This window comes from Centropristis striata, chromosome 18 (assembly GCF_030273125.1).
Source record: "Centropristis striata isolate RG_2023a ecotype Rhode Island chromosome 18, C.striata_1.0, whole genome shotgun sequence".
Taxonomy (NCBI): Eukaryota; Metazoa; Chordata; class Actinopteri; order Perciformes; family Serranidae; genus Centropristis; species Centropristis striata.
The window spans coordinates 9,262,751-9,334,839 of record NC_081534.1 but is presented as its reverse complement, the minus strand read 5'-3'; the positions used below and the strand labels follow the sequence as shown (position 1 = coordinate 9,334,839).

The window sequence follows — 72,089 nt, the reverse complement described above, 5'->3', positions numbered from 1 at the left end:
TGCAACTAAATCTCCACCCATTCTCAAACACCAGCTAAGACAAGAGTTGCTTTGCTGTGCTTTCATCGCACATACTGGTGAACTGCATCATAAAACTCTTGGGTGTAATAAAATTGATTCAGGGATTAATTACAGAGCGGTACTCAGATTGGGCTGAGAATACCTGGTTCTTTTTATTGGACCATTCATTGCCGTTTTTCTTTTTTCATGAAGGGCCAAACATTCTGGTTTTGTATGTTTGTGGACGCACTCCCCCATAGGCTGAAAATCAGAAACAGGACGTTTATTTTTCTACTGGGAAGAAAAAAGGGAAGCTGGGTTACAGCTCAGCTGGTGAGCTGGTCCACTTTATACTGAATACTGAACTGGCTAAGACTGAATTACTGGAAGTCTTCATACAAGTGGAATAACAAGCTTTTTCCAAAAAAGTTGTGATGTTGATGTGTGGAATGCAGCATACATTGCTCCAAAACCTGTATGTACCTTACAGCATTAATGGTGCCTTCACCAATGTGACAGTTACCCATGATGCCATTGTAGTGGAAATTTACTACTTCTCTTAGTGAGGAGATGAATCAATGATCAAGTCAAAGTTCCTTTTAGTTTTCTTTATTATCAGACATCAGAATACACTGTCTAGGTACAGCAGAGGAGAACTTTGTCCAATCTCAAAGGCTGCTGAAAAAAGGGTCCTTCTCCAATAAAGCCTCAGTTCTCTCTGCCGTTTCTGTCTGTGTCAGGGCGTTTTCAAGCAATTCTGTAAACCCCAATTGTACCATCCCACCACTCCAACGTATAGAGCAGCTCTGCTCAGCTTTGTGAAAATGTTCATGTGTTAATGTGTTTTAGTCTTTTTGGTCATTTTGTGGGGGTTTTTTGGTCATTTTGTGGGGTTTTTTGGTCATTTTGTGGGGGGTTTTCGGTCATTTTGTGGGGTTTTTTGGTCATTTTGTGGGGGGTTTTCGGTCATTTTGTGGGGTTTTTTGGTCATTTTGTGGGGGGTTTTCGGTCATTTTGTGGGTTTTTTTTAGTGATTTTGTGTCTTTTTTGGTCATTTTGTGTCTTTTCTGGTAATTTTGTGCCCTTTTTTGATCAATTTATGGTCAATTTGTGTCTTTTTTTGTCATTTTGTTTCCTTTTTTGGTCATTTTGTGTCTTTTTTGGCCATTTTGTGTCTTTTTTTGATCATTTTGTGTCTTTTTTGGTCATGTTGTTTCTTTTTTGCGTAATTTTGGGGGGGGGGGGTTCGTCCATTTGTGGTCATTTTTTGGTCAATTTGAGTCCTTTTTTGGGTAATTTTGTGTCTTTTCTGACAAATCCCAAAGTATCAAGTTATTACTTTCCAAGGAGTCTCTGGCTTGAAGCTGACTGTTACACACTCGGGGGGTCAGAATGGACCTTTAAACTGATAGCAAAGGACTTAGATTGAAAGTAACAATAAAATATATAAATGCACAGACAGAGAGATGTTTTAGTTATAGTCTGAGTTTGTATGATCTGAACTGTGCATGTGATATTGTGTTCAGTGAGCGGGGGTCGCGGACAACATGCATGTTAAATTGGGGGTTGCGACTCAAGAAGGTTGAGAACTACTGGTATAGAGGATGCTTTTCATGAACGTGCACACTGCTGGGTCTTATTTTAACCTTCAAAGGATACAACTTATACTGTTTATAATCTGGTTCCATACGCCTCTACTGTCTGACAAATCCCAGATCCTACAGCATGTTATTTCTGGTTTAAGCCAGTTGTGACAGTTCTGTTCAGAACAAGAGGTCAGACCGGGGCCTTTTACTAAAGCAGAAGACTTACATTCAAAGTAACATAAAATATTCCACTTGTAACAGCATGGGCACTAATACTGCCCCATACCATCACAGATGAATTGGTAACAATGTGGATGGTTATTTTCCTCTTTAGTCTGGAGAACATGACGTCCAGGATTTCCAAAACTTTTTGAAATGTTACTCATTAGACCACGTCGGCAGTATTTCTGGATGTTGTTGAAATCTGTCTCTCTTTTCATGGTAGAGTCTTAACTCACATTTATAGATGTAGTGATGAACTTCTGAAGTTTTCCTGAACCCATGTAGGAACGTCCATTATACAAAAATGTCCGTTTTTAATGCAGTGCTGCCTCAGGGGTCAAAGGTCACAACATTCACTATTGGTTTTTGGCCTTGCACTCAAACAAATTGTTCTTAAACTGATGGATAAATTTATCAGGGCAGCTTGTCACAAAGTGCTGAACCTCGTCCCATCCTTGCTTGATGCCTCTTTCATACGCAATCATGATACTACCATCTGTTAACAATTAGCCTGTTTACTTGTAGAATCTGAGCGTTCCACAACTTTCCCAGTCTCTTGTTGTCCCCATCCCAACTCTTTTGGAATGTGTTGCTGGCATCTTAGTCAGCACTCCAGGTTCCATCAAAGATCTTGAAGAGTAAAACTCTCTTTGTACAGTTTTTGATTAAATATATGTCAAAAAGATTAGCATAGTATCACATTCTGTTTTATTTACTTTTGAATTGGAGCTATAACCTTGTTTCAGATATTGTGTCTTTAGCATATTCAGGAAAAAATGATCAAAAGACAGCTTTACGTAGGCTTTACTCAGCCTATAGCAGCTTCTTTAAGACCCCAACTACGCCCCCATATACTGCCAACTTTAGGACTAATTCCAACAATAGTGCTATGGTTAAGTAATGCAGAAAGCAAGGATGTAATGAAAGTGGACAGAGCCTCAATTTTTTTGCCAATCTGTCATAATTTCTGAATGTTCATGATGTTTGTCATGTATGTTATTTGAAGTGCTGCATTCAGTGATCTGAGGAAATAGCCCTGTCGGTACATAACTAATGAAATCATGCTACCTCATGCTAATAAATCCCAAGTTGTAAATAACCTCATTTCTCATTAATGTTCAGGTGCCTATGAAAGAGACCTGGTCTTGATTAAATTATTAATATTTATTGGGTGTGATAGTAGAGCCAAAGACCAGCAGGGTATTGGTACGCATTATTTTGGAACCATGGATATTATTCAAATCAGAATAGCATTCTGGCCAATAGTAGGCAAGATATCATGCTCTGGACCAACATTTTGGACAGAGACTTTCCTCCCAAGAAAGACATCATAGGTAGTTTTTTGTCATGTCTCTCAGAGGCATTGGCAGAAGTAGCATGACATGACAGCTTTGACCACTGTTTGTCTATATGAGTTTCTTTTTATCTCGACCACGATATTTCTCATCACCTTAACAGTAGTTTTAGATTTCTAAACCTAATCAAGCCGTAACAGTTGTGGTGGTAGATCAGAAAATGATTCAATCGATCACTTTGCAAGGCAGTGACAAACAATCTGTTTTGTCCTTTAGGTTGTAGAAGAAGTGGACTAGCCATCATGGATCAGCACTATTACTTGGTCCTGCTCCATTGGGGCAAAAGTACAGAGATACATGTCTGGTTGGGATGTGATACAGTGAGCGTGAAGTATGGTGAAAGCTGTAGTGAGTCAACTTAAACTTTTTAGTTTTTTATCGAATAAAGTACTATGTGACAAGCGCTGCTTTTAACACACTGAAGAGACATGACTGGAGCCTGTTGTTGCATGTTTCGGCTAGGGGGAAAAGTGGCCACAGGGAAAGTCTCAGGCCACACCCTCTCAAAAGTCCGCTCACTCTGCGTGTCTCCATTACAAGTTAGCCCCCAGAGGGATTAAGAGACTCTGGAGGTGACGTATGGTTTACGTCGCTAACTGTGCACAACGTCAGCAGCTGAAAGCAGCATGGCTAATTATGCACAGAGTCTCCGCTGTTCATAAACATAGTGATTGTGAATTAAAGGCATCGCTAACTGTGTACAGAGTGTCTGGTGCTTGTTGTAAACAAACAGAGATTGCTAAGTGAACACCTCCTGTAGCAGCAGAACATACACACTGTACTGCTACAGAGCTAACTATAGCTAACTGTAGCAAAACTGCCGCTAACTGTAGCTAACTGCCACTAACGGCGACTCTTCCGGCCTCCGGCTCGTTAGCGGCTCGTTAAGAAGAGTAAGAAGGAGTTGATGGGTTTGTCTCCAGTCACTTTCTTGAAAAATAGTCGCTGAAAAGTCGCTAAATTCCAGCAACAAAGTCGCTAAGTTGCACTGCTTCGCTGGCTTTTACAAATGGCATGTGTTGTTGTCGTGTAGAGTTTTTACGTCACATCCCGCTTAGTGATCTATCCAATCAGTAACCAGGCTGTTTTCATGAGAGAAAAAAGACCCTGCTCTTCCACAGGGACTAAAAGAGTCCCAACAAAAGTTGGCTCCGGACTGCTCATATTCAAATTAGGGGCATTTCGGCGAGTGAGAACTGCCTCATTCCGGGTATTGCCTGGTAGTGGAAACAGCCCTTATGTTATGATTGTGTTTCAAACAGTCCCTGCTTTAAACACCTATTTTAAAGCAGATAGTGTAAAACAGTGCCCTGTCGTTTGGCGCATTAAGAACTCTCTCTCCTGCTTGTGTGTGTGTGTGTGTTTGTGTGTGTGTGTGTGTGTGTGTGCGCGTGCATGTGTTTGTTCCCAAGGCTGTTCACTGCACTGCAACATTTACTTAACCTATAAAAAGTAATGTCCTGTAATATAGTCTCTTTATTTGAACTAATCACAATCACCCTACACTCAGGAGCAGCAACAGTGCTCCTGCAAACTAGATAGCAGAAGAAAAATGAAAATGGCACGTGAGAGATGAGAGCAATGACTGGCTTATACCCACACTCTACATCCAGTGAGTCAAACTAGGTTGTAGATAACCCACATAATCAAACACATACATAACAATTTGACATTGTAGGGAAGTAGTTATTGTACCCCAAACCATGATATTTTTTTCTAAACTTAACTCAGTACTTTAGAGCATTAACCTAACCCAGTAATCCCTCTCAGGACATTAAATTGAATTGTCATGTAATTGTAGTTCATAAGATATCATGCGAACCACTGGATTTTCAACCTCCTCCATTTGTGTTTGGGTCATCACCACAGAGGGAATTCTTAATCACACGCATGGATTACAAACATTGAGCTTTTCTTCATCATAATTCAATAAAGCTGGAGCTATTTTCAGCTCTGTGAATGAACTCTCTCCTCAATGAACCATCTTGAGCGCATTAATGTTGGATCTTCATGAGAAAGTATGTACATCATAACATTGAGACTGTCATCTGAGGTTATAAGACATGCTGTTTTCTTGAGAAGATGTGGACAGGTGCTCAGGAAACACCTGCTGTATCTTTAACACTCTATGTGTAGTTCTTCACAACTACACATAGAGTCTCAAGTCCTGTGTGCTGTGTCTACTTAAATTCCAGTCCTCCCTCTCTCTCTCCCTGTGTTTCCTGTCAGTTAAGCTCAGACCCTCCTACTGTTGAAGCACGTTCTCAGCCTCAGGGACTTAATAACCACTGAGCCTTCTGGTTGTACCAGCTACTAACAGACCCCAACCTACCTTAACGTACTAAAGGACTTACCCACTGGACAGGGACTGCTACTGTTGTCCACTGGACAGCCACTGTCGTCTGTCTGTGGTTGTTGAGTTTAGTAAAGCCATTTAGGAAACGATACCCTGGGTATGTTAAACTCATTAAGAACAGAGAACACACAGGAGCAGGAAGTCAAGAGACCTGAAATGAGACACAATGGCCCTCATTTATCAAACAAACGTAGAAACCAGCGCAGATCTGAGCGTATATATCAGGTAAGACAGGGTTCATGTGTGATTCATCAAACGTTTGTGAATGAATAAATAGGGCTGTTTTCACTACTGGGCAATACCTGGAATGAGGCGGGTCTCACTCGCCAAAACATTACATTACATGTCATTTAGCTGACACTTTTGTCCAAAGCGACTTACAATAAGTGCATTCAACCTGATGGTACTAGACATAGACCACAGGAATCAAGTAAGTACATAACTTTAAGAGCCAACTGTCATCGCTACAGGAGTGCTGTTAAAGAAGAAAAGAAGAGAAAATAAGAAGAGCATTTTTTATTATATATATATATATATATATATATATATATATATATATATATATGTATGTATATATATATATATATATATATATATATATATATATATATGTTAGGTGACCATGACTTAACCAATGTATTGTTGGAGTAGGTCTTCAGCCTGCGGCGGAAGATGGGTGGGGTTGCGGAGAGGAAGGGCAGGGGTGTAGGGTTTGACAAGGTCCTGGATGTAAGTAGGACCTGAACCATTAGCAGCGGAGTATGCCAGAGCTAGAGTCTTGAAGCATATCCGAAGGGAGCGGAGGAGGGGTGTTGTGTGTGAAAATTTGGGAAGATTGAAGACCAACCAAGCAGCTGCATTCTGGATGAGTTGCAGAGGTCGGATGGCTTTGGCAGTCAGACCTGCCATGAGGGATTTGCAGTAGTCCAGGCGTGAGATGACCAGCGCCTGGACCAGCACCTGAGCTGCCTTCTGAGTGAGAAACGGGCGGATTCTCCTGATGTTATGCAGCAAGAATCTGCAAGATCTGGTGGTGGCGGTGATGTTTGTGGAGAAGGACAGTTGGTTGTCAAGAGTCACGCCAAGGTGTTTGGCGGTTTCTGTGGAGACAACCACTGTGTTCTGGACAGTGATGTGGAGGTCAGTGGTGGGAGAGCCCTTCCCTGGGAGGTAAAGTAGCTCAGTCTTTCCCAGGTTGAGTTTGAGGTGGTGCGAAGACATCCACTGGGAGATGTCGGCCAGACATGCAGAGATACGTGCTGCTGCCTGTGTTTCAGACTGGGGAAATGAGAGGATTAGCTGGGTGTCGTCGGCATAGCTATGATAGGAGAAGCCATGCGAGTGGATGAGGGAGCCAAGGGAGTTGGTGTATACCGAGAAAAGGAGCGGACCAAGGACAGAGCCTTGAGGGACCCCGGTGGTGAGTGTACAGGGTTCTGAAACAGAACCCCTCCAGGTTACACGAAAGGTGCGGTCCTTGAGACAGATTGAGAAGAGACGGGCAGAGCCCGATACTCCAAGTTGGAGAAGGGTGGAGATGAGGATCTGGTGATCCACAGTGTCGAAAGCCGCAGAAAGGTCAAGTAGAACCACCACAGATGACAGAGAGGCCGCTTTCGCCTTGTGAAGCTATTCAGTCACAGCAAGAAGGGCAGTCTTTGTTGAGTGGCCCTTCTTAAAACCAGACTGGTGAGGGTCGAGGAGGTTGTACCGATGCAGATAGCAGGATAGTTGATTAAAGATAGCCCGTTCCAGAGTTTTGGAGAGGAACGGCAGGAGAGGGACGGGTCTGTAGTTGTCCACTAAGGATGGGTCGAGGGTGGATTTCTTTACGCCCTAATTTGAATATGAGCAGTCTGGAGCTGGCTTTTGTTGGGACTTTTTTTGTCTCTGTGGAAGAGCAGGGTCTTTTTTCTCCCCTGAAAACAGCCTGGCTACTGATTGGATAGCTCGCTAAGCAGGATGTAACGTAGTATACGACAACAACACACGCCATTTGTAAAAAGCCGGCGAAGCAGTGTTCCCAACTTCACAACTTTATTGCTAAATTTAGCGACTTTTCAGACCCCCTTAGCGACTATTTTTCAAGAAACAGCTAGGGACAAATCCAGCGACTTACTTACTCTTCTTAACGAGCTGGCCTCCGTTAGCAGCAGTTAGCTACAGTTAGCTCTGTAGTAGTAAAGTGTGTATATGCTGCTGCTGCAGGAGGTGTTCACTTAGCGATCTCTGTTTGTTTACAACAAGCACCGGACACTCTGTGCACAGTTGGGGATTTCGTTAATTCATGATCATTATGTTTATGATCAGCGGAGACTCTGTGCATAATTAGCCATGCTGCTTTCAGCTGTTGACGTTGTGCACAGTTAGCGATGATGCTCCAGAGTCTCTAAATCCCTCTGGGGGATAACTTGTAGAGGAGACACGTAGAGTGAGCGGACTTTTGAGAGGGTGTGTGGCCTGAGACTTTCCCTGTGGCCACTCCCCCCTTGAAAGTTAAAAAAAAGATTCAAAATCACATTTTATGTTGGACTTAATGACTAAAAAAGACACAAATGACTAAATCCAACACAAAATTACAAAAAAAGACACAAAATAATTTTTAAAAAGGCACAAAATGACTTACAAAGACACAAAATGACTAAAAATACACAAAATGACCAAAATTGTTACGCTAAACAAAAGACACAAATAAAATAGAGTCACACTAGAATAAAAACCAGAGTTGGATGACAGGATCACACACAATCACAAGATCACATTTATGTTGGTTTTTCTTAGTTTCTTTTTGGTTCAAAATGTTGATCCAGTAAGTCAGAATAAAAAATCTATTATTATTAGGTCATATAGGTGAAGTTGTGCTGAAAAAACAAATACCACCATGGCATTTAAACATTTTTAAGTGTATAGAGTTAATCATTGTCAGACTATTTAATGGGTGTTTATCGGCACTAACCCATTCAGTCATTCACACAGGTAATTAACAGGCGATCTAGAGTCAACAATTTAACCTCAGCTGCAAGCCTTTGGGCTGTGGAAGGAAGCCATAGAAAATGCAAACTCCACACTTAAGAGCTGTAAGCAGGATTCAAATCCTGGGATGTAGTAGTGGGATGTAGTTCTGACCTCTACACCCCACTTTTCTATGTCCATTGCAGTCAACATCACATGTCACATAACATAGGAAGCAGAGATCAGCTGTTGGTCTCATGAGATTGACCCCAGCATGTAGATCTCCTGTGCCCCTGTTCCACAATGGAGCTGAAGTCCTGGGAAACTTGACATCCTGTGAATTTCCACCATTCCCTGTCTGTGAGAACAAAGGCCATGGAGGGCACTGGTGGTGGGAAGGCAGTCTCACTTTTAACAGCTGGGGACAAGGGTTGGACAGGTCCTGGTACACCCTGGTGCTATACTTTGTACCAGTCCTGACACCTCAACCCACCAAGAACCACCCAACCTGTCCCCCTCCCTCTCTCTGTCTCTCTGTTTCACTGCCTTTCTTCCCCCACAGAACATGACATCAAAGCAGTCTTTTGATTTGATTGATCTTATATCCCATATGCTTTGCTATGTTAAATATGTGAATTTACACCAGGCCAGTTATGAGGCAGGGACTGTGAGGCAGACTGGGCAAATTCATATTAATCTTGAATCTCTCAGTTCTTTTTTTTTTTTTTTTTAATTCTAAGAGGCATTATCAACGGGTGCAGACAGAAATGCCTCTTAACAGACCTACAACCAATCAGAGTAACAAAACGTGATGTTACGCTGAGTGGCACATGCAGGTTGGGGCAGGTGCTTGGTCTGTTTTCAAGAAGGACTAATGTAGCAGCCTGATGATAACATTCTCAAATTTCAGGTGAAAAGTAGCCGGGGGGTATACATATATATAGTAGGGGTATACCCATACTGCCTTGCGCGCTCGATTTCATTTCAAACTTGCAGGCAGTCTGGAGTCTATGACCGTTTCTTAGCCCTGTTTTAGGGATCCAATCACAGAACGGGGAGGGACGGCAAGACGATGACGCGTACTACTCGACAGATGGAAGCTTGTAGTTTTGTAGTTTTCTTACGGATCCAACATGGCTGCAGCAGACGCGAAGCTCTCTTTGGATCTAGCTGTAGACGGTGTTTTAAATAGTTTAGAGCGAAATTTGATTTCTAAAAGAAGAACAACGTTTGACTTTACACTCCTGTTTCACCACCAAAAAGGATGTTTTAGCCTTGCTTCCGACTGGATTTGGCAAAAGCCTAATCTACCAACTAGCCCCGCTACCATTCACTGCTGTAACGCCGGTTATCTCGATTCGAGCCGGGGGACAGCGGAGCCGCCCAGAGACCCACAGCAGCTCGTCTATTGACCATAAAATCAGTGGATGCGTGTGGTTGAATGACATGAGGGGGAATAAGGCGTAAAAATAAATAATCTTGCAGAAAGTGAGAACTGGAGAAGCAAATCAGCAAGCAACACTCACTTACAGACACACACACTGCCGGTAGACTGTGAGCAGCCAGAGCCAGAACATGCTGCAGAAAAACGTTGCAGAAGCAGAATTGAGCATTTTAGTCTCAAAGTAGAGATGGGCTAGTCTGGCTATCTAAACATCAATTTCTGTCACTCTACTTACGCCATCTGGTATAACTGATACGATTGGCTAAGAGCTACATCCAGACGCTTTTGATAGACATTCGTAGCGCCCAATAAACGGCTCTGGAGGATCGTAAACTACGCCTCCTCTATGGAGAAATGAATTGCTGGTGGCCAGACTAGATCTCATTTGTGATATAGTCTGGTGTTAGCCAGGCTCGCTGAAGTCACTAAAATTAGTTTCTAAAAACATTTGAGGAGAGAAAGAGACAACAGACGCAGTAACACAATCTTGATTCATATTTAATCAGCACTTCCTAGTTTGACAGTTTGTCATCATCATTCTGAATAGGAGAGTGACCAGACCTATATGCTACTGTTACACATAGTAGCACAATCGGTGCAATAAAGAAGAGAAAAACAATAAAGTTGAGTGTTATCTTGTTTTTGTTTATCTGGGATTTTCTCAGCAGATATGTTTAAGAGATCATGTCACATGACAAAAAGACAACTGTAAATCGAAAAATATCAATCGGAGCTCATGCTAACCCGCAGCAGCACATAAAGATCCACAAGAAGCAGAGGACTAGCTCATTAAGTGTGTGTGTGTGTGTGTGTGTGTGTGTGTGTCCATGGCTGTGCATATATGTGGCCATGAATACCCCATTGTCCAAATGATGTAGTATCCTGTGGGTGCCAAGTGTCTGCCCGGTGTTTCAAAAGCCTGGTCAGAGGGCCTCAGAGCCTCATTATGAGCCTGACTGCCATTATGCTCTGGACACACACACACACACACACACACACACACACACATCCCTATATGGATTCTCGTATGAACTCAAACCTAAGACAAGTGCTGATTACGATTGATCTAAATCTAATGCATCAATCTGGAGACCAAACCTGCGAAAGAGCAGAACTCAGGTTCAAGAACACCCACTGATCCGGGCAGCACCCAGCCAACAGAGTCCTGGTCAGGGTGCCAGTGCCCAGGGCATCACCAGGGAGGTGGCACCCAAACAACCCAGCACAAACACTGCATTTCTTCAGCAGCGAAAGATCCAGCTTAGCAACAGCTTTGTCTCTTACCCATTGGCCAAACTCAACAGCACAAACACACACATGCACAGATGCACAGGGAATACAGATACACACATCCATACTCTCAGTGATAGGCTTTCATGTATAAAACATGCAGGGACACTAGGAGCTGAAGACATCTGGGGATACCAGGGGGTGTTACATAAGATGAATGAAAAGCTCTTTAACAGAGCTGAATGTCTGCTGCAGCAGGAGTCAGAGAGAAAAGCTCTCTACTAATTGATTTTCCAAGGAAAAAATCTCACCCTACTTCACCGTTCAGTGTACCACTCCTGACACGGCACTTTCCTCATTTCAGCGTCTTCATAAACATTAACGTTTTCTCATTGGTCATCATGAATCTTTGTAAGCTACTTCCTGAAAGAACCCAAAATGTCAAAAGCAAGTGTTATGCAGTCTAAGAGCCAATATTCAACAGGTTCTCAATCCAAATTTTTTCTACATCAAGTGCTTTTCTGCTACTGATCTACACTGTAAACAAAAACATGTTGTTTTTACAGTAAAAAAACAGCAGCTGTGGTTGCCAGAACTTTTTCTAATATAATGGTAAAATGATATTAGCACTGTTGATTTCCCGTTTAAGATTGCCATTTTATTCCATATTTTACCATAAAAAATAAAACGTTTTTCCATCAAAAGAAACACTGTTCTGCCATATAATTGACAAATAAATATTTTATAAATGCCGCATGAATTAGAAGAGATTTTACCATTAAATATTACAGTATATTTCTGTTAGAGATATGGTGTTAAGTAAATTTAACAGTGAGAAAAAGTATTTTTACAAAAAATAAACGCAAAAATTATAGCTTGTATATATATTACAAGGTTGGCCAGCAGCAATTCATTTCTCCATGGAGGCGTGGTGTACGATCCTCCAGAGCCGTTTATTGGGCGCTACAAATGTCTATCAAAAGCGTCTTTATGTAGCTCTTAGCCAATCGTATCAGTTATACCAGATGACGTATGTAGAGCGACAGAAATTGATGTTTACATAGCCAGACTAGCCTATCTCTACTTTGAGACTAAAGTGCTCAATTCTGCTTCTGCAACGTTTTTCTGCAGCATGTTCTGGCTCTGGCTGCTTACAGTCTACCAGCAGTGTTGGTGTGTGTGTGTGTGTGAGAGAGAGAGTGTTGCTTGCTGCTTTGCTTCTCGTGTTCTCGCTTTCTGCAAGATTATTTATTTTTACGCCTTATTCCCCCTCATGTCATTTAGCCACACACACATCCACTGATTTTATGGGCAATAGAGCTGCTGCAGGTGGAATGCATATGGAATTTAACTTCCTTGCATAGTTACATCACGGCCTACGTCATGTAAACTATAACACTTGATTTCAGTTAACCCATTGAGTACCCTGAGAGATGCAATATAGATAAAATGTATTATTATTTATTATTATTATGATTATTATTGTTGTTGTTTTTTATTACAGTAGGCTAATGAGAACTATGTCTATTTCTTCCAATGGTCATATCATGTTTGCATCTTGCTAATGGGAATGTATTAGTATTATGCATAGGATTTTTATTCAGTCAAATGTAACAGTGACAGTGCTGAGTTTGTTGATTTAAAAAAAAAATGTTTTGAAGGTTTGGACAAATAAACTCAACGTCTCATGAAAGCCACGGGTATAAGCTCTCAAATACTTTTTGAATATCATTTCTATCTGCTACAGAGGCTGAAAAATCTTCTGTTGAATTTCCAGAAAAACTTCAGGTTTTAGGGGGTTCTTTCAAAATCGCCGATCGTCGAGGTTTTCCAGGCATTTTTTCCAGGCATTTTAGGCCTAAATGGGTTAAACTTCATTCAGTTCTTACAGTGTGAAAAACAAGGAATGATTAAGAAAGATGAGACATTCTCAATAAACACCGGTTTCAAAGGAGCCAACCTGTGTTTGTTGTTGTGAAAAGAGCTACAACAGGGTGGTAATCATGTATCAAGTAACTTAAACTGTTGTCAGTACAGCAGCTCTTTAATGTTTACTACTATTGATTACTACTTTTATTTTACCAAATGAATGTCGCTGTGTGTGTATGTGTGTGTGTGTGTGTGTGTGTGTACCTGTTGACCTCCAAACTGTTTCTTTCTTCCTTCCGCCCCTCCCTTCTTCCTTGTGACCTTCTTCTTGCTTCTTGTTGCCAACCCTTTACAGTTTATAACCTTCACATACTGCTAATCCAGGCTTTTGTACTGTGCTCCGAGAACAAAGGCCAGATGAAGTGAATAAATAGAATTTTCCATGAAATGACTGCTTGTGCTATCATCTCTTTTTCATAGATTCATAACATTTTATGCTTCATATATTCATGTGTTAGTGTTTTGCAAGCAATGGATTTTCTGAGGCCTGTGTGTATGTGTGTGTGTGTGTGTGTGTGTGTGTGTGTGTGTGTGTGTGTGTGTGTGCTTCTCTCAGGAGGTAAAATGCTCGAGGTCAGGTCCACAGGAGATTTGTTGTTTTTTATTGAAGTTGTCTGGTAACTGCTGCTTTAAGACCTCAGGAAATTAAAGCACTGTTATAAAGGTAGTATTTCTCAGAGGAGCACTGGCATGTTCAAAGACTTTGTCTGGAATCTGGAGTCTGCAGAGATTTTCTACCAGTGCAGGCATGTTGTAGTCAAATAAAAACAATTGATTTGAAATGGAAGGTGTGCAAAAATGTTACCAAAGGTAATTCCTGAATGATTGGGTTTGTTTTTTTGGTTCGAACAACTTCTCCTCGAAATATATACATGTTCATGTCTGCCTTTGTCTTTCATTGACACAAATATATGTGAGTGTTTTATGCATAGACTGTATAAAATATCGACGTACTCTACATGAGGTCACCCAGAGGTTTCTGAAGAGTTGAAAGAAGCTTATTTGGCCCCTGTGGCTCTGCCCATCACTATCTTAGCAGTGCTTGACTCCTCATTACTCCTGGTTAATCCAAAAAAGAGACCACTTGAAGCCATAGGAAATAAACAGGTGAGTTATATAAAGATTTCAGCCCCCTTTGCTAAAAAGGTGAACATTTTAATATGATTGACTCTCTTTTGGAGCCAGCCTCAATTGGTCAGTTAGCACTACATTGGCTTCACTTTTTAGCCCTGGTGGTTGCTGCTTGCGAAAGGTTATTATAGTTAATGAAAACTAACGAAATAATGAAAACTAGAATTGTAAATACATTTTCGTTAACTGAAATTAAAATAAAAACAAGAGTTAAAAAAAAAAAAATAACTAACTGAAACTGTATTGTGTGGTTACAAACTAACTAAAACTAAGGTCAACTTTTTTCATACATAATCCAGTGTTTTTATTTCTCTGCCGCTGAGTGTGTGTATTCCTGTTTTGTGGGCTTCCATGAGAAGCGCGAGTAAAATTACAGTAATGACACCATATTGCTGTAAAACGCATTTTCTCAGCTTTCAGAAAACATTGGAAATTTTCCGATAGCGTAATCCGTTCAGTTATTATGGTAATCTGAAGTGCGCCTTAGCAAACATATTGCTGGCGCAACACTCGGTAAACTTTGGATGTTGGATAAGCCGAAGGGAAAAAAAGGAAAAATGTTTTATGACCTCTTTGATCCTCGCACCAACACAAAGGCCATTACAAAAAAATATAAAACTAATAAAAAACTCATCATGCATCATGCTAACACAGCCTTCTTCTGCAGCTCTGTCCACCAGTCTCTTTCTTATTGAAGCTTTGATATTGTTGGTGTAAAGTTTATATTATTCAATACAGCCATCTTTGTCTCAGACCAGACCTCCAAATCTAACGACAAAACCACTTGCAAGTGTTTCTGATTGACTTTGACACTGTTTGACACAGCCATTCACACTAAACTCACAGTCAGGGGCGTTCCCTGTGGCACACCTGGTAGAGCTCATACCACAGAGGCCCAGTCCTTGTAAGCGGGTGTGGAAAAAATAGTATTAGTTTCTTGATATTGAAACAATAAACATTTACAAAACATTTAATTAAACCATGTCTCATAGACAAATGGGCAGACAGGCCAACTGCAGGGGATTACAATGTGTATTGCATGGCAAGTATCTGACTGGCTGTGTTTCCCAATCCACGTTCTATTGATTCTTTGAAGTTTCTCTCACTACTCTGTAATGTCTGGATCATGTTTGTTAATTACATTAAGTTGGACTTCACCTGTAACAACCTCCTGTTCTTTGATCATGTAAGACTGAAAATCTGTATATATGGAAGAGAAGTTTACTTTGTCGAGAGAGATTGCTGAGACTCTCTCCGTGTACACGTAACTAAAGGCTTTGATTAATCACACCGGCTGGCTCATTGCATTTTTCGTCAGAGAAACACTCAATATTTTGGAAATAAACTGCATCTACATGGGCGGCCCGGGTTTGAAACCGGCTTGGAGCCCTTTCCCGCATGTCTCCCCCTCTGTCTCCCCCTTTCACTCTCAATATTTCTCCTGTCAATAAAGCTACAATAATGCCCCAAAAAATATTTTTTTTTTTTTTAAACTCACACAGTCAAACAATTATTGCAAAACTCGGCAGCACGCGTGCTGAAGAGGACCAGAGGGTGAGAGCACATTACACCGGTTTTAAAATCACTGCATTGGCTCCCTGTGTTTTTCAGGATCAAATTTAAGGTTCTTTTATTAGTTTTTAAATGTCTTAATGGTCTTGGGCCATCTTATCTATCTTTTAATGATTCCAAGAGTTAAAACTAAAACCTACTGCAGTCGTTCAGCCGTTATGGCCCGCGCCTATGGAACAGCCTGCCAGAGGACATCAGGACCGAAGAGACTGTTGATGGTTTTAAAAGGAGGCTCAAGACCCACCTGTTTGGTCTAGCTTTTAACTGATTATCTTACTATTTATTTAGTATGTGTGCGTGCATGTATGTGTATGTCTACGTGCAGAAGTGTATGTGGGGATGGGAGGGGTGGGTTTTGTCATTTTTATTGTCCGTTTTTATTTTAATTTTTTAAAATTCAATTCAGTTCAATTCAATTTTACTTACAAAGCACATTTCGTGCGCAAGGCAGACTCAATGTGCTTCACAGTGGATATACATAATTACAGTTAAAAAACAAAACAAAAGAAAAAGAAATAAACACTTGTATATATATTAAAAAAAACATAAATTATAAAAACAATTATAAAAATCAATTTCGAATTAATTGAAGAGTGCAGGTAGACAAGCTATGCCATATTCACCACATACACACTTACTTACTCACACATGCGCACCCACTCCCACAACCACACATGCACACACGCACGCACACAGTTCAACCGAATGTCGAGTGCTTTTTAGCACTTTGTGTTACATTTATATGTATGAAAAGCGCTACTTAAATAAAATTTGACTGATTGATTGACAGTCAATAGTTATAATTATTAGCTAGCTAAAGCTAATGCCTACTGTATGTGTACAGCTCATGTTTGGGTCCAATAAACATATTTCTAGTAATATAACAATAAATATGAGATTTGGGTGTATTACTCAAAATGTTGAGCTATTCCTTTAACTAAGTGCCTGCAAGTTGGTGTCAAATCATCACATCATTTTATCATAACATATCTTTTTCTTAGCTTTTCGACAAATAAATGTCACATGATCACCATTTGGAGTAGGAACAGAAGTTTGAGAATTCACCTATGGCTAAGCCCCGCCTCCTCCACTCACTCGGACAAACTGTCAACATTCAGTGACGGGCACTATGGCAGCTGTGACAGTCGGAGAAATTTCACAGGAGGCAATTAATCATTTTTGGAGACAAAAAGATGAAATATCATCTCGAAGTCACCAAAAGGGCCTTCATTAACAGGTTAGAGGTTTTCACTCGTCTTTTCACCCCACTGACACCGCTCATTCCGCTGCTTGTTGTAAACAAACAGAGATTGCTAAGTGAACACCTCCTGCAGCAGCAGCACATACACACTGTAATGCTACAGAGCTAACTGTAGCTAACTGCCGCTAACGAGGTCGGCCGGCTTGTTAACCAGCAGGCCGACCTTGTTAGCGCTCGTTAAGACGGAGTCGCTGGATTTGTCTCCAGTCATTAATGAGGAGATGTTGTGTCAGAGTTGCATGTACCCCATGCACACCGTTTGACCATTTTAAACTTAAAATCAAAAGAAAAAACACATAAAAAATGACTGAAAACGGACTAACTCCAATGCATTTCAATGGATGTGGAAGCAGAGAATGTCCGAGTGTATTGAGTTAGCTATGCGCACTGTGATTGGCTCATAGCGTTTGGGGGTGTGGCTTAGCCATAGGTGAATTGAACATGAGCCAGTTCCAGGGAGGTTAACTTATAGTGACTGGTGGAAGCAGTTAAATCAACTAGAGAACTAGGAACTAGATATTGATTGGACATCTGAGCGGGCCATGGCTTTTAGCCAGTTGGGCCAGCTGTACTGTAGTTTAACCTGAGTAGACACAATGTAGATATAAAGCTGGGTCATTCTACAAAGCATCTGCTCTTTGATTTTGTTAGAGTAGGATTTCAAAGCACCTTAATAGTACATGAGGTCAGAGTTAGAGAATGGTGTCCTGTCAGAGTGCTCAGTAGATTTATGAAGGCACAGCCTCATACTCACTGCAGGCAACCTCCGGGTCTGAGCATGGAGGCAAACCAGGAAGTGCCTTAACCTGCATTCTACTGAAAATTCCAGCAGGGGGCGCAAAGTTTGGCTACAAAAAAATCTGTCCAGTCATTTCAGTGGAAAATGAGAAAACTTCTCACTTGATGTATGACTCAATAGCTAGTAAAAAAAAATCTTCAAGACAATTTGATGTTAATAGTTCTAATAATCGCCCCATTTAGAAAAAAAAAGATGAAGAATCATATGATTTGGGGCGTGGCTACCTTTGATTGACAGGTCACTAACAATCATCAGGAGAGAAGCAGAACAATGCGTATCCACGGCAACGTGTCAATAAAGTTATATATAACGTTATATAGATCTAAAAAAGGACGTTTGGTTTCATAACTTTGACCCTTTCACTGTATTTTCACTGAATGCTTTAATTATTTGAACCTTTTGTTCAGTAAAAATGTCTTGTTCAGCATTTGGTTGGACTAACAGACACTCCAAGGAGTCACTGCTCAGTTTTCTGAGGTCAGTAACATACATTTTGTTTTTGTTTGTTGTTAGCTAAAACCACCATCCCAGTTAATGCTAACATGAATTAGCAGCGATTTCTCTCAGTCAGGTTGAGGTGTAGAGAGGCTGTAGTCAGTGTCATCAGATCCCTCTCACTCCTCCACAGTCCAGATATGGTCTGCTCTCCATATCGGAAACAAGATGGCAACGCAAGATGGCAACGCAAGATGGCGATGAGTGTAACGCTGAACTCGATGCTTTCAACGGGCCACAAACCGGTGGGTGACGTCACGGTGACTATGTCCATTAGTTATATACAGTCTATGGGCCGTACTGATAGACCAGGCCATTATTTTACATGAGTACTAGACTTCCATAATAGGCATGTAGCATTTTGTTTTTAAACATCATGCCAAATATACAGAAAATTCTCTTTAGAGATCACTATTAGCACATTTGTTGACATGATGGGATGTGATGGCTAATTCCGCATAACATGACAATACAAAATTGTGATATTTACTTTAGTGATTAATAGTTACTAATCAATAATTGCACCTCATCAGAAATGTTATGTGACTAGGTGTCTTGTAAATGGAAAGAGAGGGGGATTTCTTTTAAATCCTTTAATTTCATGTTGGCTACGCCAGGACAGGAAAAAGTGCATCAGCTTGGTATTAAACTCAGACTCCCAACACTTTGTGTGTGTGTGTGTGTGTGTGTGTGTGTGTGCGTGTGCGTGTGCGTGCAGGTGAATAGGTTTCTCTGTGTGTGCTGTGTTGGTGTGTACAGAGGTACTTTATTGTGCATTGCCTTGACCTCTGTACTTAGTAACACCCTACGTTAAAGATGATAAAAGAAGGCCCTCTGCTGGACATTGGTTTTGCCAAACACTGGTTGTTTGAGTCCACACAAACGTACACACACACACACACACACACATGCACACACAAACATTCATATTGGCACAACGTGTGAGGGAGGGGATTAGTTAGAAGCAGAGTGTAAGCTTCTCCAGGACAACCTAGAATCTCTTCTGAATGAGCCTGAACACAAACAAAAGTGCTCCAACACAAGAACCAAACACACCATTTCATATCTGCAATGCCATCTATCTTTATATATATTCTACGATCCAACTGTGAGACACGTTGGGGGAAAAAAACTTACTTTGGAAGAGAAAACAGGATTGGCAGTATATAAAAAAAACAGTTGTAAACATCCATTAAAGAAATAAATTCCTATGCTTCTCTCCCAGCACATGTCTCTTCCTAGCTGTTTTTGTGTCATGCAGCCTACTCCCCAGGTGGATCATGCTACATGTAGACGATGGATGCTGAATGGGAAGAGCACAGAACATTTATTCTGATTGGAGAGTCTTCAGGCATAGTTCAAAGTTTAGGCTGAATCCCATAACCACCCCTTACCCCCTCCCCCTCTGTCCAAGTCTTCCCCTTGCCCCTCAATACAGAGTTGATGGTGGTAGCGGTAAGAAATGAGACAGCCCTCCATCATCATCGATGGACGCTCGCAGACTGTTTCGTCAACAAAGGCAGCAATTTTAGTTGCGTCAACACAATCCAAAATGCAGTCAACACAAGTTGTGATGTCTGCTGCCTGGGCCAATTTTCTATTTTTACGTCCATCTGCTACTAATAGAAGAGGCAACGACATGCATTACAGATGCATATGTCTGCTGAGAAATCAAATTATGGTACGTAACTTCCATTATTTTTTCATTGTAGCCTATGAAATGTCGGCCAAAAGTTAGCCAGCCGGCTCAGCTGACCGGCTCAGCTGGAAATCTAGGCTACTTTTCGTATGTGTTTGTAGCTACGATGTGAGATAAAAACGTTATATTTTAACTACGTACGTGTTAGTTGTGTGTGTCGTTTAAGGTTTAATGCTGAATTGCACCGCTCGTGGTATGTGATTGGCCTATATTCATTTTGTTTCATGGCTGAGGTGCCTTTAGCTGTTTACTAGCAATTTCGGTGACAGGTAACGCAGGGGATGCTGCGAAATTCCTCAAAGCCCTAACTTTCAAGTGTGGTCCTTCGGGAAGCTTTTTTTCAAGTGCTACGTAGTCCTATGCCTTGTCCTAGCCTTTAACCCAAATGAGAATTGAGACAGCCCTACCCCTCACATAAGCGCGTGGAAGAGGAAGGGGTAGGAGTAAGGGGTAGTAAAGGGATTCAGCCTGACTAGGGATTTCCACCGGGCGCGGAATGACCGCGGCACGGTTCCGCAGCGGTTTTGCTCCGTCCTCTGCCCGCCGTCAATTCACACCGGTCGTGTAATGGCAGCGTAGCAAGCCAGCCGTATACACGCGAGATAACGTGAACAAGCGATAAACCTGAACATATGGGAGACCGCGAGATCCCGTGATAAACTGTGTATAAAGTAAACAACAACAACAAACAGCTTACTTTGCTTCTCCGATGTGGAAGATCTGTTGATCTCACCATCTATCCTTATAAAAACAATGTGTTTTGTCATAAATGATTTTATGCTGTTCCACTTCAACAATCAGTCAGTGTCGTCCGTGTGGATGATTGATTGATTGATTGATTGATTGATTGATTGCTGATCTGGTGCCTCGGTCATAACATAATGTTGATGTGAAGTAGTTTTTGGCTGCATGAACTGCGTATTGTGTTTTATTTTGAAAGGGGGCTGAAGTATATTATGTTGATTCTGAGTCGGATTTCCTGTCTGGTGCTCTGGTGAGCTTGACGCAGTTTAGCAACGGCTAGCAACAAGACAACAACTAAAACATCCCCCTGTCTGAAATTATGTAATTTAATATTAATTTTGTGCATTTATATTTTTTACGAAATGATTTGGCGACCCCCAGAAATCATCTTGCGACCCCAGTTGGGGTCGGGACCCCAAGGTTGAGAATGGCTGATCTAGACTGTGCGTATAAGCCTGCCATTAGCCGCCTATTTAAGATGAAATCCACTCCTCCTCTCACTGCATTCTGACACTTTCACAAGGGAACCAACTTATTGAAACATTTTAAACACATGCTGACACATTTGCACTACTAGATACTATTTGTTTTACATGCAGCCTGGACACACCCTCCAAAAGGCATAATTACCTGCATGAAGGAGGTTATGTTTTGTGTGTCGTGAATGCACCATGGGTCTTGGCAGAGGTCTGTGCTCTCTCAGTACCAGTTGTCTGTATTTTTTTTGCTCCTTTCTACGGTAAACTATTGGGAGGTGTAATGAACTCTGTTTATCCTCTAGGAACAACAGTCATGGTTTTATGCTTTGAATAATTTCACCTCAAGTGTTCTGGATATCAACACGGTGCAGTAAATGTAATTTCTTTGCCACTAACGTTGTTCTGGCTGCTTTATTCTCAGCTAAATGTATGACTCTTTGCTAAAATGCTGCTGCCATCATTCAGTCTGTGAATGCTTGACAGACCACCGTGCAGTCCAAGCTGATGAAAGCAAAGACCTGGTTTACTTTCAACACATTTTAGTTGAAGTTACAGCTTTGCACATACTGAGCTGCATGAGGTTTCCCTGTCCCCAGAGAACTAAATTACCTACTGAATCTGTTTGGTTGTGTGAGAGGCTTAATTAACATTCCCTGAGTGTTTACAGTCAATTATTCAACACAGTGGCTTGCTGTGGGAGCTACTCATTACTCTAATGCTGTCACAGAGGGAACAAATCCTCTCTTTAAGGGATAGGAATCCCCAGGGAAAGGATCTTTGAGTGTTATTTTGAAAGCCTTTAAGTTAAGTAGTCTTCTGTATGATATCCACTAATCCTGAAAAATCATCTGAGCAAAAGCAGAAAGAGAAAGTGACCCCGTTTAGTGTTGTGGTTCAGCGCCTCGCAGCTGGTGACAATGTGCGCAGCCAAGCTGTGAGATGTGGGATGGGGTGTTGAGCTGTTTAGTATTTAAAGCCCACGTAAATATACAGAACGCATTCAAGCACTCTGCACTGCACTGTTTCCCACACTGCTAAGGATATACAACCATGGTTTACAATTTGATAAGTGCATGCATGTTACAGGGTCATTGTGCATATCCGCTGGTTTGATATAAAATAAGCCAACTGCCTCCCTGCCCACACACATGCATACACAACATACAGACACACACACAGGGCGCATACTGTATAGACACACAGAGAAACACACACATTCAAACCCTCCCACCACTAAACAAGCATGTAGCTCTGCTGCTACCGAGCAAACGTGCAATTACACCTCGTTCTGAGATGCTTCTACTTCCTTTTTTACACATTCTGTCTTTTTTCTCTTCCTGTCGGTTCTTCTGTATGACCGCAGGCTGTGTCACATGTGGCTCAGGAGACGCCATGAGGGAGGATATACATCAGGAAATTAACATTCCTGATGGTTTGCTCTGGTTACTGTGAAGCAGCTGCTTACAACTTAGGGTGTAAGAGTAACCAGCAGAGGAAGCCTCTTTTAACCAAGTTACTAAGTTAATCCACAGTATTGAAGGCAGATCCAGGACTACCCTGCCACAAGTTAAATGGTAACTTGGCTGCATTTCTCTAGCACGTTTCTATTCTTAGTGACTATTCAAAGGGCTTTAGTGTGTCCTGACATTTTTAAAAAAAACAAAGTCCAGGGAGGAGCTTAGGGTACATGAATGGCTCAAACAAACACAGGACTTTCAACCAGGAGACTTCTGTTTGTGTTCCATGTGAATCCAAATGTCAACATTAAGTTTTTTACCTGCCAGATGTATCTGTTCTAACACAAACCATGATCTTATCCTAAGTACTGTCCTAGTATTGTTGTCTAAACCTAATGAAAACTGCTACCGCTTCACAACGTTAACCATATTTACACTTCCGAAAGTTGTGATCAAACCACGGGTGAATCTTGGGTTCATTTGTGGACTTTAACATTGTGGATTTGTCAACTCACAAAATTGCATTTCCCCTCCATTTTGAGATTTCTGATAAGGAACAACCAGAGATCTCCCCTCCATTTTGAATCCTTCCCAGGATCCTCAGCGTTTATGACCCCTACAGATGAGCTCATTGGTCAGGTGGTCTACTATAAGGAGCCAGTACTCCTTATGTCCTCTCTCTTTCTCCACTGCTTATCGAAGCAGCAACACCTCCATCCAGGAGGGGACCCTAGATTCACCAGCCCCCCACCCTCTTCCTATACCCCCGGCAGAGATCCTCTGCATCTGAGGGTGTGACCACAAGGAATTCTGAAATAACTGCAATTCTGACCTAGCCTGGCTAACGCCAGACTATATCACAAATGAGATGTAGTCTCCGTAGAGGAGGCGTGGTTTATGATCCTCCAGAGCCGTTTACTGGGCGCTACGAATGTCTATCCAAAGCGTCTGTACATAGCTCTTAGCCAATCGTATCAGTTATGCCACATGACGTATGTAGAGCGACAGCAGTTGATGTTTACATAGCCAGACTAGCCCATCTCTACTTTGAGACTAAAATGCTCAATTCTGCTTCTGCAATGTTTTTCTGCAGCATGTTCTGGCTCTGGCTGCTCTATAGTTTCAGCTCACAGTCTACCGGCAGTGTTGGTGTGTGTGTGTGTCTGTGAGTGTTGCTTTCTGATTTGCTTCCCCAGTTCTCGCTTTCTGCAAGATTATTTATTTTTACGCCTTCTTTCCCCCTCATGTCATTCAGCCACACACATTAGACACACACATTAGATTCTTTGTAAAAATCTTTTGTCTATTTAATGTTGTATACTATGAACGATATGCTAGCCTCTTCTGTGACAAGAATTCACGATTCCTTTAACCACTACTAAATATTAATATGGCAAATTGATTATAATTATATTCATAATTAATAATCAGTGTTCCAAATTGATAGTTTAGTAACTTTATGAGACTGATTTAGGTGAATTGGCTATATTTTTCCGTTTTACAGATGGAGCCCCAACGAGCTATGACTTAGAACAAATCAAGTCATATCATTTATTATAATTAATAATTATTTATGATAATAATTAATCATTCTTATTGCCATCTAACCACACTTTTGAACCATGAGATCCACACAAACGTTGCTCAGGTTCTCCATATGCATCCTTATGGGAGGGATAGTATTTATGATAACACCCTTTTATTTACATATTTGACGCCCTGTGCAAGGTCATCATTTATTCATAAAAGAGGTGTCCTTAATTCCCAACACAAACATAATTGATAATGCAGCATAGTTGTATGGGACCATCATATTAGGGAGACTGGTTTCCCCTCAAATATAAGGCGCTTGTACATGCAGCGAAATACGACTCACATTTATGTTTTAGATTGCCCATCGCCCATAGCTGACGTAGAAGTAGTGATTGATGGCGATGCAGAGTGATTTCTTGGATGGGCTGCTTAACTAGACTTCTTGAATTAATTTTGATTGCAGTTGTCTTCCCATATTCATTGCTTCATGTTGTTGCTGTCCATTCATTCATTATCCTTATCTGCTTATCCGCACTCGGGTCGTGGGGGGCTGGAGCTGATCCCAGCTGACATTGGGTAAGAGGCAGGGAACACCCTGGACAGGTCTCAGACTATCACAGGGCTGACATATAGAAACAGACAACCACACTCTCATTCACACCTACGGGCAATTTAAAGTCACCAATTAAACCTAAGTGCATGTTTTTGGACTGTGGGAGGAAGCTGGAGTACCCACGCTGACACGGGGAGAACATGCAAACTCCACACAGAAGAGCCGCAGGCGGGAAGCGAACCGGCAATCCTCATGCCGTTAGGTGAGAGTGCTAAACACTACACCATCACTAGGGCACCGGCTCCGGACCGGCCTTGGAACTACCTTGGTAGAAAAGGGGGAAGAGAGTCAAACAGGGAACACAGGAGACACGGGGATGTGGGAAACACAAGAGGAAAACTGGGGCAGGGGCATAGTCATGGAAAAGGTTTTCTTCGCATTTGGTGTGAACGAACCTTAACATTCCAAAACGCTTATTTGCTAATCAGGACTGTGTGGGTGTGATTGGAATGATAAGAAAAAAATAATAATAATAATAATAATAATAATAATGAATAATATCATGAAGATTATATGAAGGCCTTTATGTTAACCTTATATACACTGCAATTTATTGGCAGCAACTACCTTTAAGTAGTACTTACTTGCAGAGTATACTGACTAGTTGATGATAATTATAACTAGAAAATTTCCTCTGGGGAAATTCTGAAGGGGACATGGGGGCTACTGCCGGTGTGTGTACACCGTGTGCGCTTACGAGCGCATGTGTGTGAAGCATGTGTATCTGGAGGAGTGTGCGCACTTTCACCACACACTGTGACACGAACATTCCATGCAATACACACCCATTATAATCTCAGAATTTCTCCAAAAATGATAATGGTCATTGAACAGGGATTGATAAAAAAAAATATATGACCTATTGAAACGTGGATTAATACACCAATACACAAGACTTGTGTCTACTGTTTAAAGTTTAAATGGAGTCTCTAGGTGAAATTATGCCAGAGAAGTAGACGTTTCCAATTATTGTTCTTTTTTACAAATTTTCGGCCGTCCCATTCACTTCAATGCAAAATTTTGGGCAGTATTTCACGACTTACGTTGTGAAAAATTCGTATTCCGTAATAGCACACCGATCCCGATCAAACTGCACATTATGATATATAATTGGTACTAGTAGCTAGTAGCGGGACAAAATTGTGTCCGGAAGAGGAAGAAGAAAAAATCCACAGTATAACACTGGGCATTAGTCCCTACATCTTAACTTCCACTCACTAACCAGATACAATGTTTGTGCATCCTGCACTCTTGTGGCCTGACAGGTGTGCAACACACCATATATTCAAAATACAAATGACATTATAAATGCTCTGTGTGGGTCACACACATTTAAATCTGTCTTCTTATTTTCAGTAGTTTCAAATGTCGCTCTGATTGGTGCATTAGTGTGTGACATCACCACCCACTCCACACTAGTGAGAGAGAAAAAAATCAGAAATCGTACGAAAAATTGGGCACCAAAGTACACCAAATACAACCTGCTGTCGTTCACAGGGACAGAGAGAGAGTCTGCATGTATGCCAAAGATCAAACTCTTATAATCAGTAGCACTACAGCAACAGTTAGAAAACACGAGGGCACCATGTGGATATCTATATCTGCATACCCTTTTTATTCAGTAAGATGTGGTTTACACTGATTAGAAAGATGTGACTCAGCAGATGTCCCAGATACACGAAGATTTGCTGAAGCCCATGGCCTAACCGTAACTACATGTCTGCTGCAGTCCTGTTAGATCATTACTAATAATGACAGGGAAGCAGAGGGGATAACATCAGATTATTGATACAGAGCTGAAACCAGCTACTTGCCAAACCAGATCAGCAATAATGTGCAATCACTTTATACTATTAGTGCTGAGCCCTAAACTAGGTCCCAATGTGACATTCTCAGTGGTATTTGCTGCTCTAATTGGATTAACACCTCGACACATATGCTGCCATTTAACAGGGAGCTTAATTGGGGGCAATTACATCCACTTAAAAATAGAAACATTAATGGTGTGAAACAAAACTGTGTTTGCTTTAACTAGTCCCCATGAAGTTCTTGCTTCATTTATTGATGCAGATTTAGCCACAATACACGTGTACTGTGAGTTTGGGATGTGACTGCCAAACCTGTAAATCCCAATGTATTTGCCTCAGTCTTCTAATCATTGCAGGAGAGAATGGTACATTTGTGCAACAAAAATAAATGGAATGCTGGACTGGGATGTTTAAGTGTTACCTCACACTTTTCACATGAAAATTTTTTGTTGCACTTTATCACTGATGTTGCAAGTTTGTTTTGAATAACTGAAGCATTCTAAGTTGATATTTTAGTGTGTGTGTGTGGAGTGGGGGGGGGGGGGCATGCAAATAGACACCAGTTAACCCTAAATGGTGCAGGTTGTCATAGATGTACCCAAGCAAGTTTTAACATCTGTCATAGAACAGAACAGAAACACAGCCCATGCACATTGCACACACATATGGCCTGTGGTCATACAGATATCTGTCTACAACTAACATAACAGCAACTGAATGGTCAAACAGTTCACCAGTCAAATTTGTACAAATCAAACAAAACTTCTTAATATACAGTCTGAACACACTGTAAAAAAGGTGTGTCTAAAAACAAGATAAAAACACTAAATCTGAGGGAAATGATCTTGTTGCATGGACAGATAATTTCACTTGACAAGATTTCTTAAATTAAGATTATTAAATCTAGAAATAAGCATGTTGAATGCGTAAAATAAGAAATTAACTGGCCCAAGCAGAGTGCACTGCAAATGATTTGGTTCTTACCAAGATAAAAAACCTTTAGATTTAGAGGTGTTAGATAATTTGATAAGTTGATCTCTGTTTCACTAACTGTGACACTGCTGCATCAACTAGCTGGAACTTATTTGAATTAGTTCAGTTATTTTAAAGGGTATGAATACTTATGCAGTCATTTATTTTACCTTGTATATTTTTAATTCATTTATACTATTTTGTAAAAATCTGTTTTCACTTTGATATTAAAGAGGGTTTTTTTGCAAAATTTGTAAAAAGGCCAAATTATATCAACCATGATTTCATGTGTAAAAGCAACAAAAGGGTGAAACATCCAAGGGGTATGAATACTTTTGCAAGGCACTGTATGTATATTACTGATCTGCAACAGCCAATGCAGTTGAAAGTTGTGTAACTCTGCCCGAGTCTTAATGAGATGTGGTTGACACTGATTCAAAATCCCATGCATAAAAACACACATCATCACACAAAAAAACAAGAGTATATAATGATAATAAAGTTCAGAAACAACACAGCACTGAGCATTTACTGAAGACACCAGTGAAAAGTAAACACTACAGCAGTGACTGTTTAGAACACTGTCAGCTCAACAAAGTTGCTGCTTCAGAAACGCGTAAAATTAATTTGCACAAACTGCTGATTATCTCTCCATTTCCTCACCGTTCTCTATGTACCTAACAAAGTACCAATTGACAAACACACACAAACACAGCAGCAAACAGACCCTCTCTTATCCACTCCAGTATTTATAGCCTCAATAACTCAATCAGCTTCATTAGAAGTCACAATTCGGCTGGAGAGGCCTTTCACAGGCACAGAAGAAGAGCTCATTGTATGCTTGTTCTTGATTTGAGGCCCTGCTGCAGCCTGCACTGTTCCACCATGCTGCAGCCGCTCTAGTCCGGCTCACTGTCAGAGTCCACTGCAGTAAAACGCAACGAGTAACTCACAAAGGTTATCGTCTCCTGGGGTTAGACTGTGTGTGTGTGTGTGTGTGTGTGTGTGTGTGTGTGTGTGAGAGAGAGAGAGAGAGAGAGAGAGAGAGGTTGTGTGGGTTGGAGGATGTATCCAGAATTTCTAAGTAACTCCACAATAGGGGGTTGCCCGTGAAAAGGCCAGAACAAGCGGCAGGACAAAGAGGGAACCTGGCCTGCTGAAGGACACCCACGGGTGGGGGTGGGAGTCGAGGAGATCCCTTTCCCTTACTTTGATGGTTACTTTTAAGTGTTTATACATCAGGTGACAGACTGTCACTGCATGGACTCCATAAGCAGCTGTTGATTATTCAGCCCACTAAACACTGGACTACACAGACACATGTGGTATCGTCTGTATGCCTCAAAAAATCTGCTTGTCAAGGATAAGAACCCTCCCTCCCCTAACTCTTGGATAAAGGATCTAATGGCATTTCTACACTTCGAGTTAAGTATTAAAGGGGTGCTCCGACAGCTTTTATAAAACTTGGAATGCCATTCTTTCCCTAATTGAGTCAATTTCATCCTTAGGTGATTAAGATAGATGGTTCTAATTAAGATGAATTGATGCTCAGTGGCTGAGAGAGGCAACACCTTAAACTTCAGAAATTGAGATTTATGTTATGAGGCTCCCCAGATAACTTTGAGAATACCTGGAAACCATTTATGGATTACATTGAGACCAAGCTTTAACCTTCCCACTTTCCTGTATGTATCTCCAGACCAAGCCTGCAATACGTGACTACTGTTATTTATTTAAGCCATTATAGCCCATCATGATGGGGGGGGGGAAAGCCCTGAACTGCCTGTCTGTCTGAGTCTGTATGTTTTTTTTTATTTTGTTCTCCTTTCTGATTGAAGTGTCTGTTGTTTGTTGAATGGCTGTTTTGTTTTATGGTTTGAAAAGAAAAATCCAATTAAAAGTAATTCTAAAAAAAAAAAGATAAATTGATGTAACTTTTAAATGGCCAGTAATTGTTTTTGGTATGTTGATTTGGTGGTCAAACTCTAGGCACAACATGTACAAATTGTTATAGCTGACTTTTGTTTGTTTTTTCCAAGAATTCTGGATCCCTCCTCTAAATGTGCCTATTTATTTATTTATTCATTCATTCATTCATTCATTCATTCATTCATTCATTTATTTATTTATTTATTCATTTATTCATTTATTCATTTATTCATTTATTGTAGATGTTATTATTATTGTTGTTATTTATTTTTTATTTTATCATTACTATTTATTGTTTTTTGCTTATTTTATGTGAATGTGACTCTCTAGTTCAAGGTGGGGGTGGGGTTAAAAGGGGGGGAAATGGGTGAATTGTACCCTTACTGATTGAATATGTATTATGTCTTGACAACCCAATAAAGATATATATGAGGGGGAAAAAAGCTGCTTGTCAGAGCCTCTTACAATGTCTGAATCCAAAACAGACAATCTGACAATCGAGGCCACCGTATGCAGCAAGTGGCATGTGTGTTTTCATGCCCTCCAGGATACACTGTCGGAAAGTCTACAGTTATTTGTATACAAAATACAGAATACAAAGACACTGAGCTGTGGGAGAGGTACTGGGGATCCTTGTCAGCCTAGCTTCCGCTGTGGTTGTTAGAAACACTTCAGAATAGAACTTTGGTTCTAATTGCACAAGTCGATTGCATTTACCCTCTGGAGTCCAGGAAAGTGCCAGAGCACCACTTCTTCATGACGTTACAACGTAAAAACGAAGCAGCGTTGAGCCCTGCTGTCAGCTTTTCTCTAAAGTTTTGGCTTTTCCACAAGTTTTCATGTCCAATTTAGTACCTCAACTCTTTTTCTTCAATGGTTAAAATCACCACGACCAAGTGTAGTAACATGATTTTCCTTTTTTGCAGAGATTTTTCAGATTTTGCAGTGTGCGTTTCAACATTTGTAATGCAATCTTTTGTGTTTGCTGTTTTTTTGTGTGATTTTGTAGCCTGGCTAACACCAGACACCTGCCGTTCATTTCTCCGTAGAGGAGGTGTGGTTTACGATCCTCCAGAGCCGTTTATTGGGCGCTTAGAATGTCTATCAAAAGCGTCTGTAGGTAGCTCTTAGCCAATTGTATCAGTTATACCAGATGACGTAGCAGAGCTACAGAAATGGATGTTTGTTGTGTGTGTGTCTGTGAGAGAGTGTTGCTTGCTGCGTTGCTTCTCCAGTTCTCGCTTTCTGCAAGATTATTTATTTTCACGCTTTATTCCCCCTCATGTCATTCAGCCACACACATCCACTGATTTTATGGGCAATAAACAAGCTGCTGCGGGTCTCTCGGCGGCTCCGCTGTCCCCCGGCTCGGAGCGAGATCACCGGCGGTGACCGGCGGTGACTGGCGGTCTCGCCAGCTCGGCGTTACGTATCGCCGCTAGCCGGCGCTACCAGTGATCTGGCTACGAGCCGGGGGACAGCGGAGCCGCTGAGAGACCTTTCGCCTTTCAACTTTCGCTCTAAACTATTTAAAACACCGTCTACAGCTAAAGAGAGTTTCGCGTCTGCAGCAGCCATGTTGGATCCGGAAAACTACAAGCTGAGTAGTACGCGTTATCGTCTTGCCGTCCCTCCCCGCTCTGTGATTGGATCCCTAAAACAGGGCTAAGAAACCTCCCTGGTTGCCAGACCGTCTGGAGGTTCGAAATTAAATTCGAGCGCGCAAGGCAGTCTGGGTATACCCAGGCTATTGATTTTGGGCTATTTTTTGTGGTTTTTTTAATTTTATCTGTGTTTTTTGTAATTTTTGTGTGTGTTTTTTTTAGGGACCGAGCACCGAAGGTGCGAGGACCCTATTGTAATTGGTCCGTTTATTATTATTATTGTGCGAAATGATTCGCCTTTTTGAGGCCTTTATCATATTCAAAAACACACCATTTCTGGAATGTACGGCAATCTCCCATGAAATTTACATATTCTAGTATTCGCGGGAATGGGCGTGGCACAATGACTCACTAGCGCCCCCTAAATTTCATTTTTTTGTGTTTTTTTACGTGTTTTTTGACAGTAAGTAAAAATTACAAAATAATAATGAGGTGAAGCTGAGCTGAAAGAGATGATACCAGCATGGCATGGTGATTATTATTTAAGTTGCCTATACAGGCAGAATTAAAAAATAGTCAAAAACCAACAAAACAGCCCCAGACTCCATAGAGTCAACTCATCTAATCAAAAAGGTGACTGTTAAACTAACTTCTAACAAACTACTTTCTCAAATATCCAGCACTGGGTTTTCTGCCTGCCAGCTTTTGCAACAAGCAATTTAATTATAGTATTGAATGGTGTCAATAGCTACATGCATTATTGCCCCTCCAAGCAAAGCAGGTGTTACCCTCAGCAGGTGAGAGGATTTGTCATGCTTACAAGCAGTAAAAATGATACTTACTTGCATGCTGATTGCCTAATGCAGCATGTCTGGTTTCACTTTTGGTCAGAGATTGGACCCATAACAGATGAAGATGGACTCAACCAGAACAAAGCACATTGGAGATTGTGTCCATACGTTTGGTTCAAGCTAGTTGGTGCCTCAGGAAAAGCAAACATGGCCACATTAACACCTGCCTTTAACCCTCTGGAGTCCATGAAAACACCTGCATATTACTTCTTCATGACGTGAAGACATAAAAATGAAGCAACATTGAGTCTTGCCATCAGCCATCATTCCCTCTAAAGTTCTGGCTTGAAACTCCATGCCAAATTTTTTGATGATATTAGGCCAAGTAAAACTGGAGATATTGTCAAATATTAGTATAAAAGTTTTTAGTATAGTATAGTATTGAACTAGATATTATCCTCATTTTAGTTGTTGTTATATTTGCAACCCATATTCATATTTGCAATATTTAAAATTCTGTGTTTTGAAACATAATTTTCAAGATCAGATTTTATATTTCCTTAGTTTCTTTTGGGTTCAACATTTTGATCAAGTAAGTCCAAGTTTAAAATTATTTATCAGGACATTTAGGTGAGGTAACGCTGAAAAAACTGATACCAACATGGCATGGTGAAGATTTTTAACAGATTTTTTAACAGACATAATAGCCCAAGATTCCAGAGGGTTAATGTGTCTCGTATCCAGATTGTATTTAGATATGACTTAACCTGATTACATTTACACCTGGTATTAATATATGTCTCCAGTGTCCATATTGAGATCTGATCACTGTCCTGCTCTCAATGACATTTTTTAATTATTAAGCTGTGGTTTATTTGTCTTTGCTCCATGGAAAGCTTCTTTATGGCTGGGCAGTTTTGCAATCCCCACTGAGGATGAGATTTCAAAAAGCTTGGTGGCCTATTTAGTTTCCTCTCACTTTCTCCACCCTTTTCCTCCTTTCAGTAATCTGCTACTCCCTTTATATTACCATTTACAAAACATTATTCTAAACAAAATGTTGCTGTAGATCAAGTTTAGATCACAAGACATGAATTCTAATAAAATTGGAAGTTGCAAGTAGGTGGAGCTATGACTATGAGTCAATATTGGCTTGTAGATATCCTCGGTCCCAGACTCTTAACAAGAATGAGAAATTTGGGCCAGATTGGACAATGCACATTTGAGTGACAATAACTTCCTGTTTCATGGATAAACATTGAAATTTACCACGTACAGAAAAAATACAGAACATTTGCTCACTGCAAAAAAGGTGTGTCTAAAAACAAGATAAAAGCAGTAAATCTGAGGGAAATGATCTTGCTGCATGGACAGATAATTTCACTTGACAGGATTTCTTAAATTAAGATTATTAAATCTAGAAATAAGCATGTTGAACGCTTAAAATAAGAAATTAAAACAAGATAAATTATCTAACACTTCTAAATCTAAAGTTTTTTAATCTTGGTAGTGTGTAACCAAAAATTGCAACCTCCTCTGAAGGTGGTTTGGTTTTTTTGGGTGAATTTACACCTGTACTTTAATGTGGTCAAGCTTTTCAATTTCAATATGTAAGCACATTTGGCGTAAGTTGTAAAGTAAGAAAACTGTCAGCTCTATCTCTGTTGCTTCCACTGATTGTGTGGGAGTGTGTGTGTTATGTAGGGTAATTATTACAGATACATGCACACACCCACACACAGGTGTCCATGTTAGCTTTGAGCTTACATTCTGCAAGGAGGAAACTCATTCAGATCAGATAATCAGTCATTAAAAATGACTCAATAGATGAATCATAAAGCATGTTATGGATATGCTTACATAAGGTCAAGGTAGAAACATGATGCAGTTACATTTAGACATTTACATTTAGTCATTTAGCAGACGCTTTTATCCAAATTGTGGGGCGGCTGTGGCTCAGTTGGTAGATCGGTCGTTTTCTGATCGGAGGGTTGGTGGTTCAATCCCTGACCATGGCAGCCTACATGTCGAAGTATCCTTGAGCAAGATACTGAACCCCAAACTGCTCCCGATGCGTTCATCAGTGTGTGAATGAATTCCCAATGGTGGCAGGTGGCACCGTTTAGGGTAGCCTCTGCCACCAGTATGAATGTGTGTGTGAACGGGTGAATGAGCGCAGTCTGTAGTGTAAAGCGCTTTGAGTGGTCGCACTAGACTAGAAAAGCGCTATATAAGTGCAGGTCCATTTACCATTTACCAAAGCGACTTGCAGGAAAAAAAGGGAAACAATCAAGGTATAATGCAATAAGAGCTGTTAGTGCGGCAATAAGTGCTAGAGACAATTCTTTAAGGAGTAGAGTTGTGGTGTGGTGCTAGGAGAGAAGGTCCTCTCGGAAGGTCTTCAGGAGGTTTTTAAAGGTAGAGAGGGACGCTCCTGCTCTGGTTGGAACTGGTAGTGGTTCCACCAACGGGGGACAAGAAATGCAAAGAGTTTAGATTGCCTTATTGGGGTAGAGCCAGGTGCCGTTCATTGCAAGAGCTCAACAGTCATGAGATAGCATACGTCTGAATCAGGGCGTTCAAGTAGCTGGGTGGATTACCAGAGACAACTTTATAGGCAAGCATTAGAGATTTGAATTTGATGCTGCAACAGGTAGCCAGTGGAGCTCAATGAGCAGCGGGGTGACATGTGACCTTTTTGGCTGGTTGTAGACCAGCAGCACCGCCATTTTCTGGATCATCTGAAGGGGTTTTACTGTGCAGGCTGGTAGGCCTGTAAGGAGGGTATTACAGTTGTCAAGTTTTGAGATGACAACAGCTTGTGACAAGAGTTTAGTAGCATGTTGAGTTAGGTAAGGTCTGATTTTTCTGATGTTGTAAAGTGCAAAGCAGCATGACCGAGCAACAGAGGAGACGTGACTGGAGAAGGTGAGTTGGTCATCAATCACCTTGGTGATCATTAACCCGCAGTTAATGGGTTCATGTAGATCACTGCAATGAGTGAGGTCGGGTTAGACCAGAAATATGAGGTTGAATGGCCAAAGCAAATGCAGTAACAAATGGTATTAATCAAAATATCTTTGAGTGACAAGTATGCTGAATGTATGAGAATAAAACTACACCTTAGCATGCAGAGATGGTCTTACTGATTGAACTTTTGCTATAGAATGTGCACTTCACATTCACACACTGAGAAAAAAAAAATTAGAAGCATTTCTAAAAATGAGAATTTTTGTAAAAGATAGAATAAGACCATCTTGTAATGCAACGTTGTTTGTTTAGCTTGTGGGAAGTTTCACTGATTGTGTGCACATTTTTTATCTGCAAAACACCCAGAAAAAATGGTTTTATAAAGTTAGTTTTAATTGATAACTTTTGTATTTTGTGTGTTACACTGGTGGGGTGTTTTTAATTCCCTGTTTATGATCTTTTTACTTCATGCAGTGGAAATTAGTCACATGCATGTGCACACAATTGCACAATGATTGAAATTCATAAAAGCCTATTTCCCAAACTGTAAAACTATTCCTTTAGCTATGCTGTAGTTGCCATGTGCATATATATTGAATGGTATTTAATGAAAACATATTGGCAGAGATGGTTCAGATGTCGTCATTGGATATAATCTGGGGTTTGCTGAATGGTCCAAAGTTCATGGTAGAGAGTGGGTTGGACAGGCTGCAAGAATCACGCTTTGATGGTTATTTTTTTCTGGTTCGTATTTGTATTTAATTGTTAACTCCTCTCCCACCATCTGCTTACAGGACTGACCTCATTTCATGCAGTGTTGATACCATAGTTGTGACTTCAGCCCTCACTAATGATATCCTGTCTTTGTAGTTCCCCACCTGACTGAGCTTACTTTCAATTGGCAGATGAGAGAATGGTACATTTGGGTGCTTGCATATGGTTTTGCTCTGCTACTTTAACACATGCATGCTCCCCACCCCACCCCCCAACCTCCAACCCAACACGCACACACATGCACACACACACACACATACACACACACACATACATACACACTCACAATCAAAGACACATGCATACACTACCACATGAAGAAGTTATCAGCCATGATATAACCTTCACACCTCTGTGTCCCACAAATTCGACTGATATCCTGTCCAGTGGATGAGCTGTATGTCTAAAAATGTAGCCCTTTTGCTGATTGGCCACCTGGTGTTGTTAAATGAAAGCAACTGCTTTCTGTGTCTCTGTCTTTCACGGCCTTTTGTACTGCAGAAAGCATTAGTAAAAACAAAATGAATATGTATGCGATAAAAAAAAAGTGCAAGGCAGCTGGCTTAGAGGTTTAAAAGCAATCGCATTAACATTTTATGGCGATTACTTTTTGTATTGTGTGCTAGCACTACACTAGGTTGCCCCATCTATCTCAATACAAAATGAGACTACTCACTTGATTTATTGCCTTCCTTAACCCTCTGGAGTCCATCTATTTATTGAAAATACACATGTTTTATTTACAGTAATAACTTTATTTATATATGATATGTAGACAAGCTGAGAAAGCCAGTTAAAGTTCAATCATAGGAGCTTTCACAGTGTGCCATTTATCTTTCTAGACCATTTTTAAAATGTGAATTTTCTTTCTACAATGAAAACTATTACTTTTTTTAATTTACATGCAAATAGACTGTCTTATAGTTTTATTATTTATTATTTTTTTCTGCTGCTTTTGTGTGTATAAATGGTTTTTAAAAAATGGTACATTTCCATAGACACCTGTGTCTTTTGTTTGTTTTTTCTGTATTTTCGGCAGCTTTATACTTTAATTAAAATAAAATGAAAAATCTGACTGATGGCCAAGTTTGTGTGGAGAAAAAGGAGCCATGCATGTGATGTAAGGACAGACTGAAAGATGCTGAACAGAGACAGAAATTAATGCATAGGAAGTTGACAAATTTGAACCAAAATCTCCTGGACTTCAGAGGTTTAAGACAATATGATGTTTATTGTGTAAATAATGGTCCCTTTTAGAAGAAAACAGACAAAGGAGCAGGTTATGATTTGGGTTGTGGCTACCTTTGATTGACAGCTGTCAACAGGATGGAAGCGGAAAAAAACAGTGCGTATCCACGGCAACGTGTACATCAGCCTGAAGCTGTTTGTCATGTTTTCGTCTCAGAACTTTGTCCCTGGGGCGTCCCGGTGGCTCACACTAGTGGAGCGTGTGCCATTAAGGCCGAGTCCTTGCTGCGGCGGACCCGAGTTTGAATCCGGCCTGGGGTCCCTTTGCTGCATGTCTCCCCCTCTGTCTCCCCCTTTCCATCTGTCACTATCTACTAAAACCTCTTCCTCTTTTCTCGCAGTTCTACTAATAGGCCTATTGAAAACTGAAGTTATGTCTAAAAACTACTTATACAGTGGTGGTCGAGATGAGTCAGAGCCTGACCTGAGCCCAGGGTTGCAGTCCTATACACTGTAAAAAATGTCTGTAGATTTTACGTTGAAAAACTGCTAAACCATGACAGTAAAAGACCGTAAAATGATAAATGAGTTAATTCAGTTTCAGTAACAAAGACAGACCATAAATCTATATGTCAGCCAAAACAGTATATTTTTTACAGTTTTTTTATTTTTTTAAATACATTACCACTGTAAAATACACTGGCACCGTGTTTGTAACAACAAAATATATACTGTAATATATATACAAGCATCACTGTAATTTTTGCATTTATCTTTTGTAAAAAATACTTTTTCTAACAGTTAAATGTACTAAACACCATATCTCTAACAAAAATAAACTGTTATATTTATTGGTTAAATCTTTAATTTGTGCTGCATTTATAAAGTATTTTCTTGTCAATTATATGGTAGAACAGTGTTTCTTTTGACGGTAAAGTTCTGGCAACCACAGCTGTTGGTTTTTTACCGTAAAAAACAACAGGTTTGTTTTTGCATTTCAGACCTTCAGTGAATAAGATTGACTTTTGAAAAATCTTGAAATATTTATACATTCTTTCCTATCAAGCAAGTTATGCATCATATAGCTAGTGATTATAATATATAATCTGCAATAAATTGTAGATGTTCTAGGTTGTCTAAGTCAGCTATTCTCAACCTTGGGGTCGGGACCCCAATTGGGGTCGCGAGATGATTTCTGAGGGTCGCCAAATCATTTTGGAAGTCAGCTCTGTCTCCACTGTGTTAAAGGGTTCATGTGTTAATGTGTGTTTGGTCACTTGATGTCTTTTTTGGTCATTCTGTGTCTTTTTAGGCCTTTTTTCTGCTTTTGTTGATCATTCTGTGTCTTTTTGGACATTTTATTTCCTTTTTTGGTCATTTTCTGTCTTTTCTGGTCATTTTCTGTCTTTTTTGGTCATTTTGTTTCCTTTTTTGGTCATTTTCTGTCTTTTCTGGTCATTTTCTGTCTTTTTTGGGTAATTTTCTGTCTTTTTTGGTCATTTTGTGTCTTTTTTTGATCATTTTGTGTCTTTTTTGGTCATTTTGTGTCTTTTTTTGATCATTTTGTGGTCAATTTGTGTCTTTTTTGGTCATTTTGTTTCCTTTTTTGGTCATTTTGTTTCTGTTTTGGGTGATCTGAACTGTGCGTGTGAGATTGTGTTCAGTAAGCGGGGGTCGCGGACAACATGCATGTTAAATTGGGGGTCGCGACTCAAAAAGGTTGAGAACTACTGGTCTAAGTAACTGAAATATGTGTATTTTCCTCGAGCACCAGAATCTTTCATTTACTCTTGAGTAATGAGTTATGAGTTGTACAATACAAGGGACGGGAGCCATCCCTTCCTACTTTTAGTGAAGAACACAGCAGAAGTTTATCTCAGCAGCTGGACAAGAACCAACTCTGGGCCGAGGCGAACTTCAGAGGGGAGTTACAGAGGTGATATGGAAGATCATTCATATTTGATTTCCATTGTCTTTTATCAAATAAGCTCATACATTAATAAAATAAAGTCTTTGTACTTGGTAATATACAAGTCTACAATTTCATTTAGAATATAATAATAATATTAATAATAATAATATTATTATTGTTGTTATTATATGATACACTGTTGCTCATAAAGTTGGAATAATTTAATTGTGGTTTCATTTTCATTGTGATATGTTTGGAAAAGATTGATTAATAAAGTTTTTAGAAGATATACACTTTCTATGTCAGTAATAAATCACATTGTTACAATAATGTCATGGAAAGAGGTAAAATAAAAATATATATCCCAACTTTATGGACGGCCATGTATACTGTATATTGATTCATGTAATGTGCACTTATGGCCTTCTCCATATTGTATTAAGCTGGTGCATTCACTTTTTAGGATTGCAACACTGTCCTGGGCCAATTATCAAGGTACTTTTCGCTTACATTACACTGTAAACACTGTTATTTTTACTTTAAAAAAACGGCAGCTGTGGTTGCCAGAACTGTAAAGTAATAAATATGAATAAATATTTTTTTTTTAAAATATTACAGTAAAATGATATTAGCACTGTTGATTTCACATTTAAGATTGTCATTTTATTCCATATTTAAAAAAAAGTTTTTCCATCAAAAGAAAGGCTGTTCTGCCACATAATTGACCAGAAAATACTGTATAAATGCTGCATGAATTAAAGATTTTACCATTAAATATTACAGTGAATTTCTGTCAGAGATATGGTTTCTCACTTTTAACAGTGAGAAAAAGTATTTATACAAAAAATAAATGCAAAAATTACAGTGATGGCTTATATATAGATTACAGTATATTGCCAGTGTATTTTACAGTAGAGTAATGTATTTTTTTAAACTGTAAAAAAAAAAAAAAAATACTGTTTTGGCTGATATATACATTTATGGTGTTTCAATGTTACTGAAACTGAATTAACCCATTTAACATTTTAAAGTCTTTTACTGTCATGGTTTAGCAGTTTTTCACCATAAAATCGACAGACATTTTTTACAGTGTAGTATTTCTACAAATTGTTGTCTGATAAATGCTCATTAAGCATAGCAAATACAAATAAGGGCCTTTTAATAATTTAAATACATTGGTGTGATAATTTAGTACATGTTGGCTTGATTTATAGTATGTCTATCCTGTTGATGAGTTAAATTACATACATCCTATCCTCCTACAACTATCCCTTTAAATCATTGCATCTTAGTTTGGATTAATACCGCCAGAAATGGGTTCTGAATCTTTTTAAGATTCACATGTCACCACAGAAGAGATCAAAGAGTTAGCATTTGTCATTTGTAAATATTCTTTTGTGATAGTAATCTGCTGCTATCACCCTCCTCAGGCCCCAAAGACAGAGGAGCGCAAATCTGCGTTGTTGCAGCAACGGCAAACACCACCTGCTTTTAAATCTGAGCTGTAAAACGAGTGAACTGATAGCAATGATATGTCTGGTTTAGTGCATTTGCAGTGCCTTCCAAATAATAGATACACACGCACACACACACAGGACATATGGTCAGTGTTGTCTTCCATCTTGGATTGTTCTCTGTGGCCTCTGGTAACTTATTGTTTCAACCTGTTGAGTTTCTAGCCAGGGCTCTCTGATCTCAAGTGCTGAAACATGTGTTGTGGTTGTTGCATTATACTGGCTGGCAGGTAGTTTCACATCATTTCCAAATCTCCAAAGAAATTAATTTTATGTTCTTCTAAAAAAAATAACTTCCTGTTTGTACAGAGAAACAAAGACAAAGAGAAATGTCTTTTATAATGTTGTTCCTGAAAGGGAGGAGAGAAACAGGCCGAGTGAACAACTTTATTGTTGCATTATAATACAAACAAATAAAATAACCACTGTTTTGGTGAGATCATTTCTTTTCTTCTTTTTCTAGGGGGTGGCTATAGAAATAATCATACCTATTGAGTTACACTTAATCAAACGTTGTTTGACAGTGCAGTAAAATTCCTACTTTGGCAGTCTTTGACACTTAATACTCGCTTGGCAAACTCTGAAACATATTTATTCATTAGGCAAAAGAACAAATCTGCCGAGGTCAGCAGTACTGCCCCTCTTTTTCTTCTTCTTTTTCTTTTTCTTCTTCTTCTTCTTCTTCTACTTCTTCTTCTTCTGGGTCTGTTTTGTCCTGTTAGACTTCAATATTAAGTAATGAGCGAGAACAACAACTATAAAACCAATGTCCAAGTTCTCCGTCCAATGGAAAATGTCTGTTCTTTCCAACCACTCTGTGTTCCAACTCCACAGCACAGTTCAGTATTCAGCCTCTTACCTGCTCTGATACTACACACACACACACACACACACACACACACATACACACACGCACACAGGCCAGGTTTGGGTATTAGTCAGGAATGCTTTGGTTCTACCTCACATATTTAAAACAACTCTGCTGACATAACTCTGTTACATGCATGTATTAACAGAAAATTGAGAAAATATTTTGAGATCAAGGTTAAATGTCAGTTATGAGTTATGTCATTAATGTTATTGTTTATTATTGTTGTTAGTTACAGAAGGCAAGGGTTCTCTTGTCCAAGGTCCTGTTTCACTAATGTAGTCACCTGTGATGTCGCGATGACGTCACACACTGCCAGTGCTCCTCGTGGGGGTCTCCTGTCTTTTGGGTGGACCAACAGAGACAATAAAGAGTAGAATGGTTTGTGGTGAGTGCCTCCATGTTCAGACCAGGCGGCAACCCCCGGGTCTGACCATGGAGGCAAACCAGGAAGTGCCTTAAGCTGCATTCTACCAAAAATTCCAGCACGGGGCGCTACGTGTGGCTAAATCTGTCCATTCATTTCAATGCAAAATGAGAAAACTTCTCACTTGATTTTTCATGTCAATAGTTCTAATAATGGCTCCATTTAGAAGAAAATAGAAGATAAAGAATCGTATGATTTGGGGCGTGGCTACCTTTGATTGACAGGTCACTAACAAGGCGAGCCGTCATCAGGAGAGAAGCAGAACAATGTGTATCCACGGCAACGTGTCAATAAAGTTATGTATATATATTTTTTTTTTTCTACATGTTTATCCCATGATTTTTGTAACCCATTTATTTTTCGCCCAATTGCCTATATCATGATCCTACCTCGTCTCTGTCAGCCTGGGGAGAGCCCTGAACTGGGCTCATGCTTCTTGTCACCTGACAGGGGGAGTTTCCCCAGTAGGAAGTATCGCGTGGGAGGATCACTTTATTCCAACCGGTTCCTCTCCCTCCCATCAGGCGACCGACCAGAGGGAGGCACTATAGCGACCAGGATCAATGCATGTTTTTGTGAGAGGTCCCTGTAAGTGGAACATGCAAACTCCACACAGAAAGGCCCTTTTTGTTGACCCCGACCAGGTCAACAGGAGACATGGAGGTGAGGACACGCCTCCAACGCCCACAGCGTCCCTGGCGGGGATCGAATCCAGGCGAGAGCCCTACCAACTGCGCCACCATGCCCCCTGAAGTTATGTATGTATTTTTTTTTAAAAGACATTTACCAGTTTGGTCTCATAACATTGACCCTTTCACACTGTATTTTCACTTAATGACAGTTTATTTGTTTTGTTCAGTAAAAATGTCTTGTTCAGCATTTGGTTGGACTAACAGACACTCCAAAGAGTCGCTGTTCAGTTTTCTGAGGTCAGTAACATACATTTTGTTTTTTGCCAAAACTAACATCCCAGTTAATGCTCCAGTTAATGTTAACATTAATTATCCGCAGCTTCTCTCAGTCAGGTTGAGGTGTAGAGAGGCTGTAGTCAGTGATCAGATCCCTCTCACTCCTCCACAGTCCAGATATGGTCTGCTCCCTGTATCGGAAACAACATGGCGACGCAAGATGGCAACGAGTGTGACGCTGAACTCGATGCTTCCAACTGGCCACAAACCAATGGGTGACATCACGGTGACTACGTCCATTATTTATATACAGTCTATGGTTCAGACATGGAAAGGATATCCACCGTGATGCTTCTGGTGGTCAGTTTCTTCAAATGATGACAGGTGAGCCATCTAGAGTCAAGAATGACAGTTCAGAGTATTTACTGTAAACAAACATTGTGAAAAAACCTCGATCAGCTGGATCCTGGTTCTGTACATGAGGATCCACAACCTAAGGTAATGTGTTACTTTCTTCTTCTTCAAAGTTCAACCTTTTTGACAATATTAAATATTGCCAAGGCGTAACCATGCAAATATCCATTGATGATGGCTTTTTATGCAAGATTGATTGAATTAACTCTGACCAGCAGTTCTGGAATGAAAAAAGCAAGTTTCCCATCTGAGAGTTTGTTAAAGCAGATTTCTGAAATAATCCCCTGAAGTAAAAGCAGCAGCATGTGTATGCTGACAGGTGCAGGGTCAGCTAGTCATCACAGGGATGCAGTGTTGTGACTTTGTGGTGTTTGCAGAGGAAGATACACTGATTCAATAGAGGTGGAAACCTCCCAGTCTGAGCAGGGCAGCAAACCCGGAAGTGCCTTTAGCCTGCGGTCTTTCAAAGATCCAACAAGGGTCGTTAACGGCCGGTTGCAAGTCCGGTCCTATCTATCTCAATACAAAATGAGACGACTTCTCACTTGATTTATTACACCAGACTGCTAACGCCAGACTAATCACAAATGTGATAGTCTGGACACCAGCCATTCATTTTTCCGTAGAGGAGGCGTGGTTTACGATCCTCCAAAGCTGTTTATTGGGCTCTACGAATGTCTATCAAAAGCGTCTGTACGTACCCCTTAGCCAATTGTATCAGTTATATCAGATGATGTATGTAGAGCGACAGAAATGGATGTTTACGTAGCCAGACTAGCCTATCTCTACTTTGAGACTAAAATGCTCAATTCTGCTTCTGCAACGTTTTTTCAGCAGCATGTTCTGACTCTGGCTGCTCTGTAGTTTCAGCTCACAGTCTACCGAAAGTGTTGGTGTGTGTGTGTGTCAGTGTGTGTGTGTCTGCTTTGCTTCTCCAGTTCTCGCTTTCTGCTAGATTATTTATTTTTACACCTTATTTCCCCCTCATGTCATTCAGCCACAAACATCCACTGATTTTATGGGCAATAGACGAGCTGCTGCGGGTCTCTGGGCGGCTCCGCTGTCCCCCGGCTCGTAGCCAGATCACCAGCGTTAATTTTGGAGGTGATAAAGGAGTGAAAAGTCAAACGTTGTTTTTCTTTTTAAATCACCTTTCGCTCTAAACTATTTAAAACGCCGTCTACAGCTAGATCGAAAGAGAGTTTCGCGTCTGCTGCAGCCATGTTGGATCCATAAGAAAACTACAAAACTACAAGCTTCCGTCTGTCCAATAGTACGCGTCATCGTCTTGCCGTCCCTCCCCGTTCTGTGATTAGATCCCTAAAACAGGGCTAAGAAACGGCCTTAGTTTCCAGACTGGTTGCAGGTTTGAAATAAAATTGAGCCTGCAAGGCAGTATGGGTATACCCAGGCTAGTAAATAATGGTACCATTTAGATGAAAATTGACAATAAAGAAGCTTATGATTTGGGGCGTGGCTACCTTTGTTTGCTAAACAGCTGTGAAACTGTATGTCGTTGTCATGTTTTCATCTCAGAACTTTGAGGATTTCACCATGTGTTTTCAGTTCATGAAAGTTATTTTGAACAATTTGGTCATTTAAAAATGTTCAAGTCTCCAGGACTCCAAGGAGTCTGCTGTTAATTTTTTTTTAAGTAAATAATGTACACTTTTTTTTTAGCATTAAGAGTTTATTTTTAGATTTTACACCCATCCTTGTCGTCCCCAGTCCAAATATGGTCACTCCTAGTTTCAAAAAACAAAGGTGGCAACAGACGAAAAGCAAGATGGCTACAGCTGTAACACAGATTGCTTGATGCTTCAAACAGGCCCACAAACCAATGGGTGACATTCCATTATTTATATACAGTCTATGTGCATGTACAGAGTCTTTTTCCCCCTCTACCAATAGAAGCCTGTAATGTTATGTATTACAAGTGATTTCAATAAAGAATGAATGTTGAAAGTTAAGTCTGGTGTTAAATCACTGTAGTTATTCAATTGTAATGAGATACAGATTAACAAAGTAATGTTCATATTTGTAACAGAACCTGATCAAGACCAATGGGGTTTTCATGAACCTTTAACAAGCACAGTTACAGTTACATTTACTATAGCTGACACTTGTTAAGCTATGTTAAAAGGGCTTTTATTGCATCTTGTCAAAACAAGTGAGTAACAAAGTGCCACAATGTAACACCAAAGCAAGAATAGCATAAATTGGATACTCCTGTGAAGATGAACACTCTGCCTATAGGATTTTTTACATTATATTGGCAAACAAAAGACCCAGATTCAGGTGAGTTGCAAAACAAGGTTATAATATAAAAAAAACATTTTGGGAAGTGACAGGAAAGAAGTTATCTCACAGCCCTGCACAGTCAATGATTACATGGTGTCTACGTAGCCTTTTTAGGTGTCATTCATGTGCACTCAGACCCCAGCAGACAGAAGAGGTAGTTGGCCCATGTTATGATATGATCGGTTGGCCAAGCTCCCCATGAGTGCATCCAGTTGACTGGTAGTTCAGAAACAGGAAAAATACTCACGTATGGGACCATGATTAGTATTCATAGACTGTATATAAATAATGGACGTAGTCACGTGACGTCACCCATTGGTTTGTGGCCCGTTGGAAGCATCGAGTTCAGCGTTACACTCGTCGCCATCTTGTGTCGCCATCTTGACCATATCTGGACTGTGGAGGAGCGAGAGGGATCTGATCTCTAGCTGTATCCCAAAGTCAAGGATCCTTCCTTGGTAGGCTCCTTCCTTCAGAGTCGGGTCCTCCAGAGGCGAGGCCAGAGTCCTTCCTTTCACTGGTGTAACGCACAAATGGGACAGCCTTCAGAGTGTGCAGCTGTGCGTCATTGCGTAATTGGACGTCCTGCTTAAATTCAGCGCCGCTCTCGGCCTTTTGGCTAAGATCAGGTGTAGTATCTGTTCTTATGAGTTTAATAAAAATAAATAAATAAATAAATGAATGAATACATTCAGCGCCGCAATTTCAAAATCAGTTCATGACATGGATGTGTCTTCAGCACTCTGACACAAATTGAAGAAGATGCTTTAAGGTTGAATCTCCACGATTTAGCAAGTAAAAGCCAGAAAGTGGATTAAACCTGAATATTTAACTGATCCTGGCTGAATTTGGCCACTACTTAGTTTCATAAAAGTAGCGGCGCAAAATTCATCATGGAAATCACAGAACATGAAACATCATGTTCTGTGATTTTTTAAGATTTTTTTTTTTGGTATTTTTCATGCTTTATTGAAAGAGACAGGTAGAAGGGGGGTGACAGAGGGGAGGACATGCGGCAAAGGGAGCACAGGCCAGATTCGAAGCCGGCTCCGCCGCAGCAAGGACTCTGCCTTAATGGTAACGTTCTACCAGTGTGAGCCACCGGGACGCCCTTTATGTTTTATTTTACAGGAAAGTACAATAACAGTTATTTATAAATAACAATAACGGATAATAGCGGACTTTCGGTCCCTGTAAACACAATAAAGAAATGTATAACTTTCTGAATGGCATAGTTGCACATAGTACATCATCATCTGACGCATATAAATTAATTAACAATAACTTTAGCGACTGAGACGGCATTAATTAACTTAACCGGCAATGTATCAAGATGACGTTTATTATCTTTAGCTAAATATTCTGGAATTTGTTTATGTATACGTTTTTGCTTGACTTTGAACCCAGGTTTTGTAAGTTATGTGACAACATTCAGTGTAAACTGAAAATACTTATTTAAATGCATATTGCGCCGCCGGCGTCGCTGTTTCTACGCTCGCCATTTTTAAATCTCCCGGTAGACCAGTGTGTGCAAGGCTTTATGGGTACTTGGGTGGCACAGAAGATACACACATGCATCCTTGGAATTTGGGCAAAAGACGGACTCTCTCCTCCGGAGTATCCTCGACATTGGGACAGTCTTTTGGCGGATGTCGATGATGTAGTGTCCTTCAAATCCAGCCCTTTTTAGGATCCTTCCTTGACATTGGGATACAGCCAATGACTACATGCCTCTCTACACCTCAACCTGACTGAGAGAAGCCGCTGCTAATTCATGTTTGCATGAACTGGGATGTTCATTTTGGCTAGCAAAAACGAAAAACAAAATGTATGTTACTGACCTCAGAAAACTGAGCAGCGACTCCTTGGAGTGTCTGTTAGTCCAACCAAACGCTGAACAAGACATTTAACAAAACGTTCAAATAAACTGTCATTAAGTGAAAATACAGTGAAAGGGTCAAAGTTATGAGACCAAATCGGTAAACATCCTTTTTTATATCTATATAACCTTTTATATAACTTTATTGACACGCTGCTGTGGATATGCATTGTTCTGCTTCTCTCCTGATGACGGCTCGCCTTGTTAGTGACCTGTCAATCAAAGGTAGCCACGCCCCAAACCATACGATTCTTTATCTTCTATTTTCTTCTCAATGGGGCCATTATGAAGAAGACTGAGACCGTAGTGCTTCTGAAGTAATCAATCAAGTGAGAAGTTTTCTCATTTTGCATTGAAATGAATGGACAGATTTTTTTTGCAGCCAAACTTAGTGCCCCCTGCTGGAATTTTCGGTAGAATGCAGCTTAAGGCACTTCCTGGTTTGCCTCCTTGCTCAGACCCGGAGGTTGCCAGCCGTTAGTATTACACAGAACTATAGTACATCAGAAAGTCACAGGAGTGGAACTTTTGTATGAACACATTGTATATTCTGTTGTTTTTGACCAGATACTGTAATATTCCCTGAGTGAGTAAAAACATCTTGGTAAAAATCAGTTTTTGTTTACATCTACGCTCTCAGCTGTGGAAAGTGTATCTTGGTTTGTATTATCAGACTTGATGATTTAATGCAGGTACTGAATGATAAGGACAGCAGCCCTGAAATGCCTGTGTGTGTCAAACAATCATTAAATTGATATCAGTCAGTTACAGAACTGAAGTCAATTAAATCCACAGGAACGTGTCTTATTTGACTTCCTCATGGACCCAAAGCAATTAGCATAGCGCTCTCACACACATTACACAAAAATACGAAGTTGAATCTTTCAGGCCAACTAAACTCGAGACAAAAACAATAAGTTCATAGGCATCAAGCTAGGCTACAGGCTAAATTAATGTTACTCACCCTCGTAACTGTGGACGTAGCTCGACATGTCGGTTGAATTACAATGTGAAGTACTTTTCCTATTTGCTGGTCTGGTGAAAATACGTCAACAGTTGTATTAATGCCGTCTACATTTGTCCGTGGTAAATCCTGCAGTCATCCCAAGAGGGTTCCAGTTGATTATAGCTGATAGCAACAAATCTGAAACAGATACAGCTTCCACAGCTACGCTGATGACACACAGCTGTACATCGCCATATATCCTGATGATACAGAGCCAATTGATTGACTGGATATCAAGTCATGGATGGCAGTGGTCAAAACAGAGGTTTTAGTCATTGGTCCTGAAGGCAAGAGAGAGAAACTTTTACCAAAACTACGAGATTTTAAAACTTCACAATGTGTAAAGAACCTGGGCGTCATTTTTGACTGTGAGCTCAATTTTATTCCCCACATCAAAAATATAACAAAGGTAGGTTTTTACCATCTTCAGAACATAGCCAGAGTCCGCCCGTTTCTCTCCCAGGCCAACACGGAAGTGCAGATGCATGCTTTTATCTTTTGTCGTTTATACTATTGTAATGCCCTGCTCTCTGGTCTTCTCAAAAAGAGCATCCACAACCTACAATTATTACAAAACTCAGCCACACGCGTGCTGACGAGGACCAGAGGGCGAGACCACATTACACCTGTTTTTAAATCACTGCATTGGCTCCCTGTGTGTTTCAGGATCGATTTTAACGGGGAGGCAGCAGTCTTTCAATCACACCTGTGATCCCGACTCTTTTTTTTTTTACATAAATTAATAGGTCCTATGTTCAATTTAGCAGTACAATTTCAGAACCAGTGCATGACATCGAAAGGGTTTTGGCACAGTGCTTTTCAACATTTTTGTTGAAATGGTGGAGGAAATTAGCCTGGGTATACCCAGACTGCCTTGCGCGCTCTAATTTAATTTCGAACCTCCAGACGGTCTGGCAACCAAGACAGTTTCTTAGCCCTGTTTTAGGGATCCAATCACAGAGCGGGGAGGGACGGCAAGACGATGACGCGTACTACTCGGCACTTGGAAGCTTGTAGTTTTCCGGATCCAACATGGCTGCTGCAGACGCGAAACTCTCTTTAGCTGTAGATGGCGTTTTAAATAGTTTAGAGCGAAAGTTGAAAAGCGAAAGGTCTCTCAGCGGCTCCGCTGTACCCCGGCTCGTAGCCAGGGGACAGCGGAGCCACCGAGTGACCCGCAGCAGCTTGTTTATTGCCCATAAAATCAGTGGATGTGTGTGGCTGAAGGACATGAGGGGGAATAAAGCGTGAAAATAAACAATCTTGCAGAAAGCGAGAACTGGAGAAACAAAGCAGCAAGCAACACTCTCTCACAGACACACACACAACAAACATCCATTTTTGTTGCTCTACTACGTCATCTGGTATAACTGATACGATTGGCTAAGAGCTACCTACAGACGCTTTTGATAGACATTCTAAGCGCCCAATAAACGGCTCTGGAGGATCGTAAACCACACCTCCTCTACGGAGAAATGAACGGCAGGTGTCCAGCCAGGCTAGGAGGAAATACTTTTATTAAAAAAAACATATCAACCCGTAGGAAAAATTAGTTGCTCATGTCTTCTCTGAGATCAGTTTGAGCTTCTCATATTCGTATCATTCTGTGATCATTTGTTTCTCAATTACTTCTCCTAAGGGTCCCTTAGGAACAAGAGATAAGCTAAAAAGAGACAAGACATCACTAAGACAAAGGAGGTTGAGTTGAGAAAACCATTTGAGCAATACTTGACAAGTGGATAATCTGAGGAGATCTCATAGTTGTATATGCCCCTGATCACTGTTATTTCTCGGTTATTTTGAAGGAGAATTTAATTGAGACATAATTGAGATCAGGGGCATACAACTATGAGATCTCCTCAGTTTATCTACTTTTCAAGTATTGCTCAAATGGTTTTCTCAACTCAACCTCCTTTGTCTGACTGATGTCTTGTCTCTGTTTAGCTTATCTCTTGCTCCTAAGGGAGCCTTAGGAGAAGTAATCCAGAAACAAATATGAATATGAGAAACTCAAACTGAGTTTCTCATATTTCATATCAGAGAAGAGATTGAGCAACAGATGAGCAACTCAAGGGAAATAAAAAAAAATAAACAGCATACTGCGCTGCCATTTTGCGCAAAGCTTTATGGGTGAATAAGGAGTGCTGAGGATATACACTGGCATCCTTGGAAATTCACTGAAAAAGGAATTCTGTCTTCTGTAGAATTCTGAGGATCCTTGACATCAGAACAGTCTTTAGACCAGTGTCAATAACGTAGTATCCTTCAAATTCAGCCGTTTGAGGATCCCTCCTTGACTTTGAGATGTACCTAGTCTGTTGCAGAGATCCAGACCATGCTTTTCAGAGTTTCAGAGCTGCGAGACAACCCTGCAAAAAATCATGTGACTCGCTTGCAACTGTGCCGGTGAATCTGAAAAGTGGCTGCTGAACATTTAGCTTTGAAAGAACAGTCAGCATGCAGCATGAATGCAAATGTAAATACACAAAGATTCAAATTCACCCTTTTGAAACTCCAGTTTCAACGTTTTCAGAAACTTTTCCCCAACTTTTGCATGCCAGTTAACACCATTTACAAGGTTTCAGAACAATAATAATAAATTCACCCTGAGAACAGTGACAACTGTGAAACTAAATGTGCTAGAGAAACACTGTAAAAAAAAAAAAACCAACTGCTGCAGTTGTGGAGACATTTTTTAAAGCAAAATACTGTTTGCAGAGATTTTAAATATTTTTTAAAAACTAAGTTTCAGTCTTACAAAACACTTTTTTATTCGATTTCAAGTTTTCAAACATTGAGTTTCAACCTTCAAAGTTATTTATTTCAGTTTTAAATTATGGTATTATATTTACCACATATGAAATGAATGTGTCACCTGGGTGGTTGTAATGCGCTCTGATTCCTGCTCCTCCATAATCTCCCCTGTGTCCGAGTTAAAGAATGTCCTAATTACAGCCATTTTAAAGGAGCGGGTGACGTCTTTTGATGTAATATTACCCTCCAATCCAATTAGGCCAACACTTGTCAACCTCACTCAGCAGTCATGACTACGAGGCTGAAAGTTGGGCCTTTCAACCTCTCCATGGCATGCCTCTACTGAGTAACTCCACCATCCGAACACTCTCTGCCTGTTTAAGTTGAATTTAGGTGTGAATGAGGTTTTTTGATCAGGCTATAGTATAACTGTTCTGCCCAGGAGCCATTGCTCTGTGCCAAACAGACTCACGCAGAGCACTGATGGAAAACAAAGAGGGCTTTCCTGCACTTACTTCTGTCCTCGGATAACTCTGTGGACTATACGGTCCTAATAAAGGATAATAGAAATAAAAAATTTTTTTATGATATAATGACGATAATAATTATGCCCTGTGAACCGCTACAAAACGTTTAATGTGAAACAGACAGAGGAAGTGTTGAGTTCTTATTAACAGCATAAATGGAAACATACAACAGGAAGGGTTTTTACAAAATTATCAAATATATTTGTACAAATGATTGGGAGGAACTCAGAATTGCAGCCTGTCTCTATTAGGCTGTCTACAATTATGGCCTGGTTTTCTCTACAGTGTAGTTGTGGTAAATAAAGGCTTTAAAGGGATTTACTGTCTGGTCTAGCATATTTCAGCTTATGACATTTTATATTTTATCAATCACTGAAAACCTCTTAAACTGGAATATACACACCTATGGTGTAGCCACCAGGGGATCCTGATACTGCACACTTTAAACCCCCTGAATGTTTTATATTGAGATCAGTGGTCAGCATGAAGTTAGCAGGTAGCAAACTGATGGGTTAAAGCATAAGGGCAGACATATTATAAACAGCAGGACAAGTTTAACTGTACTTACAGAAGACAAGCTGTATAAAATAGTATGAGCAGATTACATACAGCAGTGCTGGCAGCATGCTGGTTCAGTCAACAACAATCAGGTTTGAAGTGAGGGAAGGATTCCATCTAGTGGCTACAGGATGACATACACTCTCAGAAACGTTTTCCACATTAACTCTGTCTGGGGCTATTTTGTCCATTTTTTAATCCTTTTCATCCTGCCTGTATACACCACTTAAAAAATGTTTAATTGCCATGTTGGAATATATTTTTTCAGCACAACCCAACCAATATGAGCTAATAATAATTGTTTGTTTTTTTATTCTGACTTACTGGATCAACATTTTGAACCAAAAAGAAACAAAGAAAAACCAACATGAATGTGATCTTGTGATTGTGTGTGATCCTGTCATCCAACTCTGGTTTTTATTCTAGTGTGATGATATTTTATTTGTGTCTTTGGCGTAACAATTTTGGTAATTTTGTGTGTTTTTTTAGTCATTTTGTGTCTTTTTTATCATTTTATGTCTTTTTTAGTAAAAAAAAATTTTTTATGTTGGACTAAACTAACATAAATGTGTTTTTCAATCTTTTTTTTTTTTTACTTTCAAAAACTATCATGCTCAATAAAGAATTTGAAATGTTGTCTAATGTGAACAAAGATTGCAAATATAACATATAAGAGGGTTACATCCAGTTCTATCATTTGTCTCCAGTTTTACTTGGTATATCATCATCAAACTGAACCTGGCCTCATGGAGTTTACAGCCAGAACTTTAGAGGTAAATTTACAGTAGGGCTCCACGCTGCTTTGTTTTCTAGTCTGGATGTGATGAAGAAGTCATGCTTTGGTGCTTTTGGTGACTCCACAGACTTAAAATCTGATATTGGGATGACTGTCAAGATAAAATCCATTAGGAGACCAGTGTTGGGAAAGTTCACTTTCTACATGAAGTACTTCAGTTCATAGTTCACAAATTTTGAATTGAACTAGTTCAATTCATAGTTCATAATTCAAAAATTTGAACTAAGTTCACAGCTCCAAAAAAATGAACTAGTTCAGTTCTTTTTTTCAATATATTGCGAGCTATAATTTTTCAAAATGATCCTTCACTTTTTTGTGAACCTTTAATTGGCAGCATAAAAGTTTAGAGTGGCTCCAGTTACAGTCACTGAGTTGGGTGCAGTTTTTGTATGAGCTGCTTGTACTAAATGTGGTTGTGTGAGTTCACAGGCTGGGTGTGTGAGGACCTGTTGGACTCACAGTAATCTCAACCGATACACAAAGGATGTGTTATTTGGTAGAAGGTGTGTATTTTAGACTTAATAGTGTAAAGAAATGTTATATTTTAGTCTTAATAGCATTTATCTCACTTTTTTACTACATCAATATCTAAATAATAATTTCCCTATCAAATACATTTATAATTTCTTTCTGCCTCACAGAACTGCAGCATTGAACAGTGAACTTAGTTTGAGTGTGTGTCTGCAGCTTTTGACAAAGTACAAAGGATTTTTACACGTGCTTTATAGGGCAACATTAGTCCCAGCAGACCTTTGAAATCATTCAAACAATTTTTATTTTTTTTTACTTTTAAGTCTTAAGTTTGTGTTCTTTCTTTCTTTCTTTCTTTCTTTCTTTCTGTGTCACTTTGTATTTGTAGTGCTGCTGCCCCATTAAAATGTTTTTTCTTTAATTTTTCTTTCAAACTGTAGTAAAGGTTTAGAGCCAATTCACTTTGTGTTACATAAGCATTTGTTGTCGTTTTTTGCATTAATGATATATTTTATCCACATATATGATAAGGCGTGTTTGAGGTGTCCACAGCCATTTTAAACAACATATCTCAGTTTCTTTACTTCCTCATGTCTCCAACTGCTAACAAACTTTGCAGCTAGCTTGACCCTCATTAGCAATATCTGATGTGCATCTTGTTACATTTTATATCAATCATAGAAAAGTGGATGAATTCTTTTTCAAGTTATCATGTACTGCAGCCTGTATGTTCACATATTCCAGTGACAAACACCTGGCTGTGTTCCAACCAACCTAGTTCCAGTGAAGGAGACCTTGCCAAATATGTAACCAGACACATATTTATTGGCCTTCCTTATTCATCAAACAAAACAGCTGCAGTTCTGTGGCTGCGTTCAGACTGCAGGCGAATCTGATTCAAATCAGATTCCTACTCAAATCAGATTTTTAGGGCTGACTGTCCACACTGTTTTTGGCAAGTGTCCAAATCGGATATGGCTCTGTTCAGACAGCCACATTATTGACTGATCTGACAGGTTGCTATAGTAACAGCGTCTGACGTCGTAACGGCGTCAGACGTCATATAATTGCGACAGCAACAACAACAACAACAACAACAACAACAACAACAACAAACATGAGGGAGGTAGGTCACCTCAGTATATTGGCCATATCACTGTCCAGTAGAGGTGCAGAACATCTCAGACGCACCAGGGGAGAAACCGGGTGGATAGACGCCACCGTCGGGCCCGCATGAGTCGGGCGCGGCTGCCGGTGGACACCTCGTCTCCACGCTGCCGGCGATATGCGTGCCGCGTAGAGTGACGTCACGGACAGTCAAAACCGATCTGAGTGTTTGGAGCAGTTCAGACTGAGAAGCATCTGTCCAAATGCGATCTGAAACTACCTCCCGAAGGTGGTTTCATTCCGGTTTGCAAAAATCGGATTTCATGTGATTTGTGACTGTTCAGACTTCAAAAGAGCCATCCAGTTCCAATCTGGATGGGCTAAAAATCGGATTTTGGCTGGCAGTCTGAACGAGGCCTATGAAAGCACAAACCTGATTTTAGTCAAGCTTTACAATGAGTGCTTTTTTAAATGGTTTGTCAACTTTTAACCATTTATTTTGTAGAAAGTTACTCTTCTCCTGTTGTGCTGTGTTGTGCCTGAACATGTTTCTTGAAAGATATATCATGAACTTGTTCATATTTTTGGTGAACGTGAACTGAACGTACTGTATTACTGCCTGATGAACGATACTGTGAACGTGTTCATTCTGGTGTCTGTGAACAACACCTTCACTCTTTTTAATTTCGTTCAATAAGGTGCCAAATTTCTGTAGAGCCCTCCACGTGAAAAACACACCTTTAACAGTCCTGTAGTGCAGGGGTGATCAACCAGTCAACCGATGTGTGTGCTTTCTTCTGCTGTCTATGCCTGGCAAGTTTGAGAGAGCCGAATTGTGTAGATGCCGAGAGCGGTATTGCAGACAGATAGATATTTCAATCTGGCATCGGCAGTGTCATCAAAACAAAAAGCAGCATGGAGGCGATATGATAATTTAAGCCAGTTTTATAACAAGGTCATTGAGGATGGGAACAATCTTACATTTCTGTGCAAACTTTGCCCACCGGCTTTCAAAAAGAAACTTCAGTCTCAGCAAACCTGAAACTGCACACTGAACTGAAGCCAAGCCAAACAATTTAAAAGTGACTCAATAATGTTGAAATGTTTTGCACTTTGGATGTTGCACTTTCAAGTTCAACCTTAACTTCCTACCTCAGTTTGTGTTAGTAGAATGGTGTTGAGGGTTTGTAACTTGTTTGTTCAACCTGCCTGGTAAATTTTTCCAGGATTCCAGAATTCCTATTTAGTATGTACTGATATGGAATTTGAAATGAAAAAATATTATAGCACCTTAAGGACTACTGTACTATTTGTCTTATAATTCCATATTAAAAAAAGACATTCAAGCAGCAAGTTTTTCCTCATGTTTTTGAGAATCTACTGTAGGGGTGAAAGCTGCAGCTCCTACTAGTGTGGACTCAATGTACAGCAACAAATGTTAAAGCAACAATGGGGGAAGGCTGTCCCTTCAATGCTAATGTAAATCCTGGTTGGATAAGGATTCAAAATTGGATATGAAGATGAAATCTGACACATAGTTTCAGCGTTAAACTAATAAAATAATTGCTGTCTGTGGTTCTGTATGGGCTGTTGCAATAATTTTGAAAAATTATAGCTCGCAACATATTGAAAAAAGAACTGAACTAGTTCATTTTTTGGAGCTGTGAACGTAGTTCAAATATTTGAATTATGAAATATAAACTGAACTAGTTCATGCAGAAAGTGAACTTTCCCAACACTGGTCTCTTTTATTAAACATGAGTCTCTCACAAGCATATTGACCCATTTATGCTAGTCATCAGGATACATAATGCTGACTGTGCACTAACTCAGCCGTACCATCTACAGCATTGGTCCAGCATAATGAGAACTTTAAATGGTCACAATGAAGGCTTAAAAAAAAAACTTTAAGCATTGACCTACACAGACAAAAACACAAGACAGTTCATTGTTCTTCAGGACAGGACAATACCTCGGGCAAAAACATTTTAAGTTTGAGAGGAAAGGTGTCAAGCATTTTTTAGATTCTTGTTATTCTTGTTGGCCAATTCACGACGTCAGTCCAACATGAATCATGAACTGAATCATCCCAGTGAGTCATCACAATTAATCCAACCAGCAGAGATTTCACATAATAAAGTAACACCCAAATGTTGTTCGGTATCTTCAAGTTTGGTACACAAAGGCTGTAAACTGTAACACAACATTCTTACCATGCTCCTCTCTGCATCCACAACTTTTTGTAATATTACGGTAAAATGATATCAGCACTGTTGACTTCCGGTTTAAGATTGCCATTTTAGTCCATATTTTACAGTTAAAAATAAAAAGTTTTTCCATCAAAAATACTTTCTTATTTACATAGTTGAATGTGCTGACAACAAAATTACACAAAAATGATCAATGGAAATCAGATTTATTAACCCATGGAGGACTGGATTTGGAGTCACACTCAAAATTATAGTGGAAAAACACACTACAGGCTGATCCAACTTTGATGTAATGTCCTTAAAACAAGTCAAAGTGAGGCTCAGTAGTGTGTGTATCCTCCACGTGCCTGTATGACCTCCCTACAATGCCTGGGCTGCTCCTGATGAGGTGGTGATGGTCTCCTGAGGGATCACCTCCCAGACCTGGACTAAAGCATCCGCCAACTCCTGGACAGTCTGTGGTGCAACGTGGCGTTGGTGGATGGAGCGAGACATGATGTCCCAGATGTGCTCAGGTGTGGGGAACGGGCAGGCCAGTCCATAGCATCAATGCCTTCGTCTTCAGGAACTGCTGACACACTCCAGCCACATGAGGTCTAGCATTGTCTTGCATTAGGAGGATCCCAGGGCCAACCGCACCAGCATATGGTCTCATAATGGCTCTGAGGATCTCATCTGGGTAGTCAGGCTACCTCTGGATAGCACATGGAGGGTTGTGCGGCCCCCCAAAGAAATGCCACCCCACACCATTACTGAGCCACTGCCAAACCGGTCATGCTGGAGGATGTTGCAGGCAGCAGAACGTTCTCCACGGCGTCTCCAGATTCTGTCACATGTGCTCAGTGTGACCCTGCTTTCATCTGTGAAGAGCACAGGGTGCCAGTGGCCAATTTGCCAATCTTGGTGTTCTCTGGCAAATGCCAAACGTCCTGCACGATGTTGGGCTGTAAGCACAAGCCCCACCTGTGGACGTGGGGCCCTCATACCACCCTCATGGAGTCTGTTTGTGACCGTTGGAGCAGACACATGCACATTTGTGGCCTGCTGGAGGTCATTCTGCAGGGCTCTGGCAGTGCTCCTCCTGCTCCTCCTTCACAAAGGTAGCGGTCCTGCTGCTGGGTTGTTGCCCTCCTACGGCCTCCTCCACGTCTCCTGATGTACTGGCCTGTCTCCTGGTAGCGCCTCCATGCTCTGGACACTACACTGACACACACAGCAAACCTTCTTGCAACAGCTCGCATTGATGTGCCATCCTGGATGAACTGCACTACCTGAGCCACTTGTGTGGCTTGTAGACTCCGTCTCATGCTACCACTGGAGTGAAAGCACCGCCAGCATTCAAAAGTGACCCAAAACATCAGCCAGAAAGCATAGGAACTGAGAAGTGGTCTGTGGTCACCACCTGCAGAACCACTCCTTTATTGGGAGTGTCTTGATAATTGCCTATAATTTCCACCTGCTGTCTATTCCATTTGCACAACAGCATGTGAAATTGATTGTCAATCAGTGTTGCTTCTTAAGTGGACAGTTTGATTTCACAGAAGTGTGATTGACTTGGAGTTATATTGTGTTGTTGAAGTGTTCCCTTTATTTTTTTGAACAGTGTATATTACAGTATTTTTTTTTTGCTACAAACACGGTGCCAGTGTATTTTACAGTGGAGCAATGTTGTTGTTTTTTTAAATAAAAATGTAAAAAATACTGTTTTGGCTGATATATACATGTACATTTACGGTGTTTCATTATTACTGAAACTGAAATAACCCATTTATCATTTTACAGTCTTTTACTGTCATGGTTTAGCAGTTTTTACAGTGTGTGTATATATATATATATATATATATATATATATATATATATATATATATATACATACATATATATATATATATATATATATATATATATATTTACATTTACATTTACATTTACATTTAGTCATTTAGCAGACGCTTTTATCCAAATCGACTTACAGGAAGAGTAAAAGCAAACAATCAAGCAATAAGAGTATAAGTACTGCAATAAGAGCTATTAGTGTATCAATAAGTGCTAGTGACAATTCTTTGAGGAGTAGAACTATTGTGTGGTCTAGGAGAGAAGATGCTCTCTGAAGAGATGGGTCTTCAGGAGTTTTTTAAAGGTAGAGAGGGACGCCCCTGCTCTAGTAGGAACTGGCAGTGTGTTCCACCAGCGGGGAACAAGAAGTGCAAAGAGCCTGGATTGCCTTGGACCAACGGGGGGTAGAGCCAGGCGCCGTTCATTGGAAGAGCGCAACGGTTGTGAGGTAGCACATGTTTGAATCAGGGCGTTCAGGTAGGTAGGAGCAGTACCGGAGACAACTTTGTAGGCCAGCATTAGAGATTTTAATTTGATGCGGGCTGCAACAGGTAGCCAGTGGAGCTCAATGAGCAGCGGAGTGACAAGTGACCTTTTTGGCTGGTTGTAGACCAGGCGCGCCGCCGCGTTCTGGATCATCTGAAGCGGTTTTACTGTGCAGGCTGGCAGGCCTGTCAGGAGGGCATTACAGTAGTCAAGTTTTGAGATGGCAACAGCTTGTGTCAGGAGTTGAGTGGCATGTTGAGTTAGGTAAGGTCTGATTTTTCTGATGTTGTAAAGTGCAAAGCGGCATGACCGGGTAACTGAGGCGACATGACTGGAAAAGGTGAGTTGGTCATCAATCATCACCCCTAAGTTTCGCACCACCTTGGTGGGTGAAAGACACAGGGAGTCAATCTTTATGTTGATGTTGTGGTGTATTGTGGGTTTAGCAGGGAGGACCAGCAGTTCAGTTTTTGAGAGGTTCAGCTGGAGGTGATGTGCCTTCATCCAAGTGGCTATGTCAGAGAGGCAGTCAGAGACCCGTGCAGAGACTGATGGGTCATCAGGAGGATATATATATATATATATATATATATATACAGTCATGGAAAAAATTATTAGACTATTGTTTTCTTCAGTTTCTTGTTCATTTTAATGCCTGGTACAATTAAAGGTACATTTGTTTGGACAAATATAATGATAACAACAAAAATAGCTGATAAGAGTTTAATTTAAGAGCTGATATCTAGACATTTTCCATGGTTTTCTTGATAATAAACAAAATCATCATCAAGAAAACCATGGAAAATTAACAAGAAACTGAAGAGCAACTATTCTTCAAGAAAGCGACTGGAGACAAATCCAGCGACTCCTTCTTACTCTTTTTAACGAGCCGCTAACGAGCCGGAGGCCGGCTAGTTAGCTCTGTAGCAGTACAGTGTGTATGTGCTGCTGCTACAGGATGTGTTCACTTAGAGATCTCTGTTTGTTTACAACAAGCACCGGACACTCTGTGCACAGTAACCAATGTCCGTTTATGATCTGCGGAGACTCTCTCGCACAATTAGCCATGCTGCTTTCAGCTGCTGACATTGTGCACAATTAGCGACGGCGAAAACCATACATCACCTCCAGAGTCTCTAAATCCCTCTGGGGGCTAACTTGTAGTCGAAACACTACTTTTGAGAGGGTGTGGCCTGAGACTTTCCTGGTGGCCACTTTTTCCCCTAGTCGAAACACGGCTAATGTGATGCTGGCAAAGCACATTGAAAAAATCCCCTTTCTCAGGCATTTGATGACAATTTCAGACCCTATGTTTAACAATTATACGATACCACAACAGTTCAACAGTAGACCCAGTAATGACCTTTCAAGATGTGGTTTTAGATTTCACCGACTGACAGGAGAAAAAAAATATTGTTTTGATTGCCGTCAAGTCTCAGATTATTACGGGAAGAGCTGTGAAACCTGCAGAGCAAGTACTTGAGCCGTGATGCTGACTGTTGGCTATGATTCCTTTTGCTATGTGTCAATAACCCTGTGTGAACACCTCTGCAGATGTGGAGTCTGGTGCTGAGATTGACCAAACACAATAGGGGATCATGTGAGGGTTTGGTGTCCCACCTCAGGGTATTTTACAGACACCAAGTAGATTGACTTGCAGCCTGCCACAAGATCAATCGACATGCATATGATGCCGCTCTTTTACTGAATGTGCAGCCAATTACAGATAACAATCACATTTCATTTTTTCACAAGACATTAAAAGATGCTTAATGAACGCCTCCACTAAAACTGTGTTTTTCTTATGTTTATGTCCCCTACAACTAACCCTGAAGCATGATTAGCCCTCTGTAACACCCCCCAACACCAGGACGAGGGGTGATTCTAGATCTTGTGCTGTAATATTTGACACAATTTTAGGCTCTGCTTTGGCTTAGACCCCTTTTGCGTAAGACAATGTTCAACACTGGGCCCTCGCATTCTTCTGCACGTCGGGTTGCTGGTGGGACCTGATTAAAGCGTCTATTTATACAAATTTTAGTAGAACATTGGTGTCTACAGAAACTGGTTCATGAGTCATGATGATGGAATGGTAAAGTTATTCCAGCAGCATGTTTCCCATAATTCCACTTGCAGGTGACAGCCTCAGCACTCTGGAGGCTTCTGTAGAGAGGTGTGTTTCCTAAACACAGAGCGGATATATACAGTATGAGAGAGAGGGTGGTAAGAAGCGAACGTAAGTAAACTGGCTGTTTTTTTCATGTCTGTGAAAATTTGTTGGGACTTGATTTTTTTCCCCCTAGTGCTAGTGTTTTTAAGAATGATCCCACTGAACCTTAGCTGGCTGTTTACAGAGTGACCTTTTTTCTGATTATGTAGAAATCCTTTACTATGGAGCCTTTTTAACTTAACCATGTTTGCGGATGGGTAAAATGACTGAGGTTATCGTGAAATAGTTTTCCCCTTGTAGTCAGTAGTGGCAGCTTGTGCCAGATCTTGCTGAGTTCAGATTTTCTTTCAAAGTTGCTTTTCTTTGAAGTGACTGGTTACCATTTTTCTGTGCAGCTTGATGATTCAACTGAGTTTGTGCTTACTATAGAGTTGTCTGTTCAGTTGAGTGATCACACAGCCCTCTAGTTTACCTAAAAATACACTAATCACACCAATCTTTTTAGCTAAATACCCAGTCAAAGTTAACATTATTTTACATCTAAACTACAGCAGCTTTTACTGGTTTGATTTGCTAATTTGGGGGATGTAAAATGCAGAATGTCTTGAAAAGATTTTTTTATTTTTTTACAACAGAGAGGTTTGTCGTTTCCAGACAAATCGTACTTCAAATCCTTTGTTGCCTGCTGCACCTGTAAACGAAATGGTGTTCCCTTTACATTAATGACGATGTCACTGTCAACACATCATGTCTTTGTGCTGTGTTAAACAGTACGATGGCTCATCTTTAGTGCACACTTTGGCAGTAAGTAAATTTTAATGACAAAGCTGGTACATGAATAACACTGATAAAAGTTAATAATTATTAATTAATCAAACGCGCAAGTCAATAATTGCCTCGTCTATTATTTACTTAGTAGTTAGTAGATAGAGTTATAACTAAAATGAGAGTTCCACATCACTGTGACTTTGTAACAATACAAGCAAAAGGCTGTGAAACAATGCTGCAATTGAAGCTGGATGAAATCACTATATCATTTCTTGTGTTAACTTCCTTACCTTTCAACCTTTCTTTAAAAGGAATGGCAATATATAGAAATGGATGCATCATATTTGCCCTTGTAGTGACACTCGCTATTTTGGAAAAAGTGAACTTCGTTGGATTTTCAGGTCAGGTTTTTCGGGTAGGTCCACGGTATTTGTGATACTGAACATAAAATATGGAATCAAATTTCATGATGTACACAAAGCAACTCCTTAAACCTGATATTTGTTGTCTCAGGTACACCATGAAGATGAACAGTTACTACCACACACCAGAGAGAAAAGAAATGGTAAATCTGATAATTAAATTTTCGTAAATGTGATGTGAAAATTGGGAAATACATTTGAGGCATTTATAACTGAAAGTTAGATGACAATACTGATACCACGCCCCTATTTGTGTGTTAAGTAAAGAGGTACAGCAGGTCTTTTTAGGGCTACTGTAAAGACTAGCATTACAGTAATCGAGTCTATTGAAGTCCTGCAGAGATATAAACCCTTTTATATACATATGTATATATATATATATATATATATATATATATATATATAGCCTACAAGGCTGCAAAAAGGGTTTCAATATGGCCTCAACAAATTTGTCATGTGACAAATTAAAGCATTGCTATTGGCTCCCTATTGTCTTCCCTCTTTTCTAAAAGTATTACATAATTCAAGATGCAATTGGAAGTAGGAATTTGACAGGCCAAAATGGGTATGGTGCCTGAAGGCAACACTGTACCATACAGGGTTCATTTAATAACTAGATTTGAGGACTCTGCGTTGACAAACTTGACTGGTTATCAAGTAACTGAGTTGATAACCAGTGTAGAAGTACTGCTTATTCTGATTGTGGTTGGTAGGTTTATTCATTCATTAATTCATTATCCTTAGCGCTTATACAAACTCGACAACACCACCAAAAACGACTGTTACCAGTAGGTATTTAGAAATAAGTTATAGGGTAACCTTCCCCTGGTTGGGATTTGTAAATTATTTCAGCATTTAGGATTTCACTTTTCAACTTGTTATTTCATTACATTATATTTACAGCTGCACCACCAACAACAACTGCAACAAGTAGGAGCCTAACATAATGTTATAATTATTTGTATTAATTATTGGTATTATTATAGGATATGTAATATACCGTATTTCCTCAAATAGTAGCCGGGGCTTCTATTAATAAAAAATCAGTTTGGGACCCAGCTAATAATAGGGGCAGGCTATTATTTGAAGGAGGCTTTTATTAAAAAAAGAAAAAGCACGACTGGTTGGGGTCAGGGGTCAGGTTGGTGCAGGTTAAGGTAAGGGGTACACATATCGACGGGGGAACAGACTTTGACATAACACCGGTAAGACAGGCCGGTCATTAATAGGGGCCCGGCTTTAAATTGAGGAAATACGGTATGTAGGTTATAACAAAACCCATTGCTGGGACTTGTAAATTGTTGAGGATTATAAATCCACTGTTTGTGAGGATATTTAACAAATTATGTCATGTTGCCTCTACCCCAGTTCCAACAACAGCTGCTACTACCAAGGCCACAACCACTACGACCACTATCCCCACCACAGCCTCTACTACAGTTGCTACTGCTATCCCCACCACCACTACCAGCCCACCTGATAGTAGTACCCTTTCAATAACTGGGGCAACTTCCTCTTCACCTACAATTCCAACTACAACTATTCCAGGTATTGTTTTATTCACAATAGAGGGAAAATTAGGCACAACGGATAGCTTTATGCACACAAGATGTGTCTTAGATTATTGGTTAACTTATAACTGATATTTTTAGCACCACTGTTTCATTTTAGTCATTATAACCTACATAACCGTTTATTCAAACTCGGGTCCCAGGGGGCTGGAGCCAATCGCAGATGAAAGTGTTTTTGTCTTTTTGACAGGTGATAATATGTGTTATGGACTGCCAAATTGTTTCTCCACACTAATTCATTACTGAACTCAATCGTAGGTGGTAAATGTAATAAAGATCCGTATGGGACTGGAAAAGTCGGCCACATATCAGTCAAAGGATGTGATAGTGGTCAAGAGGGGAGCAAGACTGCAGTCTGTCAGGAAACAGGAGAGTGGAAATTGAAGAAAGACACCTGCATCATAATAGAAATCAAGGAATTATTTATTCATTCAGAGGTAGGTGATCTCATTTTTGAACTGAAGATCTGTAGTTGGAGGTACGTGGATTGCCCCAAATAGTGGCAATCTATCTCTCTCTCTGTTTCTTTCATTCACTTTGCTGTCATTTTACTTGTTTCTGTAAAAACACTGAGGGGGAATTAAGGTTACGTTTACATGATGACGATCTGAGCAGAAGAAAAAAAAGTGGCGTCGCGTCTTCACTTTTTATTCTGCGTTTAGACGAGCGTTTTCAGGAGGAAATCTGCGTGCATACGGTGGCGCTAAAGTGTGTGGAATTCAATTGTATGCATGCCAGGCGGCATCACTCAAAGCCATAAGAGCATCTTTGGGCATGTGGAAGTTTTCACGCCAAGTATTTTCATGAGCTACTCCTTCCACAAAGTTCTCCACCATCCACTAGATCTCCCAGGTCTTGTCCAAAGCCGTCTGGCTCGCCTCCGACCAATTGGTGCATCCAAAATGTGATAGAGGTAATTCCAGATCCTTCTCTGTTCACTAATACTATCTGTACATATCCTGTACATTTGGTGGAAAGACTCCTGTAAGTTGCCAGAGCAGCTTGAAGGTCCGACGCATGGAAATAATCCCACATGTTTGTTTATTTCCCTGTACTGGAGGTTGTATGTGACGTAACGCGTGAGCAGATCTGAGCAGAGTTTTGTGTCTTGGCAGTGTAGACGGACACGCTACGGAGGAGCGGATTACAGTTTTACACTCTGGAGGGTGGTTTCAGATTTTTGCGTTTTTAAGCCCCAAAAACGTCGTCACCATCTAAACAAAATAAAATATTTTGTAAACAGGGGCCTAAATCAGGCCTGACAGATTTATTTACAACCAGTTCTTCACTCTGTTTTGTCATAGTAGGACAAAACAGACAATGGCACATCTACACACACACACACACACACACACACACACACACACACACACCTCACTTTATCATCATCATGTGCTCTCTCAATTTTTTGTCCACACACACACAGTTGTGAAACACTTTTGAATACACTGATAACAAAATCAATTTGAAAATGTTTATTCACTGAAAATAAAAAATAAAAGCTGAAAGAGGCGACAACATTGTTTTTTCTCCACTCCATTACTATTAGACCCTTTTACAGCAATGCACAATGTAACTACGTTTTTGGGGTCAAAGGTCATAAAATCATCATGATTTTTTAGCATAAAAATGACATCATCAATACATGTAGAAATAAGTGTCATATCACTTATCTACATATAACAAGTTTGGCTGGCCAATTGAAACACGTTAAAAAACTTTAAAGCAGTTTTCCTGAGTTTTACCCTTTGCCAGTTACTGCAGTTAGACTTTGTAGGGCAGTATAGCTGTCCCGTTTAATCAGCACATTCCTTTACCCTTCCCTTCCCCGGAGTGGCCAGTTAGACATGTCTTTGCAGTCATTATGAATAGTTTGTAATATCTGACTAATAAAATGCCATATTTTGGGGTTTTCAACATTTTATAGGATTTGGCTGAGGTGGAAGTGCCAGCCTTTGTGGCAAATTTAAGTGAAACTGTCAAACGAGACAAATCAAAAATTGCAAATTCATCTGCAACCATATCAGCTATTGTTGACATCCTAAACAACATTGCAAATGTTTCCTCTGATGCAGTCAGTGAAGCTGTCATACAGGTAGGTTCAACATTCCCCTCTGTAGCTGTTGGGTTATGTGTGTTTTATCAATAAATGTTGGGGTTTTTTACTTGTTTATAGGGGTGTGACAAGATCTCGTGAGATTAAACTCGGTGATATTTCTCGTTGCGTTAAAAATCTGTCTTGCGAGATTTGTGAGTTATCCAAACTTCTATTTGTGACCTGTGGGGGCAGAAAAAAAAGAAAAGAAAAAGAGGAGGGGAAGCAGCAGCCACCAGAGGCCGGTGGCTCCTTAAGAAGAGTAAGAACGACTCAAAGCGGCACAGTCCTCTTGCAGCAGTCTCTCCCAGCTGCAGAACCGAGTCTGCAAATTGCTAATAGGCTAACAGTTAGCTCTGTAGCAGTCTGAGTCTGCAAATTGCTAACAGTTAGCTCTGTAGCAGTACAGTGTGTATGTGCTGCTGCAGGAGGTGTTCACTTAGCGATCTCTGTTTGTTTACAACAAGCACCGGGCGGACACTCTGTGCACAGTTAGTGATGCTGGTTAATTGAAGATCACTATGTTTATGATAATGAGCCATGCTGCTTTGTTTTGATCAGCAGCTGATGTTGTGCAGTTAGCGACGGTGGCCACAGTTGCTTCTCCCGTGTTTCATCCATTGTGTATGTGATCACGGATGATGGTTGAAACTTTCGCTAAGCGATTATACGACGATAGAGAACCAAACATCACCTCCGGAGTCTCATTAATCCCTCTGGGGGATTTTATTATTTTATTTATCTTATTTTAACTTTTATACATTTTAGTTTTAGTTTCAATTTGTGGAAGAAGAAGTTTATTAAAAGCTCATGCTTACATCATGCTTGAAAAGAGGTATAATAAAAGATTTCAAAATGTGCAACTCGGTTAAATAAAAGTCTGTTGGTCCAGTCATATATTGTGTCATTGTAGTTTTCTTAAAATCTCGTCTTGTCTCGTTCTCGTGAACCCAATAACGTGTCTCGTCTCGTGAGCTGAGAGTATGGTCACACCCCTACTTGTTTATGATGTTGCACCCTCACAATGAAATGTCTCTTCATCTGCAGGGTGTACTTGAAACAGTTGATGCCATTGTTGGTGATGATTCAAGAGAGTCTTGGGAAGTTCTGAATTCAAATGGAACCCACAGTGCAAGCTCAGAACTACTGGCTTCTCTGGAGACCCTCTCTGAAGGGTTGGATGGGGAGATTGTGTTTGAGACTCAACGGATCCATCTGAACAGAACGCCGTTTGACAACTCGTTTTGGGCAGATCTGAACAACAGCATTGTCATAGACATTCCAGACACCAACCTCAGCAATGTCTTTATCACCACCATGATCTTCTCCACCCTTAATAATGTCTTGCCAGCACGGAAATCCAGTTTTGACACCAGCCTCTTCAATGGCACCATTAATGGCACTGTCACCGATAATGCTATTAACGCTGCAGTGGTGCTTGTCAAAATAAATGCAACAATTCAGAATGTTACTCTGAGCTATGACAAGCTGAACACATCCCTGTTTCGAAACCCACAGTGTGTCTTCTGGAACGTCACACTGTTTGATAATCTGGGTGGTTGGGATGATGAGGGTTGTACGTTTGTTTCCGACATAAATGGCACAGTAAAGTGCAACTGCAACCATCTCACCTCTTTCTCAATTCTGATGGCAACAGACATTACATTCCGAATTTTTCGGGCTGGAATCATTTATGCTGGAGTTGGGGTATCTCTGGCAAGCCTAGTCATCTGTCTCATTATTGAAGGATACGTTTGGAAAACCATCACCAGAAATAGCACTGCCTTCATGCGCCACTTTTCCATCATTAACACTGCCCTTTCTCTGTTGATTGCTGACATCTGTTTCATCATTGCTGCCAATATTGCTGAGAACTCCCTTGAAAACCCAGGGGAGAATTATGAAGTTCCAAAGAGGCCATGCAGCACAGCAACATTTTTTATGCACTTTTTCTACCTTGCTCTGTTCTTTTGGATGCTTGTGTCAGGCCTTCTCCTCTTTTACCGGTCAGTCATGGTCTTCTCCCATATGTCCAAATCAACCATGATGGCTATAGGCTTCACATTAGGCTATGGTGGCCCTCTGATTATTGCCATTATTACTGTTGCTGTCACAGCCCCGAGAAATGGATACACCACCAAAGACTTTGCTTGTTGGCTCAACTGGTTTGACACAAAGGCCCTGCTGGCAATGGTGATACCTGCCTTGACTATAGTTTTCATCAACAGTTTAATTGTTATTGTGGTTTTGTTCAAAATGTTCAGAAGAGTTGACGGAGACACTGCCCAAACACATCAAAAGCAGAAGCCTGTGGTCATTTTTAGGTGTGTCGTACTTTTTTTAAGTCATCCTTTATTTGGACTGACCTGGTCTTTGGGACTGGCAACCATGATTTTGCCAAATCTGGGAGTCCACATTGCCTTTGCATTCTTCAGTTCACTACAGGTAATGCATCCATTGAAATACAAGTTTATGATTTCATGTTCAAGTGGCAGTATTACAATTTGACAGTATAACAATTTTGTTTCTTCCCTTACAATCATAAATAAATGTGCATGTCATCTGTCTTTCCCCAGGGTTTCTTCATTTTAGTGTTTGGGACACTAGTCGATTCAAAGGTATGTTGACTTTCTTGGGAAATATACCTACTTTCTCTTTAGAGAGCTAGATGACAATATAAATACAGCTCCAGCCTGTGCAATTTACACCCCTCTTCGTCCCTACAAAACCATGACAGCATGGTGATAGAAAGCATGCCTGAATCGGTCTGAATCAGTCCCGCCCTCACATGCTCTGTGGGTCTGTGTGTGTGTGTCAGCATTGTATTTTCCATAGGCTTATGGTATGCCAGAGGTGTTTATGGGCTTAATAAATGTCTTTATTTACATTGCTGTTTTTAAAGCAGAGCTATACCTAAGATGCATTGCAAACTTGAGCTGTCACTTTTTCTCCAAATTCAAGTTTGAAGGTTTTCAAAGTGATTTGGGCAGTTGCAAGGTTGTTAACTGTCTGTTCAGTGATTCCTTAACCTTGCTTATGTTTCTGTAAAATAATACATTAATGGCATGATAGTGTCTTGATAGGGTGAACCTTACAGTGAATGTGTCCATAAATAAAAAAAGAATAATATATAAAGGTCTAATGATTTTTAATTACAAAGAAGCCTTATTCTCCTTCACAAAAAATCCCTACATCTAATTATATACTGATACTCATTGAAATCTGCAATGATCAGAGTATACACTGTAAAAAATGTCTGTAGTTTTTACGGTGAAAAACTGGTCAACCATGACAGTAAAAGGTAAAAGACCTAAAAATGATAAATGGGTTAATTCAGTTTCATATATATGCCCAAACTGTATTTTTTACAGTTGTTTTTTTTTGATACATTACTCCACTGTAAAATACACTGGCACTTGCATTTATCTTTTGTAAAAAATACTTTTTCTAACTGTTAAATGTACTAAACACCATATCTCTTACAAATACATATACTCTAATATTTAATGGTAAAATCTTTAATTTATGCAGCGCTTATAAAGTATTTTCTTGTCAATTATATGGCAGAACAGCGTTTCTTTTGATGGAAAAACTTTTTATTCATCAGTAAAAAATTTAATAAATGACAATCTTAAACGTGAAATGCTGTCTTTTTACCATAATATCTAAAAAAAAGTTCTGGTAACCACCAAATATTGGCTTTTCGAGCAAAAAGTTTCATGAAAGTATCAACAAGCTCAATCCCCAGAATAATGCACATAGCTGGTATCCAAAAAACTGCCTTTAAACAAGCCATCATGACGTCTGTTAGGTTGTGATGTCACTACTCTACTATATGTAGGGTAGGTAGAAAGTGTTGCTACAGCAATCTTACAGTCATTCCTTGGCTGCAATGACAGTGCAGATGACACTGGGAGTGCATTTGATGGATGAAGAACGGGAAACAAAGAAGACATAGGCTTTTTTTTGAGAGGGGAGCTAAGGAGACAGGCACTAGAACTCACCTGAAAATGGCCAAAACATGTTGCTTTTAAAGTAGCCACCACTGCTTTTGCTCAAGATAAAATGAATAAGGATTCTTAAATATAAAAATGCACTTCCTAAAATCTTGGCATCTTGGTAAAAATCTTCCTAAATATTTAATTGACATGTAATTGTGTCTGTAGGTCTGTTCTATCCTCTCAAGAAAGTGACCAACATCAAGCACTGGCTCCAATCCAACAACAGTAAGTGTTTCTTTTGTTTGTTTTTCACACACACACACACACACACACACACACATATATACACTATAAAAAAAAACTGCTAAACCATGACAGTAAAAGACTGTTTCAGTAACAATGAAACACTGTAAATGTATTATTATTATTTTCCAGTTTTTACTGTTTAAAAAGACAAACAAAACATTACTCCACTGTAAAATATACTGCCACCGTGTTTGTAACAAAAATATACTGATATATATATATATATATACATATACATGTATATATATATATATATATATACAAGACATCACTGTAATTTTTGCATTTATTTTTTTGTAAAAATATTTTTTCTGTAATATTTAATGGTAAAATCTTTCATTTATGCAGCAAGTATTTTCTTGTCAATTAAATGACAGAACAGTGTTTCTTTTAATGGAAAAGCTTTTTTTTTTATTCGGTAAAATATGGAAATAAAATGGCAATCTTAAACGTGAAATCAACAGTGCTAATATAATTTTACTGTAATATTAGAAAAAATTGCACCGTATTCATTACGGTAAAGTTCTGGCAACCATAGCTTTCTTTTTTACAGTGTATCTTATAACTATTGCATACACTAGTTTTAAGTTCATGCATGTTTTCTTTGTTCCTGTGTGTGGCCTTCTGTCCCTGACTTGAAGTGATTTATCATGCCATATCAGCTGCTCAGCCAGAAACTTTATTGAGAGACTTTCCATTAAGTCATTACAAACTGTTCCTGATATCCTGTGTGCTGCAATTGGATCCTTACACACTACAGTACAATCCAGCCAGAGATGGACCCAGCACACATTATTTCACCACAGAATCAGTTGGAGAGGATCTAGACCGTTGTCCAACATCATGCCACAATGACAGCTACCACAACCTCTGAAGCAAGACAGTTAGCAGCAGCTCACATGAAAATAGCTTCTGTTAAAAGTTAATGAAAAACTGACACCCCCCTTATTTTTTTATTTTGTTCTAATAACTACTTGATAAATTAGTCCCTCTCAGATATAAATCAGTTCCTTTCACATTTTGGATAAACCTTGCTGTTATTTTCTTGTGACAGCAGGTTAGAACAGGCACAGTGGGGGACAGACAACTTGAGCCTGTGTTGTCATGTGAACGGCAGAATAAAATATGGCGCCAAGTTGATCGCGAAACATAACGTGTCTCTGTCCTTACTGCTTCACACGTATGTTAAATGTGGTTAAAAAAGCATAAAATGAGTTAAAAATAATGCTTAAGTGTTACATACATGTTCTGACAGTGAGGCATTCAGAGAAGGTGTGGGTTTATTGGTATGTGTTCCACAGCCTAGCTTAAATCTGCTATGTTCAGCCTGGGAACAGGATTTGGGACCCTTATCTGATGACCAGTGGGACTCTATATTACGGGCAATACACAAAACCTCACTTTGTGCAGGACATTGTTTGCTTCAGTTCAAGATTGTCCACCGGGCTCACATGTCTAAGACAAAGCTGTTTAGTTTTGACCCTAGCTTAAATCCAATCTGTGACAAATGCAAAGCCAATGACGGTACCCTCTTCCACATGTATTGGCTGTGCCCCAAATTACAGATATTCTGGAACAATGTTTTCAATACTTTATCTAAAATTTTGGGTAGGAATATCACCCCTAGCCCTACTCTAGCTCTATTTGGCATCGCCACTGGTGACAACCCACAGTTGACACTTAGTGAGCAACATGTTGTTGCCTTTGCCTTGCTTCTGGCCAGACGCGCAATTCTACTTAGATAGAGGGATGCTGCCTCGCCCACGCTGAGCCAATGGCTTCAGGACATAATGACCTGTCTCAAGTTGGAGAAGCTGCGCTTCAATATCGGCGGCTCAGAGATAAAGTTCTATAAAACATGGGATCCTTTTTTATTATATTTTCATAATACCCAAACAACATGAATGTGCTCAGCTTTGGCCCTTGACATAAGCATTCGCAGCCTGACT

General features: G+C 40.1%; 1 protein-coding gene and 1 non-coding gene across 2 annotated transcripts; both read left to right on the top strand.

Annotated features, from left to right (window-relative positions):
- The first annotated feature begins 45,834 nt into the window (after positions 1 to 45,834).
- On the top strand, positions 45,835 to 46,020 carry LOC131991733 (U2 spliceosomal RNA). The gene has a single exon (XR_009396167.1). It is a non-coding gene; the product is annotated as a U2 spliceosomal RNA (small nuclear RNA).
- An 11,299-nt stretch (positions 46,021 to 57,319) lies between these two features.
- LOC131991465 (adhesion G-protein coupled receptor F1-like) lies at positions 57,320 to 70,086 on the top strand. Its single transcript, XM_059356921.1, has 5 exons — positions 57,320 to 57,645; positions 62,319 to 62,370; positions 66,941 to 68,338; positions 68,470 to 68,511; positions 70,060 to 70,086. Exons 1-5 carry the CDS (start codon positions 57,320 to 57,322, stop codon positions 70,084 to 70,086), a joined length of 1,845 nt encoding a protein of 614 aa, XP_059212904.1.
- Positions 70,087 to 72,089: the final 2,003 nt, after the last annotated feature.

Bases quoted from the DNA above. Each gene is read 5' to 3' on its own strand.
- LOC131991465 (XM_059356921.1), top strand. From the start codon at position 57,320: ATGCTGGAGGATGTTGCAGGCAGCAGAACGTTCTCCACGGCGTCTCCA. The intron at 68,339-68,469 runs GTAATGCATCCA...GTCTTTCCCCAG, and splicing joins CATTCTTCAGTTCACTACAG to GGTTTCTTCATTTTAGTGTT. The intron at 68,512-70,059 runs GTATGTTGACTT...TTGTGTCTGTAG, and splicing joins GGACACTAGTCGATTCAAAG to GTCTGTTCTATCCTCTCAAG.